We start from the raw sequence: 72089 nt of genomic DNA, 5'->3' as shown, positions 1-72089 counted from the left end.
ATACAAGTTAGTACTGATATAATGACTCAAATAGAAAATCATGGCTTAAAAATTCTTGAAAATGTTTTCATAAATGGTTTAAAATGTAGGAAGTGGATATAAGTAGGTACTTGAGACAGTTGAGTACCTATAAGGTTATAACGTTAGTAATAAAAAAATCAATATCGTCTATTACACTATATAGCGAATGTCATTAGAACAAGGTTCTTAAATTCTGCACTTGAATCATGACAAATTACTAATTTAAAAATAGATTATAAAACATTAAAACATTTTTTTTTTTGTAATAAGTGTATAATTTATATAATGAAATTGAACTTAAAAACTGCAGTTTCATGGGGTTAGCCATAGTTTATGAAGTTGTAATTTCAATACATGTTATATTAATTACCTATTTTGTACATACTAGATATTGCCAATTGCATACGTACGTCCCCCCCCCCCCATATCACTTTTACCAAATTTTCTTTTGCCAACATTTATTACGTCATTTGTTTGTATTTGTTTGACCAAACTCAGAATTTGTTTGATGTCGGTTCACCTCGGAAAATCGGTTTTCCGAGCGGAAGGCTGCGGAAACATTTCCATAGCCCCTCCACCCCATTAGTTATTGACTTTTCACAAATTTTCTGATGCCAACATTTAGTACGTCATTTGTTTGACCAAACTCAGAATTTGTTTGATGTCGGTTCACCTAGGAAAATAGGTTTTCCGTGCGGGGGGCTGCGGAAACGTTTCCATAGCCCCCACCCCGTTAATTATTGACTTTTCGCAAATTTTCTGATATCAAAAAAAACGTTCGTCCTATACATTTAAATTAAAATTAATTACTATTAAATAAAATTTAAAAAAATGTTTTCTTTATTTTGATTAATTAAAGTTATTTCTTATATATTACCTACTGACTACTACAAAACACTGTAACAAAAGTTAGATACACAATACTATAAACATTTTTTATTTATTAATTTTTTAGTTTTTATTGGTATTAGTATTATTATAATTTATTTTAGGATATCCATTGAGTTGAAAATAATATACTTATACAAGTATATAGTTCATGGAGAACATTATATCATTGTTTTCAATTCAGAATATTATTTGATGATTTATTATTGATATGTATTAATGACACAAAGACATTTGTAAAATAAACTGAATGTTTTTAAGAAAACACGATATTATTTTATGCTTACCTAAATTTTTAATTTGTTTCAAGCATGTTTCTGGGCCAGACTTAATTTATGAAATTTAATAATATTTTTCATTCAGAAAAATTAATGTAAATTGTTCAGAGTATTATTTTACAAACAATTACAATGAAATTGATTTTGTAAATAATTATCTTGATTAAATTATTTATTATTGTAATAATTAATCAATTATTTAGTTCATATTATACGAAATTACTGAAATTGATTTTTTTTGGTGTTTCAATTTAATTTTAGGTTTAGGGTGTTCCATATAGAATGCAGTTTTTAGTTTTGCTATAGATCAATTTTATCTTCAGAAATACATTATTAATGATACATATTGTTTCACTATTAGTTGAGGTTTAAGTGTGGAATGTGATATACTGATATCGTGCATATGACTTTCTTTAAACATCGAAAAATCGAACTTTGGGCTCGTTTACGCCTAAGACTATTAATGTTCAAAATTTGTTCTGTCTCTTTGAATTTACTGACCAGCCTCACTATTTCTGATGCGGTCATCGTTTCATGATGTTTGAAGATGGTACAGTTACAGAAACACACTCACTATGTTATAATTGGTTTTAATAAACAAAACATGTTGCTCGTTGCTCAATTGTTTAGCACTCGATGACGATCAATAAACAAAATACACAATATATTGATTATTCACTAAACAACCACAAATAATAGAAATTACAAAAACAGCGCCACCTTCCTAACAATAACAAATTAGTCAGGATTTCAAAAACTGGGTTCTTTATAAAACACCCTAGGGTTAAGTTTAAAAGTTCATCTTAGTCGAGTATCTTAATTTTAAATGTTAAAACAAAAACGAATTTAATTACTTATATTTCAAACCGTTAATTGACAGTCAGGACAATTATTTATGTCTGGTTGCTTAGGTAACAAATTATCATCGGTTTCAATGAAACGTTATGAATTTCACGAATTTGTGATAAATATAGTACTATTGTATAATGTATATTAAATATTACTATAATATTAAATATTTTAATTTCAATTATTAAAACATTTTAAGAATTACGTATATAAATATAACTTTTTATAAAAGATAATTTTTTCTATAGTAAACGATTCAAAACACGTCGATACTTTAGCATGACAAAATTATGTAAAAATGTCATCCACTAACTGATATAATATTATAGTTATATTATTTTATCAATTTAAGTTTGTTCTCGGTGAATCAAAATTATTTTTATAAATAATATAATTTACGTATTTATTTTATCGTACATTGTATAAAATATTATGCATACAGCAACTTCTCGCGTAGGTATATTAATTATTTTGAAATGTGGTGATTATGTGAGTAGGTATTTACGACTTACATTAACATTACATCCTATTGTGGGATGCCTCATATTATACACTACCTACAAACTAATTTATATATATAATCATCTAAATGTAATAATTACTAGTAATCTGTCAAAGGTATTTTGGCGTCCTGGCCTTTTCGCCATGGAATAGCTGGTTGAATGGATGTGGCATGGTATATACAGTGCATACAAATAAACCCAACAACTTTTTTACTAGGAATACCATTTAAAGGCAGAAAAAGTTACAGTAGTTTAGCAATTATATACGCCAGTGTAAGCAGAGTTTAGGCGATCATCAACGGATGGTGTCTAATAACGGAGTTCGTTAAGTATGTTTTCAGCCTTTTGTTTTTGTACCTGATATATTATAATACTCTACGACCCTATAATCCAGGACATGTGTGCATGTTATTGAAACTATAACTTATTATAATATATATTACTTTAGATAAATCTAAAAAATATTAAATATTTGAAACATTTTTATATTGTATTTGTATTTATAGATATATATATATATTTTTTTTTTACTTTATTAATAAATACATAATCTATACGCAATCGGCACAATAAGAGTATGAGCTAATGACAATGACAATATAATGAAATTTTGAATGAAGAAGCCACCCACTGATGACACTTACGTGATATAGATATTTAAAAACTTATTAGGTAGCAAATGCCTTTCAATAAATATTTTAATAATTTTTGAACTAACGTATTTAATTCCACATTTGAAATAGTTTTAAAAATAATTTTTAACAAGTACCTGTGCTGATCAGTAGTAATTTTAGTAATAGTTACAGCAGCTAATATTGTACATCATCAATATAATGTATATCATAAACTTAAAATAAAAGTATTGTTTATTGATAATATTGACTATACAAATATCTATAGGTACACACTATACTGGTAAAATAAATTATAGCAGATGTTTGCTAACAACTTCATATTGTATTCTAAAAATCATAAATTAAATTTAAAATAAAGGAATAGAATGTATTTTAATAACGCACTCTAATATTAAAAACAACTAAGTAGGTAGCTAGCTATTTTATTTCGTATTATTATTTGTTCTCAATTAACAATATTATTAGACTACATTTTTTACTTAATGATATAATATCAAAAATTGAATATACAATGATAAAAATAGTGAATATTGTTTTGTTTTCATACTTAAATTTACATGATATCATAATAGGGCACTTCTATTCATTTTCAAAAAATATTTTCAACTGGTTTTTCAAAACAACCTAAATTAAAATAAAACAAATTAATAGAATACATTTTAATTTATTGTATAGCACACTAAATTAAAAACAAAACTATAAATAAGTACCTACTTAATATTAGCTACTAGTATTATTTAAACAGTAGATAATCACAATTAACAATTATTATGAATTATGGTAATTTAATTTAATAGACAATTATAAATGGAATTTAAAGTTATAACAAAAGCAAAAATGATTTGTTTTTCAATATTAAGTTATTATAGTTAATATTCATTATTTCGAAATGCAATCACTAATCAGTAATCACTTCTATACCTACATTTTATCAAAATATTGTTTTTTGACCTTGACTCGTAAGGGCTGGTTAATATTGATCTGGAGCCGGCCTAAAGTTACTTTAAAATCTAGAGTTAGGAAAATTTATATTCTTGAACCCCTCTCCCCACCAAATGACGTTCTCGTGTTAATAAATAAGAATTGTATAATTAATTATATATATTATATATATATTTATACTTTATAGATATTATAATGTATATTGTATGATAATATTATAAGCAATATAACAGATAGTGTAACAACATTTATAAAATAATCAATAATTACCTCTGGTTATTGATAGACCAATCATATACAATACTAGATACTGATCGACTATGAAGCGGATTGCATCTCACCTAGACTGTGCCCGGAACATGAATATAAATAATGTAATAATTTACAACCCGTACAAGTACGATCACCTAGTTGTACAACAACAATAAATTTACAGAAAGAACAATTTTTTTAGGTGGAACTTTATCTGTGGACTTGACTTAAGCGTCACCGATTTTTTCGATATTTTAATTTTCAAGTAAGGTAATATATGGGTTATGTGAAATATAACAAATTAAAAATGCTCGTAGTACCACGCATAAAAATTAAAATAACGAATATAAATCAACGATTCACTGTATATTTCAGTTGTTTTATATTAGGTCAATTTACTCTAATATAAGCACACCATTGAAACTATGTAACGGACATGTTCTGTGCAGTAAGTTTGTAAGACCACGGAGACAATCGCACTTGGATCATCTTCTTAAGATATTTCACAAATTAATTTTAAAAAAAATTGTTTTTTAAATATTTTATTATTTTTAGATAGGTGTATATGTAAGGAGCATACATACGAGTAGAATGCTTTCGCGATTCGGGCATCATTGACTATAGTGATTGCTATTGGTTACATACAAACATTATAATATATTGAATATTCAATTAACCATATTATATCATGTAGTATCAAATACATTCGATTATTTTAATCCCGTCTTGCATCGTACCTTTTTTTTGTTTAGTTACATTTCTCATCATTAATTAATTTAGTACAAGACATCAATTCAATTTTTTTTACGAAAAATAATAATCCATCAAACTCGTTTAAAATGTAAAATCCTCATTGCTGCAGCCGTTATCTCGTATTATCTGGAGTTCGGGTAGTAACAATTTCGTTATGCTATTTATAGACGTATGATTTTATCGGGAAAACGTAATTTGGTCTCCTTTAAGAAATAAATAATAATAATGATAAAAATAATGTAAATAAAACAAAAGCGATCTTTAATAATAATAGGATTTTGAAAGTTATTGACAAGAGACAGCAACGGTATCTAAACCACGCGTAAATATCTCGGGGGAGGAGACGCTCGATGATCGTAAAAAAACACCTGAAATCCTTGGGTGAACACATAAACGCCAAAAGCCGTGTATAAATTTCCTTTAATAAGACGTGCTGCCGTTGAATAATTTATCCGGCTCTAGGTGCGGGGTCCCATACTTGGGGCGCGAGGTGGTTAGCGTGTGTATGGTACCTAATATATACATATAATAGACGAGGTTGTGCAGGGGCCGAGGATGGCTCGAGGTAGAAATAAAACAGCATCCGTGCAGTCCATAAACAGGCACACCTATAATATAATGCGAGGATATTGGCCCCGGGTTGTAAAAGTTTATACCGTTTTGCCTTTTTTCTCTCTCTCCTTTTACATTTCTCCGCTCACTTTTAATAGACCTTAACCACAGTAGCGGCTGTGGTACGGCGGCAATATTCCTATACATTATAGTGTCTTGGTAAGCGATTTGGTAGACCAATTTTATATTGTTATTATTATTTAAACTCCCTGCATGAATTCTTGGACACACGTGCCGGCCACCAGGTCCGTTTGGAAATACCTTAAAACTTCGCATAAAAAAGTTTTTGGAAAGTAAAATTTGACTATAGCGTAATGGAGTAACGGTTCTATATTATGTATAATATACCTATATTAGATATTTGTTTAGAAATTTAGATTTAAACTCCTAATATTTTTATGTCGACACAAAAGTTATTTTATCTTTTTCTTATTTTTCATAGCATACGATCGTACATTATAAATTATAATATCACACCATCGATTTTGAATATTATATAGACACAAATAGCTAATATTATTATTTATAAGTTATAACCACTGCCCAGTGCCCACTGGTCACAATACTATATTATGTTATTATTGTTATTTATTAAACTTGAAAGAAATATTAGTTTTCTAAAAATAAAATAGATACATATAATATAGTTGCTTAAATCAAGATTTAACTTTTTTTTAGCACAAATTACATTTTATGTATTTTATAGGTATATATAATATTTACGGTATATAATAAACGTATAAACTAGGTATGTGCGAGCATATCTTTAAAAATTGGAATTTAATTCAAATATAATTAAAATATTAAATAAATTATTTCATAGAAAATTTAAAAATACTAAAATACCTAATTATTAACAAGTCTATGGGTATGGAATTGCCTAGACATGAGTGGTCTGTACTAAATCGTCTTCGGACGTTGCGCTGATATGATGTTTAAATGGCGACTCCGAAGCAGCCCAGCATGCAATTGCGGCAGCGATAGACAAACCATAATGCACATTATAAAGGAATGTCAATTAAGGAAATTCAACCAGGGCATCGAAGAAATCCACACGATAACACCGGAAGCAGTAAAGTGGATAAGAGAACTGGACGTACACCTGTAAACTGCAGTTATACCTACAACCTACATAGTTATATTACATTATATATTTATAAAACCTTAATCTTTCAATCTAAATCTAACTAAATTATGTTTTTATTTTTATGTTTATATTTTATTTTATTGTTAATCTTGCTGTAAATGATGATTTGTTAAGCCATACGAATAAATTAATTAATAAGTCGATATCATGTTATACATTTAATTCTTAATGATCTTTTTCCTACGTTTATCTAATCGGATGAATAGAGATATTTTTCATCAAATAAAAATAATATAAATTTTTCTGATTAGAAATATAACACGTTTATTTATTTGAGAACATCATTCTTTTAACACAATTACTTAAGGTTTCATCAAAGAGTAGCGGTATCAATTATTCATACTTAGGTAACTATAAATATAATAATAATATGTTACACGTTGTCACGCTGATTTTACCCTAAATATGTAAATTAAAGGTAATTATTATGTTGGAAATTACCAAAATCATAAACTAGATATTTTCCTCGTATTTTAATAAGTTAATTAAAATATTAGTTCCTCGTAAAAGGGTTTCATACTTATAACATATTCAACTATTAGGTATTTGTAAAAACATCGTGCAAGAAATGTTTGTTTATTTATTAACTTTACGTTTTTAACATAGACCATATAAGATTAATTTACTGTTGTTTCGATTTCTTATACTACATTATATTATAAGATATCTATTTTTTTTTAAGCATTTCTATGCAAAAGCTCAATATTATAAGCGAAAATTAAAGTTCAGTGTATACTGTGTAAAGTCAAAAAGTTATATTTTATGATGTCTGCACTGTTCAGTTCATATAAATTACCCTTTACGAGAATTTTAATTTCATATCAGCGAAATACTGAAATAACATAATATAAATCTAAATTAAACACAATTTTAATGAATTCTACCCATATAAATGTGAGAATAAGATACTATTATATTATGATCATTGAACCATTTTTTCACTTAAATTATACAATCATTACATTTATGAATTCGTCACTTTACATTTGTTCTATATTTACCGATGATAGGAAAAAAAGTCGGGGAAAAAAATTCTGAGGGAAAAAGTCCGAGAAAAAATTATTTATATCTATATCAATAGGTATTAATCATTCATTAGGGATATTCTATCCTCATACATAAGTACTCAAATAATCATTAATGGACTCCGAATTGGAAACACACGCGCACCTCATGGCTGGACAAAATCAACCACTCTTATAAATACCAATTAATCAAAAATTACCTCAAGTTCAGTAAACATTATGAACCAAATCAAAATACCACCTCAGTTCATAAAAACATAAAATTTATATATTCATCTGAACTAAATATATTATAAAATTAAAACTATCGTATTTTAATACACATGATTCGAATCTAACGTTCTCTACCTTATATATCAGATATCAACATTAAGCTATAAACTTATATGGTAATAATTATTTAGATTTAAACTTGCACAAAGCACAAGCGGTCCACAACATTTCGGATTGATATCCATCCTGCCAGTCGAAGATCCCGCGATAATTTAAACAAATCGTACACTCTAAATAATGTAAATAATGTTAAATCTTTGTAAATATTATTATAACACTTTTAAACTATTACTTAGTAATAATCTTGTATTGTATAAATACCATTATATCTGAGATAAAAATATCATAGATTTTAAATCCAACTATATACCTAAGTTTATAGATGATGAATAACAAAAAAACTTTAATAATAATAAAAAAAATGATTTAGACAATGATAATGACCTTAATGTTGAATGTTGATGCGTATTTATACATAATATATATATATATTTGTAAATAAAAAACTTTTAATTTACATTTTTATTAAATACATATATTTCCACTCTATAATAGTTTTGCTCTTAATAATTTATTAAAAGTTTGCCAAATTTACAAACCTACGCAATAAAAACAGACATAAAATTAAGTATTATCAATAAATAATATGTCTTTAGTGTAAAGCATAGTAAATTTTGTTTGAGTAAATTGTGAAGAAACCCTAAAAAGTAACAAAAAACGGGAATTTTTACGCATAATCAATTTTCATCAAAATTTATTTTTTTATTTTGCTGTAACTCAAAAACGAATCATTGTAAGTACTTGAAATTTTCACCAAATTTTTATATTAGCGTTATCTATAATTTACGATTAAATTTTCAAAATATTTTAACTTTTTTTATACTATTTAAATTTTTGATTTTTCTAAATTTTTTTTTTTTGAAATACTCATAAAAAAAAATTTGAATATCCAAAAATCTTTAAAATTTAATACAAGTTTTATTATAAGTTGTGCTTATCGTAGTAAAAAAAAAATCTATGTTGAAAATTCATAAAATTGTTGTGATTTATATCTAAGGTTAAAAAACCCAACACAAGGTTCTGCATAATTCTTTCTTCAAATAACTGTAATACAACTCCAGAGTCAATATAGAAAACATTTTGTGATCGTATGAAATTTATATTTAAATATTTTAAGCGTATAAAATAGAATAATTTAAATATAGGTAATATAATATATCCAAGACTGACAAATCATCTCCGTTCAGAATCGTTTTTCATATGCAATGAAGCTGCCATTGCATTCAAATTTAACACATCCATTATATTGACCTACTCTCCATCTCTAATGTACAGCAGAGCTATACCCACTTCCCCATTTTTTTTTTATTTATTTTACTATTGAAATTAATTTTATTGGCGAATGATTTGAAATACATATTAATGATTTAAATTTTAAACAAATAATAATAATTACTATAAATTATTCTAAAGTGGTGCAAATTAGAATTTTTGTAGATACACGATTGCTCAGATATTATAATTCTTTTTTATCCCGTTTTATCTGATGAAAATTAAAACCTTACAGTAATGTTTGTACTAAAAAGTAAGTGGGTACATATAGGTATATTTATTTTTCAGACAATTCCAACGAAAGGATGTATGTAGATAGATTATTTTTTTACTATCATTCAAAATTGATGAAGGTATGGATGTATATGAAAATTGTTGTTCCAACAGAAGGTAATAAGTTACTATGACATACTTTGATTGTACATACGTCACAAGTACATACAAAAAGGTTGGTTCGGGATAATGTATAATACTGCATCGAATTAATGCGTTGTATCCGCAAGAGATGTGTGAATCAAAATTTAATGGGGAACAGTGAACAAATAATATTTGTGAGAGCTGGAATAATAGATTCAAATATGTGTTGGGATATAATTATCTTATATACGATATGATAGCTAATTGATAAAATGCGATAAGAAATAAGTGTCAATATCAAAAAAATAGAATTTAATGAAATTGGGCTAACATCTAAAAAGAAACAAAATATTGAGTATCCAATTTATTATATCCAAGATCTACAGACAATGAACTGAACGAACCAATTGAACTATTATTACAAAAGATATCACATTTTTAATGGAAAAAAGTTGAAAAGTAGTAGCAATTATAGTAAATTACATGTAATAATTATAACTTATATATTTATATACTTAATAATTACTAATATTTTTCAAATAATTTTGTTTCGGGACTTTTTCCGTTTATTCGGACTGGTTTTTTCGGACTTTTTTTGTTGTAATTTACCATATTTACCATCAAAGTTTGTCTCATTACAATATTACATTATTGACCTAAATAAACAAAATGCATACATTATGTAATAACTCCTAACTTTACTATAACTACTGTATACCACAATTCGATATTTTGCTAAATTTTCATTCTGTCAGATACAATATTTAGGTAGAACTTAAGTGCTATTTTTTCTAAGTATAGGTATTCCTGTCAGATTTTCCTCAAACCGTCAGTAAGATGAATAATAAAAGTCTTAGCTTAGGTAACTTATATTATACCTACATATTATAGTGATGTTGCTAAATATTTAATACGTATATATATATATATGTGTGTGTTATACACATTCTAACGCAAAATGTATAGTAGTTATTAATTTAAGTTATATCATAAGTGTTTAGCCTGTAATATTATATTGGAACTTCGTGTTCAGCTTATATTTATCACTAATAGCGTGTATCAAGCTAATAACATTTTGTCATTACAACCACTTAAACCTATTAACTATATTAATTATTTTTTAAAAGTCATTTCAATACTCTTAGGAATGTATTTAGTTTATATTATATTGTGATGTAGTCAATATGTTTTGAATTTATGGTTTATAATAAATGTTATTTAAAAATTAATAATCATATGATCTATATTTATGTATGTAAATAAAATTCAGATTTTGTATTTTTAAATATTTGAAATGGACTAAAATAGTTCCACAATTATACTTAATATGCTCAATTCACATATTAAGATTGTCAATTATTTACATAATTACTAATTACTTAGTATGAAATTCAGTGGCACGATGAAACTAAATGTATACTAAAATTTAATCATATTGTGTTAATCTTCTCGTTCATTAATAGAAAAAACAAGTGACTTTTGTTAGTATATAATAATATATACTTATGACGAAATTAAATTATCAAAAATCTGTACATAAATCGAGGTTCTGTTAAAACAGTTTGTACAGCTGTTCTATATATAGACATTCCGAAAAACACACTTTATTTTTTTAAAAAAAGTTAGTTTAAAGATAAAATTAGACAACGAACCATTTATTTTTCAAACTCAACTCTGCATGACAACAACAATAGAATTATATTATTACCTTCCGAAAAAAAGACGGATTTTTTTTCGGGGATTCAAAGTGGCACCATTTAACCCGTTTTTGCAGTGTAATTCACATAATCTCCGTAAGAATTTACAAAAAAATGAAAGAAAATCTCCGCTTTTAATTTTACGCGTCTTTGAATTTCATTTACGAGTACTTAGGGGCATTAATATTATGATGGTTGTAAACGCTACAGCGGGCGGTTGAAGGGATATACATATATAATTTATATGATAGAGGGATAAAGAAGAAAAGAGAGGCGGCTACCGCAGCCTCGGCCATTTCTCTCTACGCGCGCGTCCGTCAACCACAGAGTTAAGCGAACAAAAGACAGTAATTCTTCACTAACGGTCTCGGCTCTCCACCCCCCCCCCCCCGGCACCCCACCATCCATGCACCAATTCTGGCGATTAAGTTATTATAGTCGTCCGGGTATTTTGGGTCCGCAAGACCGCCGCCGTCGTAGCGATGATGGTAGGTGTGTGAAGGTTGTGTGTGGAGGAAAGTAGTGTAGTTTCTGCGTGGGAAAACTTTTCAGTAAAAAGCACTCGAAAATATTTTCACCGTGTCCATTGTTCGGCTCTGCCGTTTTATCGGTCGTTCGGTTATTAAAAGCGTCGAGACCCTGCGAGGGTTTATAACTCTCCACCACCACCGCTACCGCAGCACGCCGCTATAAGACCCCACCGCGACACCCACCCCGCCATCACCACGTGTATGTTATATATATATTATATATATGGTATAATATATTTATATTAGCAGGAGCTTTTACAAACAGTATTATTTGAGGCCAATTCGCCGGCAAAGACTTAATAATGTTAATGTGTGCGCGCCCTCGGGGTGGAGACGATGGTGGTTTTGAGGAGACGGGGTTTTGCGTGCAGCAGAGTGCTGTTGAGGGAGATATAAAGCGAGAAGTAGAGAATATATTGTGATTTGTCATCGCTTCAATAATTCCGCCTTATTTATGTTCACGACAAGAGTTTATTCAAAGTTTGCGTCGCGCGCCATCCCCACCCCACCCCCCATACAACGCAATCTGGTGGCGGTACACGCGAGGACCACTTAAACTGACGGGAATGCTTATTGAAAATGCCAAAAGCCTGAGAGCTCCCATATAAGTCTTTGTGCGTGTGTGTGTGCGTGGGCGCGTGCGCGAAGTATACATTATATATTGTGAATGAGAACAACTAAAACGACTTTATATGCTATATTTCCCAAACAATGTACCCAGTGCCATACAATCGTCTCGTTTTTAACGAGTTGTATTTTAATATTGTTTTATCAATTCTAAAATTCTTTATTTTTCGTTTCTGTTATATTTTTCTCCAAAGTCAACGAACATAGGATGGTTGGCAAATACAATTGGATTTAAGTATTTCCATTCTATCTACGGCAAGAATTCAAGATTTGTTTAAGAAGTTTATGGAAAATGTTTATTTACCGAAAGAAAAAACAACTCCACTCTTTTAAATAACACCGTAATGTTTATTTGACATTCACTGCGAATAAATACCTTGTTATGATTCCACATTTCGTCTTGAATCACCTTTCGCTGGAATTGTCTGAAAAATAAATATACCTATATGTACCCACTTACTTTTTAGTACAAACATTACTGTAAGGTTTTAATTTTCATCAGATAAAACGGGATAAAAAAGAATTATATTATCTGAGCAATCGTGTATCTACAAAAAATCTAATTTGCACCACTTTAGAATAATTGATAGTAATTATTATTATTTGTTTAAAATTTAAATCATTAATATGTATTTCAAATCATTCGCCAATAAAATTAATTTCAATAGTAAAATAAATAAAAATAAAATGGGGAAGTGGGTATAGCTCTGCTGTACATTAGAGATGGAGAGTAGGTCAATATAATGGATGTGTTAAATTTGAATGCAATGGCAGCTTCATTGCATATGAAAAACGATTCTGAACGGAGATGATTTGTCAGTCTTGGATATATTATATTACCTATATTTAAATTATTCTATTTTATACGCTTAAAATATTTAAATATAAATTTCATACGATCACAAAATGTTTTCTATATTGACTCTGGAGTTGTATTACAGTTATTTGAAGAAAGAATTATGCAGAACCTTGTGTTGGGTTTTTTAACCTTAGATATAAATCACAACAATTTTATGAATTTTCAACATAGATTTTTTTTTTACTACGATAAGCACAACTTATAATAAAACTTGTATTAAATTTTAAAGATTTTTGGATATTCAAATTTTTTTTTATGAGTATTTCAAAAAAAAAAAATTTAGAAAAATCAAAAATTTAAATAGTATAAAAAAAGTTAAAATATTTTGAAAATTTAATCGTAAATTATAGATAACGCTAATATAAAAATTTGGTGAAAATTTCAAGTACTTACAATGATTCGTTTTTGAGTTACAGCAAAATAAAAAAATAAATTTTGATGAAAATTGATTATGCGTAAAAATTCCCGTTTTTTGTTACTTTTTAGGGTTTCTTCACAATTTACTCAAACAAAATTTACTATGCTTTACACTAAAGACATATTATTTATTGATAATACTTAATTTTATGTCTGTTTTTATTGCGTAGGTTTGTAAATTTGGCAAACTTTTAATAAATTATTAAGAGCAAAACTATTATAGAGTGGAAATATATGTATTTAATAAAAATGTAAATTAAAAGTTTTTTATTTACAAATATATATATATATTATGTATAAATACGCATCAACATTCAACATTAAGGTCATTATCATTGTCTAAATCATTTTTTTTATTATTATTAAAGTTTTTTTGTTATTCATCATCTATAAACTTAGGTATATAGTTGGATTTAAAATCTATGATATTTTTATCTCAGATATAATGGTATTTATACAATACAAGATTATTACTAAGTAATAGTTTAAAAGTGTTATAATAATATTTACAAAGATTTAACATTATTTACATTATTTAGAGTGTACGATTTGTTTAAATTATCGCGGGATCTTCGACTGGCAGGATGGATATCAATCCGAAATGTTGTGGACCGCTTGTGCTTTGTGCAAGTTTAAATCTAAATAATTATTACCATATAAGTTTATAGCTTAATGTTGATATCTGATATATAAGGTAGAGAACGTTAGATTCGAATCATGTGTATTAAAATACGATAGTTTTAATTTTATAATATATTTAGTTCAGATGAATATATAAATTTTATGTTTTTATGAACTGAGGTGGTTTTTTGATTTGGTTCATAATGTTTACTGAACTTGAGGTAATTTTTAATTCATTGGTATTTATAAGAGTGGTTGAGTACTTATGTGTGAGGATAGGGAAATTTTGATTTCAAGTGTAAAGAAGTTTAAACTTCTCTTGATCTAGTGATTGTGATGTGTATCCATTTTGAATTTGTATCATTATGCACTAAAAGCGTTGTATTTATTTAAATCAATACTGAATTTGTCTTTTAGATCTTCTGCAAAACATTTTCATTAAATATCCCAGACATAGCTTTTCTCTCACATTTCTAACACTTTTTGTATACAGTAATTATCTGATGATGGTTATTTATTCTATAAGTAAGTATATATTTAATGTTATAGCCTTATATAGGTAAATGTATCTAAAATAATTAAACGTTAATACCCTGTTTCTTCGTTGAAATCAATCAACATTGAAACCATTCAACAAGTTAGTTACAGACTACAGTATTTGTTCATTGTTTAAATTATAATAGGATTGTAAAACGTAAAAGGATCTATGTATAATACAGATATGAGGCTTTCTCTGTATAAATAATTGCTTTAACAATGTTAATTTGTATATAAAATTACATTGATTTTTACACAAATATATAATTATTTTTCTTTCATATTATTTGAATATTTTTTCCTTGGATAAAAATTGTTTTTATTGGTATACATACAGCTTCTATTATATCAGTAATGTTATCAGTAACCTCTATTGGTTATTCGTGACTCATTTTAGTTATTATTTATTTTCATAATTCATATAATTTAATACAAATAATTATATTATGTTAAAAAAAAAAAATAAATATCAAAAAATATTTTTTTATATTTTTGCATATAAAATGGACCAAAAATAATTTTAATACATAATTAAAATTTGTTAATTTTATTTGTTTCTTACAATATTTACTGAAATACAATTTCACCGGTTAAATACCATTGTCTTATAAATATATATATATATATATATATACTACTTGAATTTGTGTTTATTAAATTAAACGTTTTAAATTTATCAAGGAAATATTTAGAAATAAACAAATAATTATCAATAGAGCTTATCGACACCACATGAAATTAAAACGAATGATGAATTGATGACATTTTATACATTTAAATTAACATTTTGTTCTCAGATGAACATCGAACATATGAATTATATGAATTATTAAATTTAAGCGATAATTTGTTTAAATTCGGTAATGTAGCAAATTATGTTCCGAAATGCAATACAAAAGTATATAAAGTCAAACAATTAAAAATTATTTTATAAAAAATTATTCTTAAAATGTTGTTTGTAAATATTTTTTTAAACTTATTTTATATTTTTAATATATACATTTACCTATACACGCCACACAATCAGTTTAAAATTGTGTAAACTGTTTCACAATTTATTTCAAATAACAATTACAGAAATAACTATATGATATTCTTTATTTGTTTTGTAGGTACTACTTCAAATATTTTCTTAAACTTAAATTCTAAATTGCTGTTGAAAATTGTAGCATTTTTCAATTAAATAACGTACTTCATATGCACGTGTAATCAAATAAAATATCATATTGCATTGATTAAATATTTTGTATTATATCTGATTGTTATGTTCTATAGTTTTAAAGATGAATGTTTTAGTACCAAGCGTCGTGTCATTTTGTTCTTTAACAGTGTTTTGATATGATTGATGATTTTATCTGGACGTTTCAAGCTGGCTAGTCAACCGTTAACAAATAACGTCAATCAAGCGTTTAAAATGGTTAAAAAGTAAAAAATAAAGCTTACAGTTTATAAATTTTTAATTAATTTTGATACTTAGAAAGCTTTTAAAAGAAATAATTATTTTCTTAGTTCATAAGACTTGCTATTTAATTTATCAGCACTATTTTTGTTTTAGTTTTCGTATTTTTTTAAACAGATTATACTTCTATTTAAAACTATTATTTATGAAAATAATATACTCACGTAGAATGTATTTAATTATTCTTCAAATCTTAACTTCTCGTTATTATAACATAATAATTCACGTCTTTATGTAATTTCTTTGAAATACAGTTATATATAACATTTTCACATTTTTGCATTTTTAAAATTGTTATTCAATAACTGTAAAATACCTGTAAATCATGCGCCTACCTACTTGTACGTTATAATGATTATATACGCAACTTGATAATTAATTATCATTTTGAAAGCTTTTCATTGCAAAAGTTTTGTGTGTGATGACTTATAGTCTATAGATAAGAACTGCGTGTTCTAAATAACGATGTCATCGCATGGATAAGTTTGGGGGTCATCCAAGACGGGAAATTGAATTTAACGCCTGGAAAACAAATTATACGTCCATTACTAACCAGCTCGTGGTGACACAAATGTGTGTGGCTTGGAAAGGATCAAACGGAGACTAATGAGTAAAGTAAAATGAAATTTTTGTTCCAAAACTTACGTGGAAAATGTCACCGTTAGGACCCACACATTTTCTAACCCATGTTTTCCAAAACGAAATGACACCGTTTACCGCGTATGTGTATAATATTTCATGTACAAATGTCGTCTCGTGTCACTCAACTGGGTGTGAGATCGTGAGGTATATTATATTATTACTAACTACAAAACATAATAACATTGATACTAATCAGTTATGATTTATTACGTTTATAACATTGATTTTATATTAAAAAATTTTTTAAAAGTTAACATCTTTCGTCATTGCAATTAGATCGAAATATCTAAACCCAATAGACCCAATAAACTTTGATGATCATATTTTGGAGGTATTTTCTTCTTATAAATATATATACTTAATAATTTTTTTTAAGTGTGTACTTAATACTATATATATCTTGTGTATGCTGAAATTTAAATTTAAATTAAATAACATAGTGTACCTTATACATAGTCTTATAAATTTATATTTTCTCTATATACGGTGCGTGGATTGTAATTAAGCTTTTTTTTTGGAGGGGGGGGCGTGGAAACATAGACTATTGGGTGTGGGGTGTTACGGAGGGGTTATTTTTGTGAATTTGTTTGTAGATTTTTAAGTTTGTAGGGTTGTAACACGTATTAGTGTATGTGTGGCAAGAATATATGTTTCTAAAAATCCCGGGTGGTCACCCATCCGGGAGCTTGCAATTGCGGCTGGTACGTACGTTCAGCGTGTTTCCGAAAATTAAGCGTATGACCACGGCTCACCAAGGCACATAATAATTATGAATTATATGATTCATTAGTTTGTAATTTTTGTATTTTTAGGTAAATTTGGTGCAATACAGCAACAAATATTTTTTTTTTAGTCTTTACATCCTTCAACTTGTTTATTGACTATTATAAAACATCATATTTTATTACCATTAAAAATAATTGTGTTTGGTTGAAAATTATAGTGTTAAAAATTGTTCACCGTCTATTGCCTGGCTATGTTTGATATTTGGATGTTACCTAGTACCAACTATAACGCTGTGTAATATCCGTTTCTATATTATGATGTGTATATTAGTTGTTTATGCACTTAGGGGATAGTTCGACTTGAATTATATTGAAATATATATCGGTGATTTCTTTTTTTTTATATTGCGCATTGCAGATCGTTCGACACAATAATAATATAACATTTATAACCTCTAAAATGATGTGCTCTGTCATACACTCCGAACGCGTTTCCTATTCCTTCCTGCGTACACAATTGCTAAACCGGCTGATTCATCCGGAAAATATTATCTTCGGTATACGATCCTTTGGTACACACGCATATATATATATATACAGCCGGTATAACCGGTACAAATATATATATATGTACGCATATATTTGTATATGTGGGTTTGCGTCTCGGAATCTTGGACTATATCCAAACACATAACAAATTTTGATTTCGGTCCAAAGTATAGACGAGCGGAGATTTTCGTTTAGTTTTTTTTCCAGCCCGCTCGTCCTACCGTTCATTCGCTGCCTTTTGGACAACTATTGCACTATAAATCAGATACGGTTGCCGTTTTGAAAGCCACTTAAATCCTTCCGTTGGCATTTTACGACAATATAATAGTATCCGGCAGTGCCGGCGCGCTTTATAAAATTCAATGGAGTTTTTTCCCTCGTCCTCGGTTGCATTCTGTTTGTTTTTTATTCTGAAGGTCGAGTTCCAGAGAATAACGGTAAAATATATATAAATATCCAACGGATTAAGGATCACCAACCGGGTGTGCAGTTTTCAGATAAAATAATTTGTCTGGTCTTCAGAGACTTTATTTATCGCAATATTATCACAACCAGCTACTGCAGTTGTAAATTGTTTTTTTTTTTTTTCATAAAATACATAGTGAATCAATTTTCCACCATATAATATTGTATGAAAGTCTCTAACGTCGTTAAATATATCTTTTGTATGCAAGTTTGATTGTTATTGTTAGAGTCTGTAAAATATTGCTATATAAATATTAGGCAAACCCTGTCAACTGTTAATTTCCCAGTTCGGAAAATTCTTATATTTTTCCTTTTTTGCTGTTTAGTTTGTTAAATGAACTGATGCTTAATATGTTTTGGATTCACTAGGTACTCGTAGTTTCCGGTTCACAATGATTTATACCTACCTCTTGTTAGGTCTGTAAACGAATTTCATAAAAGTTTTACAAGGCTTATTTATCAATTGAAAAGTAGATACATCTGATATTATTATAGGAGTATGTAGTTCTTTTTATTATGGCTTTCAAGGATTACATTTATTGTTCCAGAAAAAAATAGCTTATATTATTTAACTGTAGGTACCTAGTTAAAAAAAAGAATTTGTTGTAATTTTAAATATTTATTTATTTGTACCAATTATATTATTAAAATTTTTTAAATCAATAACAATGTTTGAGTCACTATTTGATTGTGGATTTTTAAATATCTATATAAATTAAGATCATTTCAATTTGAAAAATTGAATACAATGTAATAATATTTATGTTATTACAAATATTTGTAATTTGAATCATAATACGATTTAAGTTTATTTTAGTATGGGAACTGTTACCATCAATAATTTTTTTTATAAAAATTGTTATTACTTCATACCTACTTATAAATGATATAAAAATCTTAATTGTTTACTTTAACAATGCATTGGGATAGACGATAGTTTATACCGTAATATAATTACAATAGTAACCTATAAATACGTATTCTAAAATTGAAAAGTTATTAAATATTTTTATCATCATATTAATTTAATATTATCATCGAGCAAAATTCAACAATTTATATATATATCGCACTATTATAGATCCTATTTCTTGAGAGATTAGTTTAAAGGTTTAAATGTTATTCAAGCATACATATTTATAAAATATTATGTATTATTTACATGTCATTCTGAAACATATAAATATAAATGTATAGCTATATATTATTATCATTTCTTTAAAGGTAACTTGATTTTATTTATTTGTAAGTTGGTAGGTAGATAGGTACTTACGTTTACGTACCACTTAGTTATTTTTGTTTGAACGATACTGAATACTGATACTTTATATCATGATATTATATGCACAGTATAATACATTATTTTAACCTTTACGACTATAATGGTAACGTTATGAACTGCAATTGACGTTTGTATCGAACATTTTTGATATGTCGACTTAAAAAATGGTAATGAGTGGATATTTTTTATATTTTAGTAATAGGTACGTACAGTTTTTTTTTTTTTTTTGTAATTCATTATTTTCTAAACGCCAAAGTCCTGCAGCTGTTGGTGGCACAACTGGTTGCCCACTCTTTTATAATTAATAATGGTGAATACTAAGAAATTCTTTAAGCTATATAATAATTAAAAACAAATTGTTTTTTTTAAATAATTCAATTTAATCAAGGTTGTCGATTTCTTTTTATTTAATTAAAACTTACGCATAATCCATTTAGCTCCACAAAAAATAGATTTACTGGTGGAAAATATTTTTCGTGCTTATAATTATTTGTTGATAGATGCATGCAGAATTACAATATTTAAACTATTTAGAGTGCGTGATTTCGTTAAACAAAATGTTTATGCATACCAGTTAACATAAACCTCGTGGTAAATCCTAAGTGTTAATTAATATACTATTTTAAACTAAAATATAACATCGACGCTCCCAATGAATTGGTCGTCTGACAGCACTTTTTAATTTGTTCTCTCCTTTCGATACGCCGCGCCACACTAACGGACAACGGTGTGTACCTATATAATAATATGTTTGTGTGCATAAAGTCTCAGAGCCCGGTCTAAGATAAGCCGACACCCCTACTTCTTCACTTTCTCCACGACTGTTCGACCTAAAAGATTTTAATCAGTGCTGTAATTACACCAAAAGTCAATTAAATAATCAGTTTTTCATATACATATATACACATAATATTATATATATAATTTTAGAGGCATTTAAAGCGGGGCGGGGTGTGTCATATCGCCAGTCCCCTGGAGTGTTTACACCATTATCGTTAGCGCATGAACACCCTTTGCTGCCCATGTTCTCAAAGGTTTTACCGACCGACAATCGTTTATATTAATTACCGGGTTGGTTCCATTAAGGAAGAACGAGTAATCGGCCTCTGCGTGGCGCGTTTAAGTGTCGTACATTTTGCCCACGGTTAAACGACCAGCGCGTTCCGAAAATCGATATCACTAAACCGCTGCACCTGACAATATCGAATTTCGTACAATTTTTTTTTTAGCCTTTTCGTTTTATACCGATCAAATGTCAATGGAAGAATACCAACAAAGTTGCGTTCACGAATGAAAAAATAATAATAATAATAATAATCCACACGGATCAATAGAATATAAAGAATTTGTTTGTTACGAATTTATTCTGACAAAGTGACAACACGCAATATATTGTATAGGTAAGTGGTACTAGGTATATGCTAGATATACTATACAAATATACAATCAAACGTGTTATAATATTATACTATTAAAAAGTGATTCTTATACATATCCGTATTAAGAGACTTGCCTTAAATGCTCGTCTTCGCAGGCTACGTTCTTTACTCGTAAATAATAAATATTCCGGACTAAAATTTAAATTCCTATGTATAAAACATTAATCAAACCTCTATGGACATATGGTCTCCAATTATGGGGCACTACAAAAATTCCAATACCAATAAAATGCAACAATTTCAGAATATTGCCTCTAGAAAAATAACAAATGCCCCACCCTTTGTTTCTAATCACACCTTGCATAAAGACCTGCCAATTAACACTGTAACAGAAAAAGCTATACGCTTGTTCTTGTCTCCAAACACATCAAAACCCACTCATTAAAAACCCCAGGCATCGCTAAAAAGGAACCGGTGCCGTGACTTGTTAGGGAACTAATAACTAATATATATATATATATATATATTTGTTTAGTTAAATAATTAATCAACTCCAGATCAAGTGTCACTAGTGGAAGGCTACTCATGTTATTTTTTAGATCTTAGCATTTGTGCTTATTGTGCATTAATTGTACAGATTGTATATATTATTGTAAAAATAAAAAAAAAAAAAAATTTTAACTGTTCATTTTAAATTAACTTTTATGTTTCAACGCTAAATCCTTGAAACTAAAAAGTGTACAACTTGCATGCAAAGCCACACAATGTGGTGTACCGTATTATCAATAAATTTAATTTTTTTTTTTGTTAAATATGTAAGCGATAAAAGTAAATAATATAAATATAAAGTAGGTACCCACACTTGTAAAATTATTGTCATTTATGACTCAGGTGCTCTCACCACCATCCATGTAAACATTTTTTTCCTGTGAAGTTCCTCTCAAAGGACTAAAATATTATATAGGCGTATCATACTATTATTATAATTGTTTTAATATGTTTTTATGGATTTTTACCAGGCTTTTTTTGTAGTTTTTGAGAAATTCGTCAATTTTTGTTCTGACAATTATTACTTTGGCTCAATCAAATTATGAATTTCAACTGTCAAAAAACACTTAGACACATCGTTTATAGGTATTTGGTAGTTTTCAAAAGCTTATTGCTGTCGCACTTTCTGACTCAGTATTGATTACAATATAATTATATTCGTTCTACATTCATGATATACAATTGATGTTCCAAATAAATTAACTAAATCTTATTTATACACATATATATTATTATGTATGCGTATTACCTATGTATATTTTATATGAAATGCTTTTATTGCATTTTTATGATTTTATAGCTGAACAAAAAAGATAACAATGTAAAAAAGAATAAATCTGTACAATTGTATAGATACTTATGAAGTATGTCTATTATACTAATTATGATTGCAATATTAAAAAATTTACAATTGTAAGCAATCCTCATATTTTTACCTGCACATAAAAACTGCATAAATAATTACTTGATTCAAATTATATAAGTTATATGCCTTTTTAAAAAAAATTTATAAAACTATTAAGTCATCAACAGTGAAGTAATTTTTAATTAGTGGTGTTTTAAATAAAATTAGGTGTATAAAATGTTTGAAATTATTTAGAACTATTGGCTTAAAATGATTTGTTGAAATAATTGTTTCAGTTCTACTTCCTCAACGAAAACCATAAATTAACTATAATATGTTAAATGTTGTGAGGTTGAGTATGTTAATTTATATCGCTATAATACATAATATAATGACATTTTTATATAATAGCCACCGAAGGGACTAAAATAAATTGTCCATATTTACAGGTGGTATTTAAACTCCGGTGCATAGATTACGCTTTATTGCAGGAATAACTTCCGTTATATACTTAAATATAAGATCTCTTAGTCACACTGTGTATGATACACAAGTATTAAAAATGATTTGTATTTTAATTTAACTATACACTAATTCTTATAGCATGAAATATGAATTACATAAATAATATTATTAACATTAAATAAACATAACATATTTACTAAATATTCTTAAAAAATGTATAAAACAATTACTTAAATATTTTTTTATTAGGTACATATTTTTATATGTAAAATAACATGTAAAAAATCAAACATTTTTATTTTTGTATTTAACATTTTAAGATTTAATACTAGATTCCTCTTAAGATTTTAACCTTTGTAAAATTAAGTTTACTGGAAAAACTTAATAATTTTTTATAAGCGTTTGAGGTTCACTTTTTTACGTAAATTGACGAAGGTTAAAATTAAATTAAATTAAATTTTTTCTCGGAGGATTTCTCTTTTTTTTTATAATTCAAAATCCGATAACCTTAGATACTAAAATTTCTAACCAAATATTTATTTTAGCATTTCATATTATACATAGTGCAATTTTCAAAATATTTTGAATCTTTAAGAGCTTCCTGTAAAACAAACTCTTCTCCATATATCTCTGTAATGAGATGCTTCCTTCTAGTTAGTTCATGGATCTATTGATTTTACATCTATCCTCACACGCATTCATCCAATCTTAGATGTAGCTCACTCAGTGGCTGTATTTTTCTTATTGAGTAATTTTCAATTGCCGTTTTTATTATCACATCATGTTTCTGACAAGCATGCCTGGCTCACATCAATTTTCATTTCATTAGTATATAGCATTTCCTCATACATAAGATTTGTTTATTTCCACATACAAAAATAATATTTATCTAGTAGGTAATATATTATCTATACAAAATAATGAATAGTTGCAACTCATCCAAGTAAGCATACAACTATTGTAAGTGCAGATCAGTTGAGTTGATAATCCATGGCCGTTAAAATAAATTTAAAAGTACTTTAATGTGTATAATATAGTCTTCTTTATCGACCGCTTTATGGGTCTAAGCACAGACCATTTATAATTCACCATAATGGCTGAATTGATTATATTATAGGTTATAGATATACCTTTAGGCTACCTTACTTTCAAAGATTTCAAATAGGTATTTTAAATCTGCATTCGTTTTGTTTTTCTTATAAAGTCCATGTCTCAGAGTTTTATACTTATAGAATGACGGGTCATACTAAAAACATATCCATTTTAATGTTTAGATTTTTTGTTATGGTTTTGAATTTTATTAAGATAGTTCAAACTACAAAATAACATTAATCTGCCATTTGTATTATTTTTGACACCTCTGTTTTTAGTTAATATTTTTGATTTTTGTATTATATTTATATAAATATAATAATATATGATTATAATTTAGGGGGTTCTCAATGACAATACTTAAACCGAAAATTTTTTTTTATATACCATTATCACAATGTCACTATAATTTTTAACGTATATTTTGTACAAAAAAAAAATCGTTGATATTCAATGAAATCAATATAATTAAAATAAAGTATCAGTAATTTACCCATGTATACCAGTATAAATTAAAAATATACCCAATTATTATTTATTTAAATTAATAATAATAAACCACGTCATACTCTTTATTTTTATTTACAAATAAGGAGACAAATTATACTTAACCTTATCTTTAGAAGTGAAGCGATATTGAAACCAATCTTAATGTTCAATTTTACTCAATAATGTCACCATACACTAATTTTCTTAAGTATTAGTTAACTTCAATTGTTCTTGTTGTTATTATTATTGTTACTACCCACTTTTTAGCTATTTGATAATATTTGTAATGATATGATTTTCTTATTTTTGAAATAATAAGTCCCGGTAGCTTTGGCCATTGGCTTTTAAGTAAATTAAATTACACATATATATCGCCTTGTGTGTATTTGAAGTGAAGCTTATGTGAGATAAATGTTTACATTTTAAATATTATTCAGTAGAAATACTGTCTTAACCACTATTATTGATGATATGTGCATTTTGATTGAGAACTTTAGTATAGTTTTGTGGTTATTCTGGGATTCAGATGTGCTCTCAAATAATTTCTGCAAATTCCACAGGTCCTCTCCATAAAGTTGGCACTCAGTTAGAATGAGTTTGATGGAGATTTGTATGCCACATGTCATACACATTACTGCTGTTTGCTGGTCCGGTCTCTTTAAATTAAAAAGGAAACTATAAGTTGGTTTAGTATAGGTACTTTATTATGTTCATTTCTTAATATATTTAGTTTAACTACAATCTGTTGATTAATATAGGTAAAATCCAATCTCACAGAGTGTGTTATATTTTATAATTATTATATAAGTATATAAGAAAATGTAGAAATAAATATATTTTTAACAAAAATAAAAAGTTATTAAATAAATCATATAATAATGATATTCCATAAATATAAACGACCTAATGTGAATTTTAACAATTTCTCAAGCACAGGGTTAAATATAGAGATATTGCATAATTGAAAATACTTTATATACTAATTAAAAACATAACGTAATACAAAATAACTTTTTTTCTTCTTACCACTTTGAAAAAAACTTTAACAGTATTATATTACTACATTATTATTTTATGATATTGATTTTTGAACATATAGTTAGTTTAATTAGTTTGATTATTTGGGAAAACGTCTTTAAGTATACGATTACAAACTATTAAAGTGCATTGCATTTATTAACTTACAGCTTAAATATTGATTGATGTACAAATAACAAATTATTACTATGGATAAAGAAATATTCGTGTAAATGTTTCACATGTTAAGTTGTATAGAATGATTTAAGTGTACAAATAAATCATCCTCTCAAAATGAATTCTGATAAATTTTACGAAAAGTTTACATATATATTTTGGTTTTATTTGTTTTCTTAATATTACAGTAATATGGATATAGATAACCTAACTAAATGGTGTAGATAATTGAAGAGTCATAATTTAAATATAAAGGTACCTTTTAATTTTATACATATAGACAAAACCTTGTTCGTTTGATCTTAGTAGATTCGATATAATCTCCCAAAATACTGACTGGATTTACTGATTTATATGAGGTTTTTACTATCGTATTTTAATTTGTTTTAATAAGATTCGATTTATTAATCAGATGTATTAATGTAATATAGCTAATATAAGTAAATAAAATAATTTTAATTAAAGTAAAATATAATTAGATATTCTATAATTGATTGGATTTTATATCTTATTGTTTAGGTAGAATTAAATTCTATTTAGAATATAATTCTATATTCTCGATATTATATTTAGAAAATGATAAATATGTATACAATTAGTATAAGGAATCGATCTTTATTATTTATTGATTTCTTGCTATTGTTGTTTTATAAATACGTCATTTTAGAAGCAGTGAGGTTTAAGCTACTATCTACTAATGAATTCCCAAACACATGCTACTGTGTTACTATTGTATTCTGACCGAGAAAAAAAAATATCTAACAATAAAATTGTCTCATAAAATATTTTTTTTAGGCTTAGACTACAATCTTATCGATTTCTGAATGTTGTGTCAGAACTCAATACATGTTCAACCACTTAGAAGATATTTCTCTTCAAATTTATTTTAACATGGATAACTCCATTGTGAAAATACTATAGTTTCTAATGTATAAAACATTTTTGACTCTTTAATATAGACATTTATATTATTAAACCATTATCGACGAGCATAGTAATTTTACTAATTTATAATATTTGAATTTTAAGACATGTTATCATACGATATATGTTAATTATTATTTATTATTATTTTCCATTTTTCTTAGAATTTTTTTTTTATTCATTCGCTATTTTTGGTGTGTGGGGGAGGAGGTAATATGTAGTAGGATGGGTCGTAAGTTACTCAAAAGTCGGGGTGGAAAGTTAGGAGATGGTCGTATAGAAATAAATTCCATTTATTGACACCGAGATAAAAGTTGTGACTTGTGGATTAACTTGGACAAACTTTCTGTTGTCGTGCGAATGACTAGTCTTTTAATTCATAGGGACCCTAGTGATTCAAAATCTATTAACCATAATTCACTTAGGCGTATGAGAAGTTCAAGGAGAAAATATCAAAGTTATTATCAAAGTACAAATTTTACTTAAAAGTTTAATACATTTCTTATCAATTACAAATTGTTAAAACTTAATCATCTTGTATCTCGATTTGTGATTTTTTCTAATAAAGTAACAAGAAGAATATTTTATTTAGCAACTAATTTACTTTCAGGAGCACACTTTATTATATAATTATTAAATCTGATTACATTAATATTCACATTTTCTATTAAAAATTGAAAATTAAAATACCTAATATGACTTATTGTGTGTAAATTATGAATGCCTGTTGAAAATCGACCGTTTTCGGAAGTTTTCAAATTATGTTTTATAATTCTTTATCAGATTATCTAGAACATGCAATTAGTATAACATACTATGAAAAAGTTCAAAGTTACCAGATTACAGGGAAAACACAAATATTATAAAAAGCAATTTTAACATAATTCAAAAGTAAAAACACTTAAAATAATAAATACAGTAGGTATATGAATATGATTTATTATACGCTTAAAATGTATGTTTAATAAATAATATTTGTATAGTTCATTGTTAATATTTTTCTTAAAATTGAAAATAATGTAAATAAATATTAATAAATATAAAGTACTAAATCATATTGAAATTAAATTTTATTTACTTATACTTAATAATTTCAGTCACTGATTATCTATAATATCTATAATAGATATTATTTTGATAATATTTCATTGTTTCCTAAAGTCCTTATAAATATTTATAAATTTGTTGATAAAAGCAAATTTCTAATCATTTTTACTTAAATAAAAATTCAAAATATTATAATAAAGTTAAATTAAATCAAACATTTATTGAAGCAATATTATTTAATATTAATATCAGAAATCAATCGACTATAGATCTTATTTTTTTTCAGATTGTAAATCTCACTGTTTGGTTTTGGGCTTTCGCTCTTATGTACAATTTTTTTTTAATTTTAAATTTGTTGTTAACCTTTTTTAATGTTTATTTTTTGTATCTAAGGTTTGAAACTTAATACATGATTCCTTGTCGATTTTTAGATCTTGAGCAGAGCGATGAATATATTGATTTTACAATATTCTGTGGATGTGTTTTTTTCTTTTATTTCTTACACGATTTTTAATAAAAATACGTTAATATATTTACTGATAGTAAATTTATACCTAGTTATAGAAACTTTGGAGACTTTGGAAAATAAAAATCTAAAATTCTAAAACATTTAAAGTTTAAATTGGGACGAAATTAGATTTTTAAACAATGAGTTATAAGTTTAATTATATAAAAATAAAAAATTATTATTATTATTTGAAAAATTATTGAATGTCTTCAGAAATCAAAAAAAAATATATTTGATCAATTTACAGTAACTCTAAATGACTAATAGTAAAATTAACGTGAAATTTCTATTTTAAATTATTATTTTATATTACATGTTTTACAAAATATTCAACACTTAAGTAGAAATTAAGTAATGGAGAGCGGGACAGTACCGAACTATCAACTTCTAAGTGTTGTATTATACAACTTGTATAGAACTTTCAATATTTTAGGAATTTGAAATTGGATTAAGTAATTATATCAAAAATATTGTCATCTTCGATAATATTTACACATTTTTTTTAAATTTTAAGTTGAACCTAAAAAAAATCAAATTTTTAAAGTACTAAAATATATAATTTGGCTCTATAGATGGGGTAAAACCGTATTAGCCTTGGGGCAAAATCGTTAAGACAGTTTTATGATATAAAATAGTAAAAATATATATAATTAGTGAATAGGCACACTTTGTAATACATTTTAATATCCTCCCCCAAGTCCATATATAGAGGATTAGAGGGATTCAACCCTCCATACATTTTTAAAGTAGGTATACATTTATATACGCATTTTTTTTATATATTATTAGTTAAAATATTTTTACCCCCTTACCTCCCCCGATAATCCACTTTTGACGATTTGTTTTGCGCACATAGTTACGAACTATCATTAATAAAAAGTTATCAAGTAAATTATAACACATTGAGGCGATTCTGAATTCATATATTTTTGCTACAATGGTTTTGCCCCACAGTAGGTTTCAAATTTGTATGTAATAAACTATAAACATATAGTTATTGAAAAATAAATATTAATAATTTTTTTTCTACCTTCACTCATTGTTCATATGTAACGGCAATGTCTTTCGTTTACGGAACTACCCCGCTTTCTCCTAAATTATGAAGTTTATAATTTTTCCTAATATTTAAATTGACAACAAAGATACACATCAATTTGCATAATTATTTAAGGTAGGTACACCTATAGACTATTATAATTATAAATATTAACTATATAAAAATACACAATTATTTCGTTTAATATAATTCATTTTAAACATAGTAACGTTGTATAGATATGATTGAATAATATTGTATATTTATTTCTTTGTTTAAAATATTATGTTTCCGTTGTAAACGAGTTGAATTTATTTTTCGATATATTTTACTGCAAACAAATAGACGCTCTATTCAAATATTTAAACAAAATTATAAAATAATATACCGAACATGCAGGCGATGAGATTAAATATTAATTGTTGATTCTAGTATTTTTTGCACCTATTGGGTTTATAATATGTAATTCGGATTCAAATGGAATCAGGTTACTAAGTATGCTTAACATTTTATAATATTTCTCTGATTCTATGCGCAGCAGGCGATTAATTATTATCATTATTATTATTACCAATAAATATAAAACGAGTTCGATTATTCATCAGTTCAATACAAAATATATTCAACAAAAAGTAAATTATTATTATATAATATACCATGCATCGAAGAATTAATATTACACAATTTTTAATTTGTATTATTAGTTATATATAAACAGGGCAATAGTGTATTAATATATATAGTATAGTTAATAAGTATCGCATCAACATTAAACATTTCTTTGTTTTCTAAACTTTCGTGTTGATAATTTTTTTTGAACATTTTACCTTTATCTATGAATTAATTTAGTTGTATTCAATTCAACAAAGATTTAAAACTTCATTGTCTGTCTTTATAACTTCGAAAAATATTGTAAACTATATAGGTAGGTATATTTACAAAATTATCCATCATTGCCAATAAACTTTATGAATTAAAATTCCTATTATCTATGACTTGTTTATTTGTAACGTTCATTTGAAATCATAAAAATTACCTGTGAATATAAAATGTGTTTATAATGTTTTTATATAGTACCTGTATAGCATATATTTTATTATAAATTTCATCACGGAATATTATACAGTTTATACTTTCGTAGTGCTTGCCAATGTTCAATGTACTCGTAGACAATCAACATACAATTAAAAGATTTATTTTGTTGCAAATTATTCGAATGAATTCTATGATAGGTACTTATTTTTACGCTACTATTTAATCTGTTATTATATTATAATGTGTTTTACACCAATTCATAATATTTTATAGGTAATTATTAAATATTAAGTATTAAAATTTGTATACAAAAATATTTTTTGAAAACAATGTACATAATCGTTGAAAAAAACATTTCTGTTTGAACTTATTCAATTATATAACCATATATATATACAAAACTGTTACCATAATTATTTGCTAAAATGTATTCAAAATATTATTATAATATTTATGCAAATTAAAAATCATGTAACGGTTTATTATTTTTATTATAATAGACTGTTCTGTGAAGTAACTAAATTTAGTTGATGTACCAAAAACCTTACTCTGTATACCTGCTGTTTAAATTTTATTTTTTCTTTATAATTTGACTAATAAATCTTTGAAAAAATTACTTAGATAGTTATGTACTTTTAACAAATTTCATTAACTTACGATGAAAATAATCAGAAAAAAAATGATTAGCCAATAATTAGTAAGTGTTTTAATTTGAGGAAATTTAGAATTTACATTTTTTAAGACTACACACGAATACATATTTAGAATGAGCACTCAATTTTAAAACATAATCGATACAACTTTTGAATCTTTTAAACAATTCTGAGCTTTAACATTTTCTTAAAAGCTATAATAATCGTAAACTATATTAATTACCCATATAGTCTATAGAATCTATACCTATAATTATTGTAGGTACAAATATAGATACCAGGTCCCTATCTACTTATATGAATCATAGAGTTTTATTTAAATTGTGTATTTTCCATAGCTTTGTTATTTGTTCTATAATATACTTAATAAATTCATTGAACTATATAACACAAGCAGTATTTATCACAGCTTATCGAACATTTCCGTTACGCCTGACCTTTTCGTATCCTGCAGCTCATGTATATTTTAATTTCTGTCTATTTATTCAGAAACTTGAGTGCAAGTCACCGATCAATGTGGTTAATATAGTTAATCGACTTTTATTAATTCCATTATTATAATATATATATATATATTATGTTTATCGTATGTATAGTTACTATAAAATTACGATATGTAAACACCCGATTATGTCTATTAACGTCCGATTTCAATCTTTGTACTATAAGCCTCCTGTCAAACATCAATTTTGAATAAACAACCAATTATTTTGAGGGCTGTTAAGAAGATAAATGAACCAGAAATTTTATCGTTAGGGTAGGGACTAGGATTGTATAGTTTCTCCTCGTCCTTTTCTTCCGTAGAAAAACGTTTTAGAAGTAAATCGTGGACGATTATCGAGTAGATTACACGTAAATGGTTGTGCCATTATATCGTCTTGGATCCCATTTAATGTTTTTGGATAAATCTCACACCTCTTTCTCCCTCTTCATATCATTTATATATATATATATATATATTTAACAGAAGAAAAAACATATTTATTGCTTTAGGCCTTTTTTCTTATTTTCGTCTAAAAGGGGTCGAAATCGAAATCGTGTGGAACAGTCAAACGCACCAATCTTTTACGGATTAATCCGAGTGACCCAAATAAAATATACTTACCTATTATATAATATACACATTATACACTATGATTCACATTTATCATTAAATGTATTTATTCAATAATAAGTATTCACTCGGATTTATTAACAACATTTTGGAAAATCAAAAATGAATTCTCAATAATAATACAAAAAACAAATTGACTATTACGAAAATTTAGTTTTTGACTAAATTTAAATAAATGAATAATTCAAATCGACAGCAAAACCAAATTATCATGCATTTTATGTATTTTTATTTTATATACAACCATTATTATTATTTATTATTTTAACCTTTAATCTATTACATTTCCATCGCATTTATGATCAATTTTATAATATGGTGATATATCGTTTTATAAAAATCCAAAACCAACAAAAAAAACTGCTAACATTTCCGTTACAAAAAATAATGACTTGTTGATATTAATTTTAAAAGTTGGTTTAATGTGCTAGCTAGGTGTTTTAATAATATATCTATATGACCATATATTTATTATATATTTTAAATATAAATAAAAATAGTAATGTATACAATTCAATTAATAGTTAACATCATAATTAACCTGTGACAGATAAGTAAATCGATATAAGCACCTAACACCTATTATTCACATTTTATATTATTATGTACCATGTTTGACTTTACTTTTATTTTTAGTTTAAGTTTTTATTTGTGTTTTTATAAATAATCAAGTTAGTTTATAGTTTCAATGGCATATTATGGACTTATGGTATTTTGTGAATGTTTTGTATAGTTTGACATTTTAACTTTGAAGAGTTAAGATAGCTATTATAAATATATTGTAGAAATGTCAAACTAAGCAAAACATTCACAAAATATGCCTCTAAATTAATTTTTAGCATGTTTTAGTAAAAATAATTAATTTCAATGTAAATATAAAAGGCCAGTCGGTATCTAATAAATTAAATTATTCTTCCATTTTTTTAAATATATTTTTTTAAATTATTTATTACCTACCTAACTTTATTGATCGTATATTAAAATCGCTTTATTCATTATAACTAGTAATTTTACTGTTATTATTAAATATTTGTATAAAATCTATACTAAAAATTACATTGTTCAGTATTATTTTCCAGATATTTTTGTAGGCGAAATTATTCAAATATAAAATTGAAATTCGTATTAATTAAAATTACTTATATAATGACTATACTCACCACCTTTACAATTATTAGGTACATTTTCAAATTAAATCGTTAACTCAGAAATTGTACAATGTGATTAATATACCAAAGAGCTCCGTGCAATATAGTTTTTCTTAAATTTCTGGTAAAACAATGAATTGAGGGTAATGTAAATGAGGCGTGCACGTATTTTTTATTTCACTGTAAAAAGGTCAAAAAGTAACAGTTGTTTTTATTTTAACCGAACGTTAGCTCTGAGAGGGATGTAAAATTATATAAATCACGTCTCGGGTACTTTGCGTTTTAACCCAAGTGTTGGCCAAACGTATACAGCGACCAGACATTAATTTTGGATGTGATTTTGACGGGATTGAAAGACGAATGACTGGGTGAGCCAAACATGTATAATGCATTTTCTTCAGCAACAATTTGTTATATAGTACGAGTACAGTTTGAGAAATATAAAATATTATATATTTTATACGTAAAAAAATGATCATTTTTGAGTACTGCCGATGTTGATGTAATATTGTACCTATATAATATGTTCAAATCGTATATAAAATATAACAATATATACTATATTGTACCTTTCAAAAATTTAGTACGGGATTTTCAGTTTATTGAGGAGTTGCTTAAGACACAATACTAAATGACTGGCACAAAAAAACTGTATTACCTGCATATTATTATTATTTAATGTATCAGGCTTATCATTTAATGTGCAAATTTATAATAGTTTTATTCATGGATTTAAAGATTATATGTCACTTTCGATTTTCGATTGAATTATATTTTTTATTAATAGTATAAGTATATAATTTGTTTATCGTTAGGAACATTACAAGTTCGGAAGATATATTTTTAAAAACCAGTAAAATATTTTAAAATATTTCGCTGTTGATTTAACACAACAAGACTACCATATTCATATACATAAATACCTCAAGGTTTTTTTTTTTTTAAATGGTTATTATAAATAAACAATCTACACATCTAATGCACTATGAGTTTATGTGATTAGAGAATAAAAGACGTGAGGTGTTGAATAAGAAGCCACCCACTAACGACTCTTGGCATGATTAATTATACATTACATATTTATTTATTAACTATTACTTTTTGTTTTTAATTGATAAGATGTTGGAGAGATGCCTCTCAAGGTGAGCGAAACGAAATGATGATCGCGCAATGCATATCCCCGTATTTGTTTCTAACCCCCGTCGTTCAGAAGAGTGCTCAAGATGAGATTTGATTCCCAATGATCCCCATCATGGATCGAATATTTATTTAATTTTTAAATTTTTTTTTGTCTTTTAGTCCGAAATTCTATCCAACAGATCTGAATATTTAATAGTAAATATTAAATTTTAAAATTAAATGGTTAATCGTATTAAATTAAATATAACATTTTGAGAGGGAAGCGATCAGTTTTTCAGTTAAATGCGCTGATTAAAACTTTTGCTTCCTCCTAATCCCTATAACAACTGAAAAGACGACCCTGTAGCCTGTACCACTTTCCAAGTTAATAACAGACTATTTTATTTGCTATTGACCACATTTCTCCTCATCAAATATTTTATAGCACGCCTCTGACATACTTGTAGCCAAAATTAGATAATTTTTTTATGACATAATGTTTAAGTTAATCGTACTCTCGCAGTCAATTAAGTTGTTATATTTCTAAGAAAAATATTCTTTCAAAATTTGAAGCTAAAAAAAATAATCTTTTTGGACAAAATAGACTTAATAATTTATTAGTAGTCTTACAAAAAAAAAATTAAACACATTTGGACCAATGTTGATTGATTTTCACTAATGCATTGTATACATATTATAGACTTCATTTTACAACTTATGAACTGAAAATATGTTTGTTTGATTATTGTAGTGGTTATTTATTGAAATATCAAAAATGTAAAACCCTATTTGTTTAGTGACTTTAGTGAGACCGATTTCTTCTGCTTAAAGTTAAAGGCTTACATTTTCTTTTTTTCCTTTTTGATGTGTCTTTGCCTGTTTTATACAAGCCACAACTCGGAAAACTCTAACTATGTATAGGGGTTTATTTTCTAAATCCTCTGATATTTTATAGGGACACGGTATTGACTCAACAACAATTGTACAACAAACAGTTTAATAAGAATGAATAAATGGGTTTTTGTTCGTTTACAGAGTTTCTTTTGAATCGGCTGGCTCTATTGTAAACATCATTCAAAATGACTACACCTCATTCTGCACGATTTATAAAATTTGACCATTTTTTTATTTTAACGTCAAATAATAAGAATAATTCTATAAACTTCATTTAAAAAATGTATTTTAATTTATATAATTTATGTAATATAAATGTTTACGAATATTTTGAATTTTATTACAATTTAATAATATTTCAGTATCTATAGAATTTGAATAATATTCGACAGAACACAGCAATAATTCAGCAAAAGCTGATTTTAAATAATCAATACAATAAAGTTGATAAACAAAAATTAATATTTAACTCCTTGGTTTATATTTATGATTAGTATTAGATGGATGTTATATAGTTATTTTAGTATAAATATATCGTAACTAATTACCAAATAAATTATACATAATCGCTATAAATATAATGCGAAATTAAAAAACTGGTGAAGGACAAAGTCGTTTTATAACTCGCGTATACCTCGTCACTGGATAGGTTAAGTTATAATTAAATGGTCAATGATTAATTATAACATACGAAAAACAATTATGTATGGAGACAGTTTGTCAGGTTATTTCTCACTTCTAAGTATATTATGTAATTTATTTATATAAATACGAGTATTTGATATATTTATAGTATTATATATTATTATTATTATTATATATATGTATTAATAGTAATTAATTTTTAGATTAATAACACCATGAATTTAACTAATAGTTTTACGTTGATTTAATAAAAACATTACGATAAAATATAAATTTCCATTTTTATTTAAATATTTTTACTTATTTACGATTACATCGTTAAAAGGTTTCTTAAATACGAGTGTATGCGTTAAAATTTATAAATTCAAACGTTTATTATTTTTCCTCTAGCATAATATTTATTTATTTTTATGGAATTTCCATAAATCAACTAGATTTAGTTGTTATTATTATTATTATATAAAATATCTTGTCTTGCAGGCAAATATGTAAACATAAGGATTTAACTTTAGATTTAACCAAAAATTGAGCTGTATGTAAAACTTAAGATGTATGGTACGTACTCTAACTGCATTTAAATTTACCGTATATTAACACTATGTTTTTATTTTGTGAACAGTGATGTTTTTTTAGACTTACAAATACTAAAAACATATGTTATCAACGCTTTCACGTTACGAAAATCCATTATTGGCTTACACCGAATTTTTAAAACAAATCGTTTCTTTTGAGCCATGTTTTATGCTAACAAAGGGTTTAATTTCAAATCAATTTTTAAAACATTATACTTAGTGATAAAAATTACATCGTCATTTTACGTGGTATTATTAATATCAACAACAAAATACTTCCAAATTACGACAACACTAAAGATATATTATGCCATAACAGCTTCCGACTTGGTAAAATTTATTAATACTCCCGTTTCCCACAAATGTATGTTGGATTGTAAAAACAAGCAACTCATAAAATATTTCTTTTTCGAAATTATACTTTATTTTACTACACAATTATTTTTATAATGTCAAATATTATTGGTATAAATATAATATTATTTTTGAGATTTGCATAAAATTGTATTATAAAAATATTGATGATTTATTCAAAAATAATCCTATATATTCGGTTAATAATAAACGAATATATTATACGCATACATATTATTATAATCATGCCACTGAATACAATTTTTCGATTATAAATATATACAATTGATCCACCAAACAATTCTCACCCCTCTCCATATCTTTTTTACCTTTAAATAATACATTTATTCAATCCCGGATTTTTGGATTTTTGAAGTATATAGTTAAGGAGAAAGGTCAATATTTTCAATTACTGTAGTCTTTCATACCATTTAAAAAATAAAATGCTTTGATAAAAACTTCTTTTTAAAAAATAAGAGCCACTCTTCTTTACTGTGAATTGTTAGCGAAAGATTTTTTCGAAAAAGTTGATGCACCAGTCCAAATCTAAATTTTAACGAATAGTTCGTACTTAAAGGGTTATAGTCCTTAAAATATCTTTTCATAAAATGTAAAATACATATCACATCTTTTACTAAGCTGTTTATTATGCTCAGACAAATTTACAAACCATAAGATGTTCATAGATCAATATTAATTAATATTGTTTTAAAATCATCATAACGATAGCCACCAGATTATTATTATCTTCATAATCTTATTACATTAATGACACAAAGTTAAATAACAGAAAAATTAGATACTCGTTCAAATTGTATTATAGAAACATTAATATTTTTAAAAAGTTGCCTGCCTAACACTTTTCACTAAAAATGGTGATGTTTGTCGGAAAAGAATAGAAGTTTGCACCTGTCACTACAAGATACTTTTTAAATGACTTAATAAATCTATACAATTAAAAATATGTTCTCTATGTTAACTTAAAAATTCTGAGAATCGGGATGCGAATAAAGGCAAAAGAAAATTGAAGGTATAAGTTTGCTTGTTGAATTACCATTACATATGATACGAATTATTATATTATGTATAGGTTTTATTTTCGAATAATTGCATTCTTCTCAAGAACAATTTATGGATTTGTATAATAGTCTATATGTAGGCTATACCAAGAAATGGATTGCATGTCCTTACAATGGGGCTTTAAAAATATAAAATAATGTATGCCTTTTGCAAACCCCCCCCCAGGATTAACATGCTACATTCTATAAATGAATTATTGAAATATTATAGCTTTTATATATTTTCTCAATCGATAACTTAGCCAAAATCATTTTATATTTAATGCTTATATTAAACTTTCATACATTATTCTACCGTCGTAAAATTTATGTTTTTATTGATTACAATGGTATACAGAAAATTGTTTTGACATTTTTGTTTAATTTCTGATTTATCGGATTTATTTTAAATTATTATGCCTGCGTAATGTGAAGTACATAATATTTTATTTTTGTAGATAAATCGCTTGTCATTTCAGACTCCATTTGATTAAATATTTCTGAATAAATAATTCAAGACCTTTTAAAATACTGTCCAAGTCATTAATGTTTCAGTTGACATTTTGTTTTATTTTTGACACTGAAACAAATAAATTAAAAAGTATAATGATGACCATTAATCAAATATCGATTAAATAGGAATTTAATGCGTAATAAAGAACGAAATGTTTAATGTGCTGCGACATTTGTTCCAAACGTAGAAAAACACGCGAAACAATAATCACGTCCATAAGAGTCACACCATTTAAATGTAGCCTCGGAATAACATTGCAAAACCGATTTTGGACCTTGAACGGCGGGTAAATGTGAAAAGTTTAACATGGTGGTGGCCGCCGTCCGTAGTATAATAATGTAAGTAAGTCAGAAGAGGATTTTTGTTGTACTGTAAAAACTTTGTTATAGCTTTTCCGCGGCCGTTATTATGGCATGCGAATAAAAACAGAAGCCTGGCGGGTGTATTTAATGAAAATTCCAAAGATATAATACAATTTAATAACGCCTTCAAGCCAATCGGACCACATGTTTTGCGCACTCGGGCTCGGTTAGTTACTATTTTCCTAGTGTGTCCAGAAACCATCATCACTTGGTGGTGGCAGTGGCGGTGGTAGTGACTGATGGTGGAGGTGGTGGTGGTGGCAGCAGCGGTGGTGGAAGAACATAAGAGGGGGTCACGAGTTTAATAAGAAGCTTAAGGGCAGATATCCGTACCTCTTCTCATCTCCACATAACTCCCCACTTATGGCCCGTTTCGTATCCATTGGTCTATTGTGTGCCTAAATTGAGACGTATACGTATACTTCATCTCCCTCTATGCTTTGTCTCTCTTTCTCGGAGATGAACCGACAGTTTTGGAATTTATATAGATATACAAAATTATTTACAAAAGCAATATACCCGATTTCGAGTTATTGTCTTTATGCCGTCTGTACAAAGTATTCATTCCCCATCACAATATAATACAGACATGCCATATACCTATCACAAAAGTCCTTTTATAATAACGATTATTCGATCATCTTATATTTTGCCATAACCATGGAAATAAGCATATGTAGTACCTACTTAAAAATATGATATTTATTATTAGAGAGCAGATCTTTAGGTTTTTACACATTTTGACTGACATTACGAGGATGAAAAACGTGGACGATTTATCCATCATAGAGCTCAAAAGAAAAAATGTATTATATTATATATTAAAGCATAATAGGTATTTTGGACATTTATTAGTTGATTTTTCATATTATATTTTAGAATATATTCCATAATTTTTCGTAAAAAATTATATAATTTATTAATTTCTCGAACTGTGGGTTTTTCTAGCAACAATTTTTTCTAGGCCAAGAAAATCATTTGATTTAAGAATCATAAAAATTAAAAATCACTCAATTATTAACATTTTTTATGTTTAAATAATTCATCTTTATCCAAAGGTTCGGTGTAAATCAGTTATTTATTGTTTTTGCTAAACTATTTAAAAAAAATAAAAATAAAAATAATATTATCTGCATATTTACAAGTTAAAAGAATATTTATAAATATTTTAAAGTTTTTTAAAAACATACTAGGATTATATTTTAACCTTATAAGAATCTAAAAATCCACTCTTTATTTATTTTTATAATAAATTAACAAGAATATTGTAAAAGAGAGCTTATAAACATGCAGTTCTTCTAGAATCGTAGAATCTACTACTCAGAATTACTATTGGTATATTTATTACTTTGTACATTATGAAATCAAAACTGAATATAAACAATAAATGTATATATAGGCATTAGGCACATTAAGTAGTAAATAAAATCTAAGAAATCGACAAAAAAGCGGTCCCAGAAGTTTTTTTTTACTTTAAGAGCAACATTATTAATGTTTGTATTTAATATTTATACAGGACTTATACTTACGTTATTACTATGATAGTTAAATGTCTTTATTTTTTGTTCATAATCACATAATATTATGTACATTTAAATGTTGACGTACAGTTATAATTCAATTTGAGTAACAATAAATTTAAAATAAATAAATAATTAATTTACCTAATGTGCTAAAAAAAAATAAAAAACAAGAATTTTAAAATATGTATGGTATTAGCGGCTGGTATAATATGCAACTGAAAGTAATGGAAATATACGATTTAAATTTATATTTGTTGTGCTATAGTTTATTTAAATTAATCGTAGATCTGACGTAAGGTGGCCATCTCCCTACAATAAGTTGCACGGAAGAGAGGCGCATGCGCTTATAAAACCTTAGTTTTCGTTTAGCACTGTCGGTGGTAGCACATTGTCGGAACACGCATTTTGTCTTGGGAAATACATATACATATATATATAATGCGTATAAATTAAACCGAACATTAATAATTAAGTTTATGTAACATGCATTGTAATTTATTAGTTTGACTAAAAACTAGTTTTAAACCAATTTTAGTTTTTAACCAACAACAATAACCATTGCGGTATATTATACTCAATTAATATTTAGATATACGCGCGTACATCAAATGTTGATTAATAGCAGAGAAGGGATTAGTGTGCAATTCGATTATTTACACTGAACTTCTGCACTTAAAACAAATGGGTAAACACAAGAGTTGAAATGAGTAAATCGTTTATTTATCCATGCCTAACTATAGGTATGTATACGCCGGGTAAAAGACGGTCATCGTCTATGATCGCGGTTCAACGCGTTAGTCGTTGGAATCGAAAAAGTCGTAAACAAACAGTAGCTAAGTACACACTAGAATGAGCATTGCTGGACGTCTTAGACAGGTGAATATCTCTAAATAAACATTTCGTTTTTCTGACCGAATAGTCTGTACATGGTATATAAAATTTTGAGATATTCAGCTGTATTTAGCTGTTTGCATGAAATATTATTTTTTCTCTGATCACATTTCCTTTTTGAAAATTATACAAGCCAAAATGTACTTTCACGTGGTTAAGTCACTGAAGTCTTATGCATTTTTTGGTGAAAACTTTAACCTTTGCATTTAGATAGTATTACATAATATTATATGAAGCTAAAAAGAAAGCCAGCACTTTTCTTTGAACACCGACTGAAAAAGGAGAAAAACTCGTTTACGGCGTACCGGTATATAGACGCCTTATAAAGAATCAATCTTTCCCCTTGATATCTATCGTTTATATATATATAATAAATCGTGTATAGTAATAAGATCGAATTTGATTTTATTATGCCAACAACATTTGGAAAACGCGGTTTCAGTCCGTCTATTGTACAACGTTAGTATTTTTTTTTAACAAGGACGTATTTTTTTATTTATTTTTTATGTCCCATATTCTCTCATTCCATTACCTTTTCTATTTTTAAGACTCTCTCTCTCTCTCTCTGTGTATATATATACATTTCCGGGTGAGCAAAAATCGAACTTTTCAACTTCTCCTTCAATCCCAATGTTTGTTTGCCCATAGGAAGTTTATTTTATGTACTTGTGACTTTATCACATAAACAACATCAAGTTGTTTCCTGTTGAGGGGTGAATACTGAGATACTCCTCCCCAGACGAAATGCATTTGGCCCTCACTTTTTTATTATTATTATCAATATACCATCGCACAGACATAACGATATTTCCCCGACCAATGATATTTTTTGAATTTTTTTTTATCGATTCAAAATTTATGTCGTATTTTATGTTACTCGCGCGTGCACGGAAACTCAACGAATTTCACTTATAACGATACCTCTTTATGTTATTGACCGTCAACCAAATCGAGTTCAAAATATGCAGTCTATATGTGCTCAACGTGGTAATGTTATCCAATCCAATTGAATACTAATATTGTCTTATCGCTTTACTAAAAAAAATACAAATCATTACTTACAAATATTTATTAATTGTTGTTTAATATAAACTGGGATTTTTTTTTACTATTCATATATTTTTTTCTTCAATTTGTGAACAAATTATATTAGATAAAACCTCTAACAATATAAATAAATATTTACATTTAATTTACTTACTACAAAAGTTTTTATCGACTTACAAACATATATACAAGGTTATTCATCAATAATTATGCTCAACCCCAATTTTTCCTTCAATAATGAATTTATGGAAACTCTGATATTTACAATTTTTGAATATATTCAAAGAGACAAACTATTGTTTTTTAAATAAAAACGCCTTTTTTAACTGTAGATTATTTAGTGAATAATTTTTTTTTTAATGTTAATATACTTAATTAAAAAATTGAATAAGTATCTAATTTCTTAGTTACCTGAAATGTTTGTACTTGGTCCATTTTTACGAATTATTAAAATTGATAGATTAATATTAATGACTAAAATTTTAAAATCTATATAGCTCTCATATCTTATAAACTGAATACTATACGCATCGTATCCTTAGACCGTAAAGTTAAATAACTTAAAAACTACTTGAATAAATTTTGATTCTGATACGTAAGAATTATCCACTATATAATTATTAATTTCTAGTTAAAAGTTATGTTCTTATTTGAAAAATAGAAATTCGTACCTCAAAAGATCATTTGAATAACTGCATCATTGAAGAAAAAATAGATGACCATAATTGACGTCTGTGATTATATATAATAAAAATATAATTTAATAGCTTACTTAAATACATAAAACACTAAATAATATTAAACTAAAGTTGAATAATCATATAAGGCATAATAGTATAGATATAAATCCTTATATAAATAAGAAACACTAGTTAATAGTAAATTTTCCTTAGAACAAAAATAAAATTGCACAAACGAAAATTAGGTAAGTACTTGTATGATATAATTGTTTCATTTTTCACTGCATACTATAATATGTACAATTTACAAAAGTGTTTTTACTTATACAAATATCGTTTTACTTGTGTTAATTAATAAATTATTTTAAATATTAATTTATTTCTATATATGGGTTACATGCAACAATAGATATACCTACGACTAGGATTTGATATAAATTTTTAATCTATTTTATAAAGAATTAAAATGAACGAAAACAGACATTTCTGGTTGTATTAATATATATAACTCGTTTAAAACGTATGAATTTCGTTTAAATTGAATTTTATGTCGACTCAGCTTTGAATCGGTATCCCGATTAGAGTGGTTAAAGTTGAATGAGAATGATTCAACATAACAAAGAGTATATAAAGATTAACTAAAATATTAAATATGGTATGGTACTTGAACTCTAAAGAGAAATTTATTAAATAATTGTGTTGTTTTAATTCGAGTTAATGGAATTACTTCTATGTATCAACTCCTTAAGTATAGGAAGGTGCATTTTAATAATGCCATCACCACTGAATTATTAAACCTTAATTATAAAAGTTCTTTAAATGTATTTACTCGAATAATAATATGTGTTCATTATACTATAGGTATATGCAATCCAAATTAAATTACATGAATGGTTACCACACACTTATACGTTAACCCTGTAATTTTCACATTTACATAATGATTTTAATATTAATATCGTATTTTTTCATTGCATAAAAACTGAATATCTAATCGCAGTGCGTACATCTCTGCACTCTGCAGATTCATTATAATGTCATTACTCATTATGCATTCGGAGCGGGTGGTTATGATGACGTGTTGCTGTGTCAGGGACGACTGTCTATAATTGAGAACAAACCAAATTGGCACTCTTTTATTTATCACAGACCGCTGTCCCTTCCAACTTTCTCTAAACAACCGAACTCTGCCTGCAGTAGGCTTTCGAATTAACCTTGACGTGAATCCCATGGGAAATTCCCAGTTCCGGCTGTCGAGTATTTGCATTTAAATTATCCTTTTCATCCGACATCATTGCCATTCGCCGAACATTTTAAATGCGCGTGCATTTATCGATGCATTTTTACACAGGACTCTATTTGAAATGGGTAAAATTGTTTATCTAATGCTGGTACGTGACTTGGCGTGCACGACAAAAGTTGTACAATTAGTTTTTGTTCACATATTATTATGTATGTATTATACATATAGGGTGGTCTACTATAGTGTGTGACATAGATTCTGTGGTTTAAAGTTATAAGTTTCGAATGCGTTGTTTAGTGTGGATCCGTGTTATTTAATTTTATGGCAACATTTTGTATAATATTGTGTGTACATATATTTAATTAGGTACTATAATTTATATAGATATAGGTATTGGCACTTTTTTTCTTTCCCTGTTAGAACCGACAGCAGAGGAGGATCTGTTTGCACAATACTACTCCTCTGCTGCCATCGTTTATTGATGAAAAATTTAGATAATCACAATACATATAGCAAAATAACATATACAACTAGTCTAATCGGTCTATACTTCATTTTCTCGGCCCGGTGTCGCACACATCCGACGGCCTGCAGGCATCTCGTTCTGATTAACCTGATTACTCAAACGTTTGGAGCGGCTCTTCCTTATTCCATCTATGCTAGTCTCATGGTATTGGCACTTAATATAGTATAAATATAATCGTTCTAAATTACAAAACATCCGACCAAATAACGTATATATAATATATACCAGCTATATTACACAAACAAATTTTGAAGTATATAAATCAGCGTAGATAAGTATATGGTAACATTAGTGTCTTCAAGTATTTAATATAATATTTAACTTTAAACAAACATGTATTTTATACCTGTGATATATATTATATATATGTATATTGTATATATTATACCCATGTTTTTTTATTTTTTTTACAATCATATCATATGAATAAAATATAAATGCACTGCAATATATTGAAACAAAATACATTATTACTCTAAAACACAAATAATTACATTGGATGTGTTTAAACTGTATAAACTAAATACCTAACAATCTGTTTATCTTCTCGGTACAATAAGTAATTAATAATGTAGGTAATGCAATTATGATTTGATGTATATCTGAAATACAAAATTAATTTCAATACTGACTAGGAGCTAACATAAAATCGTTAGCCATTATTAGACATTATTCTTATAACAATTTATCTTGTAATAATTTTATCTATTAAAATTTACATAATTTACAAGTATTGTGTAAAGTTATATAGGTTATACAGTATAAGACATATATTTTACATATTATACCTTTGTTTTTACATTAAGAATCAACTATTATTCTTTTGATTTTAATTTATTGAATTAAATTCATCATTGGTATGCAACGTGCAACGTAGTCAGAATATACATTTTTTTTTAATTATCGTTTATTAACCACAGTGTAGACATTATTTCATAGAGATTTTATAAAATATTAAAAATAAGGGATTTTCTCAATCTCGACTATCTTTGAACACACGTCAGGGGTAATTAATTTTCAATTTCGTTCATATAAACATGAATCTTTTTACTACTATAAATTCAATTTATATTCTTATTTCTCTGGTTAGAATCTAAAATAATCTTAACATGACATAACGGGAAAAAAATTTTAATTGGACTTCTAATTGAAACTTACAGATTCTGGTGGATTTGTTTGATAAAAAAAATTTAATTCTATATTATTATCTAGAAATCGATAAAGTAAAAAAGTAAATATTTTTAATGGCATTATACAAAGAAAAAGTGTGTGTTGTCGAGAACTAAATCTGTCTCTTATCTATTTGTATAACTTTGTACAAACACTACAAACTCTTTGATGATGAAAGCAAATATAAAAGTATAATATTTGATGTTATAGATGTGATATAAATGATATAATAATGTTTACTGATAATTATATTCTTGGTAAAAGCTTTTAATTAATTATTCTTACAGTTAAATTGATTTAAATAAATGTTGCACTTTTTGTGTATAGGCACCTAATAATTTTAAGTAATTTGTAATTTATAATACTTAATTAAACATAAATATTAAAAACTTTATGATTATTAACATTCTTAATTATAATTATAAATTATCATTTTTTGGTTTTTATAAACACTTGTAATGATTTAATCTGGCATAGAATTAAGTTATAATATGTAGGATTGTAACACATTGATAATATAATAGCTTATAAAGTTATAATAACCATTTATTATACTTAATTTAAATATGCATTGTAACGCTTTCAATAAATCATAAAATGGTTGTGAACACTTAACTATAATTTAATCATGATAAAGAGAACACACCATCAAATATATAATGTATAAAAATATTTTGAAAAGTATACTCGAATATTATACCTATACTCCGCACCACGAGAGAAGGAACCCGTTTCACGCATGCAGACTGATGACAGCTGCTATCGGTACTATAGGCTCCGTTTCCCCCCACTTTGTCCTCTACAGTTCGCGATGTGGCGTGCATACATGCGCGAATTCGATTGCGTTTTGGTCAGGACACGGGTTACTTCTCTGGTGGCACGGAGTATAGTGAATTTCAGGAAATATAATATACGGATGACTTTAAAAATGATGAAGAGGTAGAAAATTTCTAAAATATTTCGACTAGAAATATCTGTAATATCAGATTACAAACATCGTTTATGCTCCCAACCACATGATCCATATATTATACTCAACTAAAGTAACCGCTAAATCATTTGCAATTAAAGGTATAATAAAAAGAAAAATGTTCAATCTTAGATGACTCGATCAGTACACTAATGAGTGTAAAAGATAAAATCAATTCCAGTGGCATAGCACTCCAAATCCCAAATAAACTAGTGAAGCAAAAGAAAAAAATCATGTTTATTTGAAATTTAAAATCTAATTTTATTGTACAAAACAAATATCCTCTACGTTGTGTTGTTTAATGTCATAATATTTAAACACTATATTTGTTATTACGAGTATCAAGTATCAGCTAATAATTTCGTTTTTAAATGACATGTATTATTATATTATTTATTTTTAGGCTAAAAAAATAGTTCTTTCATTATAAAATTAGCTTCATGTGATTAATCAGTACAAAAATACTCTTAGAAAACGTATAGGTATAGGCATAGATGTGCATGAAAAAATTTAATTAAAGTACATGATTAAATTATAAATGTATTTTATTTTATTTATTTCAAGAAGAGCTTTTTAATATTTTACAGTGAAAGCAAGTATATTGTTTTTGAGGAGGAAGGTCATCAAAATATTAATCAAAAGTACAGGAAATAGACTTGAATTACTTTATTCAACGTTCATAACTATTTTTGGTTGCAACTTAAAAAGTTACCAAGGAATATTAAATTTTACTCAAAATATTTCAAGTTTATATACAAATAAATATTAACTCAGCTCAATTTAAAATGAGTTTATTAACTTTATATTTATCACTCAAGTAATCAGGTCACACATTATTACATTAATTCGTTACTAATTAGTAAGGCGGAGAGTTTATAGCATTTGTGTATTTGTTTTGCACAGTCACAACAATAGAGTACGAAAAACTACTTTTAATGCTTTCATAAAGCTAGTTTTAGTACTTCCACTGGGAGGCTTCTGTACGCTCAGATTATATATATTTATTTTTATTTTTATTGCAATCTATTACCTCAGTTGTTCTTATTGATCTTTTTTGAAACAGATTTGATAAAAAATAAAAAAATAAAGCTACTTTTGAAATTTTATTTTTTATATAAATGCATATTTTGAGTCCTTTTTTAGGACATACATATTTACACATTTATACTTTTTTAGAATTATTTGACTTTTTTATATATTTATAATACGTTTATTATATATTTACAATCTATACTAAATATACAATGAGTAAATTTGAGGGAGGAATAACAGTGATAGGGCGGTGAAAAGGGTGGCTCACAGTAGAGCTGATGAATCTTAAATTTATGTTAAATTTTTGAGAAGATCTCTGGACCAATTTCGATTAAGACGCCGAGTAGGGTTGCCTGGAAGAGATTTTACTGTAGTTGAGTTATGAATTGGTGTAGGTTGCCTTGCATTTTAATGTGAAACATATTTAACTTAAATCAACTTTTTCCAGACTGATGTTTTTATTCAAAAGTATAATAAACATTTTTGCATACAAATTTAATTATTTTTGATTTTTGTCGTATAATATGGTTTTTGGCAATCATTGGTTTATTGTTATTATTTTTTTTTAATTAAAATATATTAAAAATATGTAAGCAGTATTATAATACTCATACAATGAGTAAATAGGTTAACATGGAGTACTAGACGTGACTTGAGGAAAAAAGGCTTCTATCGAAAAAACTTTCTAATACCTACGGTTTATTGTATTTTGTTAATTTGACAATGATAAAAAATATATATAAAATAGATAATTGTTTTGACTTATTTTAAATTCTATTTATTTTAATAATACTTTTAAATGAAATCGCTAAAAAATTAATATTTTTCCTGCTTGATTCTTATTGCACTTTGATAGTTTGATGACAAATGGCAATTGTAAATTTGCTGAATTATTGGATCAATTATTGTTTTTTGAATTGTTATGAATCGTTGTTTATAAGCTATTCAGCCTGATTAAATAAAAACACATTTAACTAAATTGTAATTTTAACCCAAATTTACAGATTTGTAAATTAACCACGTGTATATAGGTAAACCGTAAAAAGCTAAACGAGTAATTACTAGTACAATGGGCTACTAATCTAATTGAGTTTTTAAGTTCAGTAGAAAATGAAATGTATTAACTGGTTAACTATAAATGCTTAAAAAAAATAACAAACCTTTTATAACATTGTCGATTGTCACTAAATTAACCCCTAAACTAACCTTAAATTGGAATTTATATTTATTATTATTAAATATAGGTAGTTATATGAAATATGAATATACATGTAGTAGTCTACATATGATACATATATTCATTACATCGTAAAATATATTGTATTTAGTTTTTCATCGAATTCAATTTAAGATTTATTACCTAAGCACACATATTCTCCAATAATTTAAATTTAAATTTTCAACGACTTGTTACTCTTCGGTCAAAGAGAAAACTTCTAAATTACAAAAACTATTTTATTATTAAATACAAGTTTAAATGAAACAAAAGTTTAATATCGATGTCTATCGCCCGAGAGACAGAAAATATTAAAATATGTATAAACACAAAACCACAATATTGAGTACCTACATGATGCTGGAGTGTGTGAGTAGTGAGTACATGGTAGTATTGTGGTAATTAATTTATAAATATTAATTATATTATTACTGTTTAGTATAGGTACTAATATTATTTGGTTCACAATGTTTTAACGTAATAAATTAATAGTGGTTAATAATATTGAAGCAACAAAATATAATTATTTATATTTTAGATTCTGAACGGAACGAAGCGATGAATATATTGATTTTACAGTAATGTGCGTGTATTACAGTAAAAATAAATTCGATTTTCTCTTTTTAAGTTATTTATAAACATAGAAAATAAGTTGATAAGTCTTTTTAAATTATTGTCGGTAAAAAATGTTTCATAAGGTCAAAAAAAAATGAAAATGTGCTACAAGGTTTTATATTCGTTGTTGCTACTAAAAATGAAAAAAAAGTAAACGTTAATCTACAATATTTTGATACGAGCAACTGCGTAAGAATTTTGAAAAAATTCGTCAAAATCGCAAAAATTTGCAAATTATTTTAATTGAATTTTTAAGTTAGCTATTATTCCTTCGGTTTTTCGAGATTCTATGTAAATAGTAATTTCGTCGGTAAAAAAGGTTATGTTGGTGTGCAAAGACTTTGAGATGTTGGATATGTAGACGTTAAATAATTTAGGGTCAAGATAATTTATCGTCGTGGAATACAAGTTGTTATAAGTTAAAAAGTAGAAAAACTATCATTTATTTTAACAAAGAATTGTCTGTCTGGAAATAAATAAAATTATAGTGTCAAAAGGAGGTGATTTTGTGCATTCAGATGTTTGAGTTTGTACACAAGTCTTGATATTTTATGCCATACCTTATCAAAAGCATTGGAAATAACAATAAAAATTGCGCCTGTGTAGCAGTGCTTTTTGAATGAGTTGTTTATAAGTTCGGCTATACGTAGAAGTTATTGTACTGTGGAATGGTGTGCTTTAAATTCAGATTGAATATTTAAAATCATAACTGTGAAATCTAGGTAATTTTACAGTCTTAGACAAATAATACTTTTTAAAAAAAATTTGATGGAGACATTAATAAACTTATTAGTATGTAGCAGTACGGCCAGTACGGGTTGTTTTTTTCCATCTCAATACTTTTTATAAGAATTATAACATTGTTTTTTCCAATTTTATGAGAAATGACCAAGATGAAGTTGTATGTTCAAAAGAGATTTCTGTATTTGGTAATTTTTTAAGCATGAAATTTGTAATGCAGTCAGGACCAGCCGATATTTTTTACTCTGTAGTCTTTACTCTTTTAATAATTACTTTCATTTCATTAGAAAAAAAAAAATATCAAAAATTCAAAATGTATAGCATTTTATACTAAATAGTTTGGTGGTTTTATGATTTGATCGACACTAAGACCATTGAAGTTATTTATAGATTGATTCGGAGAAAATGTGTTCAGTAGAATTCCTGGAAAAACTCGGAATTTATCTGCGTCACATATGAAATGTTTTGGCTGGAAAAAAAAGAGAAGGAATACGATTTGTTCTTTATTAAGTAATCTATTTGTGACTTTCCATAACCCATAGAGTCAATATGATGAATGTTTTACAAGAACTTGTTAAAAGAATTTACGCGGAAATGTTGCAAGGTGGATTTTACTTCTTTGATAAGCTTTCAAACATACACAATAACTAATAATAAAACGGATTATATTCATAACAATAACGTCATAAAATAATATGGGTACTTAGTAATAACCTGTATAGACAGCTGACAAACCGTCTTCACCAACAATCAGTTTTCGTATACAATTCAAATTTAACACATCCATATGGTGACCCACTCGAAAACTAATGTAAATATCTACTTTCAGTAGAGAAGCACACACTTGCCGAGGTATGCACTCGACATCTACTGCCTAGAAGAACGACTTTTCATAACTGCATTCTGTAAAAATTATATAAGGTATTTTTTATCATCATAAATTGGTAAAAAGTTGTTTTTTATTCTTATCTTGTTTTAGATCTTTGGTGGGACGAGCCTTTGGTAAATATGATCCTCGATATGATATCATATTAAAATGTCATTTTTTTTTACATAATATGAATACAATAAATACTAACATCAAAGTTATACCTACATTTTATAGTTTAATGATAATTATAAACGTGGCAGTAGTAAAATTGTTAATAATAAAACATTATTATTAATAAAACCGTTCAATATTTCAACGAGTTTTATAGAATTTAAATATTTACTAATATGATGACGTTTCCTGTCAGAAAATAATAAATATATTTTTAGGTGTAATGCTTTACTTAAACAAATATTATTAGCCTATATTTATATAAAATAGAACGGGTTATTGTTGTTACTCAATCAATAAAATGTTATTCATTATTTACGCTGATAGATATTATAAAAAATTGAACGTTTTATCAAAATAGTTCATACATCTAATTGTATGATTTTTTATTATACATGAAACAATTTAATATAATATTATGTACAAAATTGTTTGCAAGCGAGTATATTACGTAGCTTGTATACTATATGGTCTACGACTAATTAAATATTTATAAGAGTAGTCATTTCGGTGTACATTTATTATGTGATTTATTTTATTTATTTACTCCTCTGTACTTTAGAACATAATGAATGTAAAAAATTTAAAGAAAATTTAATTTTATGTTAACAAAAGTTTAATGCATAATTTGCATATTGTATAGATAATCATACATTTTTTTCTCAAAACTAAAACAATGTATTATGCAAGTATATAGGTGCCTTGTTTACTTTGTATGTATACATAATGCAATAAGACATGGTTATAGGCAATGAAAAAAAATTACTAACGAGAACATAAAAATAGTCTATTTATGCCAATTATATCTACACCTTATAAAATGTTATTAGTCGTGCTAAATAACATTTATTTTACTTAAACATGGTTTTGTTTCCATTCCTACATTTTAATATAAAAATAAAAATTATGCATTATATTTGTATACATAGATGTTTTGAGTTTATATGAGTCTACATTTTTTTATCTTTATTTGGAATTTTATTTAGATATTACTTTTTATAATATCATATTCGTCTGACATTGTTAACGATAAAAAAAAATGTTCAACAGACAATTAAATTTAATTCTTGTTTATTACAAACAACCTATAATTATTTTGTTCACATAATTATTATCACAGAAATCGAACTGATGATTTTTTTCCACTTCCATCAAATTTATATAGTTTAGGCGTTTAAAAAATCATTGATTTAAACCATATAATATATTATGCATCAAATATTATTATTGTAATTAAATTTACTTTATAAACATCTTACATAATATATTAATATCCATATTCCATAGGCCAATTTGTGAAATCGTATAGATTTTAATAGCCATTAATATGCATTCACGTTCCACATAATTTTAAATGCAACGTCGCCATTCCAAGAACAAAATATAAAATATTATTATAACATCGGTCATATATTACAAAAACTTATAGGAAAACATGATTTAAGTTTAAATTGTACACATTGTCGAATTCGTTGGATTATCGTGTTTAATATTGTTATTTGGACTTTCGGTTAATTATTTACCTACGAGAAAATTACTAATACCTATCCACGCTACCCAAATCTTTAAATGAAGCTTTGGAGCAATTTTCTCCAGCAAATGAAAATGTTGTTTTTATAACAATGACTGATAATATTTCATTTTTAATACAAAATTGCACATAATTATTAAAAATATTTTTAATTTTAAAAATAGTAAGAGTAAATGAGTAAACAAATTTATGCGGGAAACGTTGCGTTTAATTATTTAACTGTATATATATATATATGAGATTCACTGAATCGTTTATGTATTTCAATAGCTTTCAAAATCGTGTTATAACCGTTTTTATTGTACCTACGACATAGCTAATAGTAAACTTGGTCTCGGAAACAAAAAATATACAAAAGGTTGATGGTAAGCTTTCCACTGTTTTTTTTTTTCAAGAAAAAAATGATTGAAATTTAAACTCAGACCGAATAAAAATAATATTCCCAGATCTTCTCATATATAATTATTAATTATCTTATAATATTTTTAAATCCGTTTAAGAGACCAGAGGGAACAACATTACCTTCCAAAAATTATTTCGTTTTATTTTCACCTTCATAGAGTAAACCTTAATAAGTTTATAAATTCGTTATAGCAGAATTAAAATATAAAATAATTTATAATTTATACATTTACGTTATAACGTTACCTATATATTTATTATTTTCAGATTAAATTATAGCGTGCTTATTATATTTTAACAGTGAAAATTATCGGGACGAGCTTACAATCGACTTTTTACAACATCTGAAATTTTTGAGCCGAGTTTACAGCAAAAAAGGTAATCGTGGGCCCAGTTTACATTTGCCCTACGAAATAACGTTTGTGTTTAAACTGCATTATTTTTATTTCCTATGCACGCACAATAGACGTGGCTTCGTTATCCATATTAAAGTACGCCTTGCAGGGTACATATTATAAAGATCCCAGTGCACGGTGCCATAGTGTATACGCATTTACGCACAAACTGGCACACACCTCTTTATATACATTGGTATATCATTGTGGAAAATTAGATGAGGAATAATTTAAGGTTTACCCATGCATTACCGGCGTGAGATTGCGCATTAATAATTTTATACACAATTCGGCAGAGTATTTCAAAAGGGCTTTGAATATTTCATAAACGATGAGCCCATAGCACGGGCGCGCGCTGCGCGCGCACACACACACACACATAATATGGCGCCACTTGCAATCGGAAGACATCTCATCGTATATTATACATACGCATGCGGGTACGCATGGTACTTATCTACTTTTCTCTTCGGCAGATCATAGTTTTTGCACCACTTATATGTAATCTAAACACTATCACTTATTTAGTTATTTAGACTTAACACTTTACAAGCGTTCTGCATCCCTTAAATAGCATTAAACATATATTTGACCGAGAAACCTGCAGTCGGTAAATATAGATTAACCTATAGCCTATAGGCTATAACCATTCCAATGATTAGTTATCACGTCTTATATAAATTGTTTTTAAATTAATTTCTAAAAAATATTTGTTACGTTTGTTAATATATAAAGGTCATTATGTCATATAAATTAAATACCTGACGATTTTTGCTGTACATATCTGCCTCTCTATTATAAATCATAACCCCAAAATATTATTTATGTATATATTTATTATTTATTTTTTTTATTATTATTATTATTATTATTATTTTTTTTTTGCTGCAATTTAAATTCCAAAGGAATAATATTATGAATCCCACAGGTAAAATATTAAAAGGATAGGATCAACATAATGTTTAAGAAACCTACCTACCTAATACAATTCTGATGAAATTAATTTCATACGAAATGTCCCCGGGAGATAAAAAGAACATTGAACTCATGAATAGAAAGAAATAAAAAACTAATTTTTTTTAAAGATATTTTTGAAGGAAAACAAGAGTATTTCAACATTACTTCTATATAAAGTAAAAATATAGAATATATTTCGGTATACGAATGTATTAGACTATAGATAAAAGAATCTTGGCTTTGTTATTCTGTGTGGTTAGATATATTATATTATTTTAATCAATTATTATTATTATGTAGGTACTAATACTGCATACGAATTCAAATACCAATATACAAACAAATTCTATACATATTAATAAATAAACAAATAGATACTTAAACGTCTATATAAGTAAAGACTAACGTCATTGGTGCCTTTTTTTCCTGTTCGAAAACCAGGAACGGGCGGGAACTATTCATCATAATACTGCGAACCATTTCTGTATCGTAAACGTCATAGGTAGATACATAACAGTTTGCGTGCATATAACATTTAGCCTCCGTCACCTTCGCCACCGAAACCCTCCGACTCGGAGACTTTAGATTCCTTTTCGGACTCCAGCTCTACTGCAACGTCAACTAGAACTGAACGCTCTGTTACCCCACCGACATCCGTACTATAACTACAACTACTACCATCTGACAGCGACGGTTGTTGGTTGGCTGGTGATTGCCTGCCGTGGTGCCGGTACCGGAGACTGCATGAGCCAGCCCGATCGGTCGCGCCGTGGTCGCCGGTCGTGTTGCTGTCGTCGGTCGCATTATTGTCGCCGGTCCTGCCACACGTCGGGGACTTCGTGACCGGTTGTGGCGTAACGCCGTCGTGGGGTCGCCGCTCGTCGCCTTTTTGAACACGGCTGTTCGGTCCTCCCACCGCCGTGTGTAGGCGGCCCACAGTACCGGGTACCGCTTCAGCTGCGCCGTAGACATCCGCCTCACCCGTGCCGCCGTGGTCGTGTTGGTGGCCTCCTCCATGCTGGCCGCCCTCAGTGGTTGCTGGCTGCACTCCAACAACTCCGCCGCCTGTTGTAGTGAGGTTGTCGCGGTCGTTGGTGGCTGCTGCACAGTATTGTGTCGACTGAAATTTATTTAATTTAGTTATGGGTTTGTTGGTGGGTGAGGTGGGATAGGACGGGATTATGCTGCAGTCGTCGCCCGTTTGAGGCAGGACACGTGGATTTTGCGTGCGGGCTGTTAGTCCGTGAGGAACACGCCTTTGCCCACGAGTCAGTGCAGCTTTACCAGTCTCCACCATTTCGGTGCGAAGCCGGCATGGAATTTTTTGTGCGCGCTCGACAGGTGGTGCGCTTTATAGTACACCGTGTCATCTGTTTGGTATTTCGTGTCCGTCTGGCCCCCTGTTGCAGGTACGTCCAGTACGGCGCTTTCACGTTTCGCCCTGTCCCTATCTGTTTGTTCGGTCGGGTTGTCCGCTGTCCGCAGTACCCAGTCCCCCGACTGTTTGCCCTCTCTGCCGAGGACAAGTACCGACGGTGGGTATCCTGTCTGGTCGTTGCGTCTATTCCTGATCGAAAACTGTATAGGGGCTAACTTGGTGTCTCAGGTTATTGTAACGGTACAAACCCTCGGCTAAAAGGAGTGGTGCACTCTTGTGCTGTTTACTTGACTAAAGATGCGATGCGGCCGAGGTATAATATCAAGAACGGGCGTTAGAGCGCGCACCATCGGCCGTCTGGTTTAGAACGGTACTCTAAAAGTGTTCGATAAATCAATTTACTAACGTAATAACTCAACAAAAACTATTCTTATAAAGATTAAAGAAAACCGAAAAGAGTATAGAACAAATTATAACGATCAAGTTTTATAAAAATCACATATTATAAAGAAAAAATGGTGGAGCAAAACCATAAGATACGAGGAACGAGAGACCCGCGGATAACATATAACCATGAACCACTGCCGCAACAAGCGACATCGTCCCGGCTCCCGTAGTACAACAAGCACAGAAAAGATTAAATAGTACAAGTTCGATATATACCGGATGGTACTTAGAGATAATCATACGTCAATATCGAACGCTACTACTAACACTGCCATCACTTTCCCGAATTACGGCGAACAGTGTACCTACTAATGGGCTTACTGCTTACTCTTAGTTGGAAACATATACACTGTTGAATGTAATAACCACCGACAACCGTTATATCCGCATCTTAGAGTATATTCCAAGACGGAATCAATGTATAATCGGTTGCCATACAAACATCTATTCCTTCCCTTTCAAGCGACTTAAACAAAATTAACCAGTGATCAGGACAGTGAATCAGCCAACCAGCCAATGACCAGGACAGTGAAACAGAACTACCCAGTGATCAGGACCGTAAAGGAGTCAACCAGTGAAGAAGGTACCAGCAGCGACCGTGAGTAAAAAATAAAAGATAGAACAAATCTTGTACATCTTGAAACCCCTAATCTTTGTGATCCCCTAATTTTATATATATTTGTCCAGCCCTCACGGATTAAATGATTTATTGTAATATTGTAAAATAATAATAAAACAAGTTCACAAACATCAAAATAAGAGTTGAGTTTTGTTACAAGGTGTTGTGATTGCCGTCGACGAGTAACGCGCGTAGACCTTTTTTAATTTCTTGGTTGCGGCGTTCGCCGTTGATATGTTTGCTGCCACAAAAAAAAGAAATATTGACTTAATAATATAATTATTTTTTTTACTAATTATAAATAACTGTATACAAGTTAAGATTTTTGTATTTTACCCCCCCCCCTGAAAAATTATCCCAAATACGCCACTGGAGACTGGTACAGTATCGATTCCGCTTTGTGTATAAACCGTACGGGGTCCTCGGGTGTGGTACCGTGGAACTCCGGCAACGAGTATCTCGCTGTGCGTACATCGTCATACGGTATCAGTATCGATTGTTGTGATGTATAGGCGTGTGAGGGAGTGGTGGTGTGTTGTTGACTCGACAGGTTACGTTGTCAAACCATACCGATCGGTCTGCATGCTGTTGCGCCGCGGCTGGAGGTTCGCGTGCCGCGGGACCACTCGTTCCGAAGTTCGCCGTGCTTGACATATTCACGTGTGAGTGTTGGTGTGCGTTATCGGATGTATTTAATTCCGGTGTAACATGGTAGTCCTGATAACATGGTACTTTGGTGGCGCGACGGCGATGGTACTTCCGGTTGTGGTTCCGGTGTGTGGTGTGACATACCCATCTCCAGGCGTCGCATTGTCTCCGCTATTCGACGTTGGTCGTCGACAAAGCGGATCATGCAGCCCTCGAGCATGGCCAGTCGCGATTCCAAACTGTGCGCATGCCGTGAGGTCGCTGCCGATTGCCGTACCTCCTGAATTATGCCACGGGCCATTTGGATCATGTTCGTGGCTTGTTGATTGGTTGGTGTGGGTGGAGGATTGGTGGTGTTCAGCGGCTAGTGGGCGTCTGTTTGGCTCGTGCGCTGTGGTCTCGGGTGGTCCGGCGAGGTGTGCCTGACTCGAATCCGAGACACTTCCGGTTGGCCTAATGGTCTCCATAAGCTGGAACCGGATGGCGTTGGCCTGCAAGTCCATATCCGCGAAATGCTGGGACAATCGGATTTCGAGGGCGTCTTTCGCGCCCCCCTTCCGGTAGCCCGCGCTGTTTACATTCGTAGCGTAGTTCCGCAACGGTCTACTCATTAATCTATTTTCCCGACGTCTGTGTTTCCGGTGTTATTTACGGGAAAATTTTTACTGCGGTTGTCGTTGTTGTTGACCGTTTATTGGTGTTTATTTCTGTACGAATGTAGGTCAGTGAGTCTATTGTTGTTGTGCTCGCCGGGTGATTGCACTAACCGGTTTTCGTGACGTTTGTCGCAGTCGCTTTGAGCGGCAGTCCGATTTCGTGTATTTTTGTCCTGGGTACTTGCGTGGTGGTGCTGGGCGGTGGTTGTGTGACCTTCTCGCGCTCTAGCGTTCCTACCTATCCTACTCCGTGTGTGTTTGCGGTGAAATCAGCGCGTCCATAAGTCGGGCGGCGCGGACCGTCGTTACGTACTTCAAGACTATGTTACGTAACGCCGGTTTTTCCGTTCTAGCCTGCAAACCACGTTTCCGTCGTATGGAATCGGGAATTTTTCCGCAAGTTGCACAAAAGGGGAATGTGATGTGGGGTGGTATGGGGTAAGTCAAAATAAACAATGTTTACTTACCGGTGATTCCAGTTCGGGGAGCCAATTTGATGCGTACCTGTAGGTGACCGCGTGGGCGGTCGGTAGTAGCGGGAACGCACACTAGTATTAACCAATAACGAGGGGGAAAAAAAATAACGCACAGGTTTTCGTGTTTCGCAGTGGTGCGAGGATGTTTCATATATATTGAAAGAAATAACAACCAGAAAGGTGAGACAAAAAAAAAACAAAAAGACGAAACCGAAACGGTGTGGTGGTGGCGTACGGCATGTCATGCGAGGACGGTGTGTACTATCACGTCAAGACGCGGTCGTAGAACCGACTCTCGACCGGTTCGGAGTCTCGGCGGCTAGATCGCTACAGGCGCGCTTATCGCTCGTCGATGTCGTCCCGTCGTCGATTGGCGGTTGAGTAGAGAAGTAATTGCGCGGGTTTCCGCGCAAAGGCCGTTTGAATTCAAACAGCTATTACGCGGGACCGCGTCACAGTCACTTGTTCAACCTCCATCCAAACCAACTAAAATCCAACCACAGCCTACTTTCCACAAAATTCCAAATCTAATTTCTTCATCAGTAACCACCAAATCCTCTTCGAATGAACAAATAACTATTAAAACTAATGACTACCCGCTGACTAATCCAGACCAACCTGACTGAATACAAAACCGAGTTCCACACCTTCAGCCTCCCCGAAGAATCTGCCCTTAAGACGGCAAAGCCATCCCCCCAAACGCAAATGCAAGTTACTTCGTCTCAAGTATCCAAACCTATATCTTATTCATGAACTCAAACCAAGTCTGAAAAAATTAAAGAAGGAGAAGTCAAATCAACGAACTGACCGACGACCGAAAAGATTACCGACGTCCTGCAGCGACAAGATTTGTCTAGTTGGCAAAAAGAACAAACTACACGTCTCCAAGGACAACGAAGCTGAACCCCTTGTCGGCCAACGTCAAATACGATTAGATAACTTTAAGCTACATATAAAATTGTCCTTTTCAGGACAACCAATACGCACGTAGTCCTCTTAAACGAACCTACTACGGCCACGCTATCCGGACGAGCCAACGTTTGGACGCCACTTGTTTAAGCGAGCCCGACATTGGACTTAGTTTCCATCCCTATCTTCAATGAGACCGATAGATCTGTGACCCTCTTTCTCACATATGTAAATATTATTTTATGCTGAAAATAAATATATATATATATATTATATTAAAAGACTGAAGGAATTCTTCATTACCACGCGGCGGTACCACACCTAGTACGGGTACCGTTTCATATAGCTCAATAAAATATAGACTTTAAAACTGGGAAAAAATAATATCAAACTTCATGTATATTGTATATATAGATATTCAAATAATCCAAATAATATCTTTCTTTGCACTTAGTCTTTTAATACTTAATCTTAAAAACTTGTCAAACTTCTAAATAATTTTTCCCGATAACTTTAAAAGATTTTAAACTGTTATAAAGATATACTGTTCTGTTTATCATCATGACCATTCAGAGTACCGCTGACTAAAAAAAAAAACTCAAACGTATTATAAATCCTTCCGGGACTTAAATATGATATTAATTCTTTCAAAGATATTGTGAACGATAAGTTTACTAATTATCTTACAATAATATTCCACTTATATTGTTGATTAACCAATGCTTATTATAGGAAATGATTTACCTGAAGCCAAACATAAATTATTACATTACGATTCAAACTTTGAACCAAATACATATTTAATCCGAGAAAAAATTCGTTTGATTTCTCTGTAGGTAGGTAGGTACATCAATATTTTAAGGGCCGTTATTACAATCGACCATTAAACCTTCTACTAGCTTAGTGAACAAATTTAGATTTATTTTATTTTAAAATGTTATCACTATGTTTCACTATGTTAAATCTCTGAGTTAGTGGACACTATTATGAAAAGATTTTATGCCTGGTAACGTATTTAACGGGAAGTATGATATATAAATATATATAAATGTTAAAGTATATTATTGCGGTCTTCTAATCAAATACCATTATAATATAGTAGAATCGATTTGTTTTATTATTCAGACATTTTTCGTTGAATAAATAATAATTCGTTACAAATCTTAAAAATAAATATCTTTATTTGAATACTTTTAAAAAGTAGGCATGGTTAACTAATCTTAATTTATTAAAAATAATTGTTAAAGTTAAAGTTAAACAACTATCTATTTTTATAAATATAGGTATATTTCATTGAGATATAATCTATATCTTAGAATAAATTAAATCAGAAAACCATGTATACAGAGTGATCCATTTAAGTGGGTACACTAAATATCACGAAAAGTATAAAACTTCTTTTAATTTTTTTTCATTTAAAAAATAAAAATTTCGAAACGTAAATTCATGAAAAAAATTGCTTTATTAATTTATGATATTTTTATCATATGTTACCATTTTAAAATCAAAAGTTGATGGTGATTTAAGGATGAACAAAATTAAATTATTATACAGTTTTAGAAAAACATAAACCTAAAAATTTAAAAAAAGGTTAATACTTTTTGAGATAATTAGTGTACCAACTTAATGGATCACTCTCTATATTGGATGAAAATGTATTGAAAAATAAAAATAATACGTAAATAATTACTATTCAATGCTATATATGTAGGTTCGTTGAAGAAAAAATCAAAGAAAAACAATTTGCACAATTATCAATAAGTAAGTATAATAATGTTTGTCTTAACAATATAACCTTTAATTTTTTATTCATCTAAATTATAGTAAAAGTCATATTTACGCCGTAGTATTATATTATTTACAATTAATTTATAATATATATTATTCAATTAAAATAAGTTTTTTTAAATTTTGTTGCAATTTAAAAGTCGATTAAGTACCTATTTATTTTTTATTTGATAGCATAGATATAGCCTTAGTTATAACCTATCAATTATGTTATTATGTGATATAAATATTAAATTATTTGTTTTGATAACTGTAAAAAATGTATTTCATGCATTTCACATCATTATAGTTTTTTAGACATTAGCAGCCTTTAAAAAGAAAATTACAAAATGTGTAAACATGATAATTCATCAAGCATGTCCACCACTATTTTTTCTGGAGGTTGAAATGTTCATTGTTCAAGTAAACCTATAGAAAGACAATATTTTCAAATACTTAATTTCATCACACCATTTGCGTGTTCTGAAGTGATACAGACATGTTTTTTTTTCAAACTTGCATCGCTCTTTATTACTGTAAATATTTAAACAGATGATTATTTTGAAAATATTTATTTTTATTTTTTTTTAGTGGATCATTTAATACATCGACATCTAAGGTCATTAATATACATTTTGTTATAATAGGTGTTATTTACATTTTTTTTTTTTTAATTAAATTAAATCATACAATTCTATTTTTTTTAGGAATAAAATTAGGTTTTTTTATGTCTTGTGGGTTTGATCCCAGTGCTTGGCAGATTTGGTCGGATATATTGGATTGATTTCGATCCTGGATGTATTTATATAGCATTCGGTGATGATGTGGTTGACTGTAAGTCTGTAAGAGGAACGCTGCATGTGTTGTATACAGGAGGTTTGTCTTTACTCATCAGGTAACTGTGGATTTAGCGTGTGTGGCCAATTCGGAGTCGGTTTATAATATTGTTTCTTTTTGAAAATATTCATACATAATCTAAATCAATATTCTAGCAATTCATCTCTTTTCTTTGCAAAAAAAAGAATCAAGTAGGTACTTACTTAAAAATGAATAGTAATATTTTATAGTAGACTTCATAATGTTGTATAATTAGGTGTATAATATATAATATCATAATATTATTGTTTTGTTTTAATGTAATACTTACTCGCATATTATTATTAAAAACTTAGACTCGCGTTATATTAACTATATTATTATTATTATTTATTATTATTTATTTTATTGAAATACCAAAATATCATATTTTAATTTTTATATGCACTTTAAAAACTAATTTTAAAACGGAACGAAATAGAATATAATAGCTTTGCAATTATATAAATCAACCAAAAGACATTATAAAAAGTGTATATTCATGCGCCATGTGTAAAATATTAAGTCAATTTCGTATACTTGTCTGTGGTTTTTAAGTAACCGAATTCTAACTTTTATGAGATGTGTATATATATATTATAAATGTTCTGCAATATTTTTGCATGATATGATATACTTACGTGTTATTTTTATTTTATGTGTGTGTGTATATGTAACGAATAAAAGTATAAGATGGCATATATGGAATAATAATATATATAATGTAATACAATGTATATATTATATTATATATATTAAGTGTATGGTATATATGACTTATATAGTAATATGGCTTAAGTGCAAGTATGTTTTTTACTTAAAAACATATTGTTACATTTAATTTTAATTATTCGTGTATAATTTTAAATTTGTAATTTTATTCAAAATATACCACATTGTCTCTTGAATCATATTAAAAATAATACGATAAACATTTTTTTTAATGAACAATTAAAAACTAATATGTTAATGAAAAATATTCTACGCGTTAAGTTGACAAGATTAATTGAATTGTAAATATATTTGTATATGACTCCAAAAGTCAAAATCGGACAAACCTCAGAAATGCCCAAGCAAAACACAAATATCTCGAGGCTATGGTTCATCTTGTACAAAATAGTTATATTCAAATTTTGCTCAAAACTATAATAGTTACAGCCTTTATCATTTTGGAAAACCCATAGAAATTATACACTTGAATATTTCACAGCGTTTTAAGTTTTTTGTTTTAAATATTCGTTAGATAAATAAAAAAGTAATCCCTATAAAATAAAATATTAAATTGCATGGCTCTGTGCAAGAATATAGGACAATGTCACATTTGAATGGATTTGAAATTATTTTACCAATGTCATTAATATTTGATAAGCAATGTAATTATTTATGTTACGTGTGTTGAAACGGCTAATGATGACTTTGATATAATGTTACCAAATTAATACATACATCGTGAATTTCGGCAATAATTGATAGAAACATAATAATAGGTATAATATATAGATTATAGATATATACAGTATAATAATATTATGGGCCTATCTACACATTGGCCATTTTTAAATCAAACAATAAAGCTTATAAATATATAAGTTACTAAAATTATGTACAAATTTGCAATTGATATAATAATTATAATTATTATCAATCGAGAAAGCCTATATGAAATTAAAATAAATACATTTTCTGATTTCGTAAAATACAAATATTTCATTAATTTAATAATGGAAAACAAACGTACCTATATTCATTAAAATTCCCAAACTTAAAGTATTGTTATATATATAACAATAAATATATACATATTTATATATTTAATTGGCATATTTCAAACTTCAGTTTTCCAGAAACGTTTTTCTTTTGACATTAACGCTTTTCTTCCATCTAGCCACAATATTATTGTATTATACATTTGTATTATACTAATGGTAGTATTAATAAGTTTTCAACTAAAAAAAAAATCAATAAGTAATTAATATCGAATAAATTGACCAAATAAAATAATAGTACATAAGTAATAATTAGTATATTTGCCTAATAAATGTATCGTGATCTGAAAAATAATATAATTATTAGTTTGTATTTTTGTATATACAATAGTTATAAAAATATTTTTTCTCCAAGAGAAAAAAATAATATTCTGACTTGTGTAATATTATGATAAATCATTTTTAATGATTTTCTTAGTTAATTAAGATTTTTGAAAGATAAAAAGGATTGGAGATTTTTAAATAAAAATATGAGCACACCAAGGCCTAATTATGAGTGCATGTAGATATGGTAGGTAGCAACTCACTAGTAAGTGCCTAAGTATGTAATTAGTTTGGGGACGAGTGTAGTATACAAGAGGAAATAATATACATCAAAATAAGGGGAGATTATGAAACCGAGGATATTTTTGGGGTCGAGGGTGCGTGATCTCTTACTTTTAGTGAAAGCATGAGGGAATTGTGCTGCACGTCTGCACCCATTGGTTATTATTACAGAATAGACTAATTGAGTTGCTGGAAAATGGTATGAAATTGGAGTATATAACTCAATATAAGACACTGTGGGTGCAGATAACTTTACAAATTAATATATTTTGGGTTTGTAACTATAGCCTATAGGTATAGGTATAGGTAGTGTATAGGTAGGTACTTAATTTTTTGAATCGACATCTTAGTTGTGGTGTGCCATGTACCAGCTATTATAGGATGGTTACAGTACAGTGAATACAATATTATCGTATATTTAAATAATATATTGTTAAAGATTGAAATTTTTTTTCTCATCGATTTTCACTTAATACACAATAAACAATAATAAATACTTACCTATGGGCTATGGCGTTTATCATAAGCGGTAGGCATAATATTATAATAATATGCCGTATTTGAATTTATTTTCATAGTTATTTTACACACGTGTATGTAGCCTGTAGTTAATTTTTTAAAAGTTTATTAAGGCTTCAACAACACAGGTTTTTAGCCTACTTTAATCAAAATTCATACAAGAAAAAGAAAGGAAAATATATATATCCTGTAGTTATTATAAAATACAATAATAAATATATATTTAAAAATACTAATATATAAACAAATATGATATTATATTAGCCCTATATAGGCTGTAAATTATAAATTATAATAATACTATTATACTAAGAATTTAATAAATATAACATTTTTATTTTATTTGAATTTAAATAGGAATACTGTATAAGATTTTAACTCGTAGATTATTATAATAGGGACTCTGGTTATAATTATATCTAATAAGTAGCCATAAAATATTAAATAAACATAAATTAAGAAATTTATATAGGTAATTCATGTGTTTTGAAACTTTTTTAAGTATATGTTTATATACATTTTTTGTAATTTGTATAATGTACTAGGTATGTAAAAAATATTTCAATAACATTTCTACTCTAGATTTAAAATGAAATGATTTTTTATTATTTTTCATAAAAATGATATATTTCAAACAATAAATTTTATGAAATTTTATAACCCTAATCAGGCTAATCTTATATAATATTTTATACCCTTTTGGTTTGTCTGGCGATTAAGTATATAGTAACTACCGCAGTACCACCTGCATGTACGCTTTATACCTACGCCTTATTAATGAATAATGATGAACACGATTTTCCATTTTCGTCGACGCCAATATTGTCACAATATAATGTAATGAACTAATTATGCCTATACTGACCGTAGTCCATATCTGTCCTATCGCCTCTACAAATAATAATATTATAATATCATTATTATTATGATTGTATTGTTGCGATGGCAATATCAATCCCATGCAAAACCGAACGCGTCACTTCATTTCTCCGCAAATACATAATATATTCCATAAGTGCAAACTGCAATTTGTTGTAAACTATCGATCTTAATAAACCATTAGAACATTATTATTTTACCCATCTGTAAAGCGTATGTGAATTATGCAGCATAGTCGATAGTCGTATCTACTGCCTTAGGTATCGAAGTTATCATCAAATTCGCACTTGCACACAGTTATCCGACTTGACCAGTGATTTCGATTAGTTCAATAATGGTTACACCATATTATATAACCATATAACGTAGCCTGCCATAAGTATTGCTTGTTTATATCGTAATATTAACCCGACCAGCTGCGTAATTTATAGCTCAAAATTCACAATATTTCTAAAAATTAGTAATTCGCTATACTGACGTCGAATCGTTGTTTTCGGTAAACCGACCTACAACAGTAAAAACAAAATTACACTTTTTCATTTTTCAACGCTCTTATTTAATATTCTGTACTGCTGTTACCTGTGTGGCGGCACATGAATTTATAGATCCAGATATAGGTAATAATAATATGTAACATTGAAGGAAACTTTTTTATTTCATTTTTTTTTTTTTATTCATGCCAATTCATCTGATAATAATTTATGTATGATTCGAATATATGTGTAGAACCCCATCAAACATATTCACCCTTTATATTATACGGTAGGTATATTCATGGTAACCATTAACGGCCGCGTTCTTGTGTTCTTTCTTTCTTTTCTTTTTTGTAGCGCGTATGTAAGAAAATATTTAAAAGTATAACTATATACTGCTGCAGTATCAAAACCTCTACTGCTAAAAAATCATGTTCATCGAGTGTCTAGTTCTTTTTTTTTAAGAAAAGTTGTATTACGAATATTTTTGAATAGATTATACTTATAAAAAAGTGAACCTTGAACGTGGTATCATAATAATATAGGTAAGTACACGACTATTATACAGATATTAATCAATGAAAATGGCTATGATCTAATATAAAATCAAAGAAAATAAAACACTACTTGATTAATACTTATAATTAGTTTAGTTTTTTTTCTCTGATTTTATATTAGATCATAGCCATTTTCATTGTTTAATATCTGTATAATGGTCGCGTATAATATTATTACCCAAATATGCAGTTTAAAAGGACGCCACACGGGCATTAGTTGTCTCACAAAACATGGCAAATTTTACGTTTACAAAAATAAATTTTACTCATTAATTCATAAAATTATAGTGAATTTGCCTCGTCTAAAATTCAAAGGTAAGAATATTATCTAGGGTATCTTGGAGGATTTATTGATTGCATTATTTTTAATTACATTATAACCATTTTTAAACTGTTTTATTTTTAACTTTTTAAAATTGCCATTAAAAATAATATTAGGTATCAATAAAATCCCCTAAGACGCCCTAAATAATATTCTTACCTTTAAATGATATAAGAGATAAATTCCTTTTAATTTTAGAAATTACAAAATAAATTGTATTAAAATTTCCCACGGTGTACGTTATAAATACGTATAGACAACAAGTGGCGTGTGACGATGGCGTCCTCTAAACAAAAACGTTATTTATTATGTAATTAAATTTTATGAGCTTATGTATAATCGTATAAATAGTAAATACCCCCTTGGCTATGGTTTATGGTCAATATGACTAGCAGTGTGATTTAAGATTCTGAGCGATGCGCTAAAAGTATTGATTTTACAATTGTGTGTGTTTTTTGTATAGATTTTAAATATAACAAAATGTTATAATTTTCAACTTCGATATCTGTTATGATAGGAAAGTGAATCTAGTCACATATTGGGGGTCAAAATTAAAAGTTCTAAGTACTTTTCAAAATAATAACAAAAAAAAAACACTAAAAAAAAAAAAATTGAGAAAATGGGAATTTTCACGCAAAACTGGTTGTTGAGCAAATCACTTTTCTAATTTTCCTTAAAGTTTAAAAATGAATAATTTTAGATGCTTAAAATGTTCACCAAATGTATACCATGCAGCATTTCCTGTATAAGGGATAATTTTCAAAATATTTGGATTCTCTTTGGGATATTTCATATTTATGAATACATTTAACATATTTTATTTAGGTATATAACCTTTTTTTATATTAATATAGATGAAAAAATTTCGTTCGGTCAAAAAGATTGAAAATTGAATACAACGTTTCTCGTGAATTTTTATAATAGAAACTTAAGAGTATTAAAAATATACTATATTATTATACATAATGCAGAATTTTTTTCATAAAGACATTATGATAAGTTCTAATTTTGACGAAATAAAATATTTAAACGAAAAATAATGATTTTCTTGTAATTTTGTTGTTATTCAAAACTATTTTTTTTTTTTGTGAGGATTACTTCTACGTAATTATATAATGCATAATCATATTTTATACATATATAGTGAGTAGGAATTTGTTTTGACATTTAAGAAATAAAAAATAAAAAAATGTTGGTAAGTCGTGGATGTCGCTCTGCTGTACAGTAGGTTACAAGTGGGTTACTGTAATGGATGGAATTAAATTTGAATCCAATGATACTATATCATTGTATACGAAAAACGATTCTGAGCGAAGACGGTTTATCTGTCTAGGATATATTATAGATTATGAAAAATTTTCAAATCTTAGATTTAAAATAAAAATTTTTTATGAATTTCTAGCATAAAATAATTTGAACATTGCCGTAATTTTTACGTATTTAGTCAAAATTCAAACGTTGAATGCTTGTAAAAAAAATTGTGACTACGCATTTCTTTTATTTTTCAATTGCTATTGTAAAAATATGATAGGAGCCATGTATTAAATTTTCAAATCTTAGATTTAAAAAGAAAATTTTTTATGAATTTCTAGCTTAAAACAATTTGTGAATTTTTGTGATTATACGTATTTTGTCAGAATTTGAACTTTAAATGCTTATAAAAAAAATCATGCGTATGTATTTTTAATATTTTTCAATTGCTATTGTAGCAATATGTGAGGTGTCTTGAATTAAATTTTCTAGCTATAATTCTACCCAACAAATAAAGTTTTATCGATATTAATTTTTAAAAAATTAATAATGATCGAAAATTGCAAATACCCATGAATAATTCAACTTAAGTCGAACATTTTTGTACATTGCATGGTGGATAGAATATACTTATATAAACATTCAATGAAAATTTCATGTATCAATGGTCATTTGTTTTAAAGTTACATCAAAAACCAAAATCGATTTTGTTGAAAAATGAGTGTGCGTAAAATTTCTCGTTTTTCCCTTAATTTTTAGGTTAGGTTAGGTTTTTTTTTAGTTTGTTTTTCTCGATTATTTAGAAAAGTATTAAGAATTTTCCACTTTTGACTCATCAAAGTACCAACTAGATTCACTTTCTGATCGAACGATGTACTGAAGTCAAAAATCGAAGCACTTTTACTGCCCCAAAACGTGATGACAGACACAAAAAAAACCACACATCATGATGAAATCAATACATTCATCGCTCCGCTCAGAATCTAAAATATGATTAGGTACTGCTTTTGGCATCACTTATCTACCTTAGTGAATAATTTTAAAAGTTCAATATCGGAAAAATAAATACTGTTCACGACTAAGCGACGAGCCTATCTATTCGTTGCGACGAACCTACTTATTACTTAAATATCGACATCCAATATGACAGTGGATATAAAAGAATTTATTAACGGGAGAAATTCAACATAAAAAATCACATTAGAATCTAGAAACTATTTATTCAAAAAAATGTATATATCCTTTTGCACTCAAGAATTAATTTATATATATAGAGTGTCCCACGAGATTAACCAATTTCGATATAATCTCACCAAATAATGGAGATATCAAAATTCTGTTTTTGTAATAAGATTCACAGGGATAAGAACTACAATAAATTTATTTTAATGTTTTGGTAAAAAAGTTAAAAAAATATATTTTTTTATTTAATTATTTCCAAAAAAATTGAATATAGCCATTTTGAAGAGTTTCTTTTTCTGATAATCTTGACGTTTCAAAATTTTATTTTCATTAATTTCCTAAATTAAAATTTTTTTTTTAGTTTCGAGAAAAATTACGAATTTATTTTTAATTTATTTACCAAAACATTAAAATAAATTAAAATATAAAATAATCATAATTGTAATCACTATGAGTCTTATTACAAAACCAGAATTTCGATATCTCCATTATTTCGGGAGACATCGCAATGCAGTGTCGTCCAACCCTATTACTAAGTGTAGCGGTCACTACGCCTTGAAAATAAAGGGTGGGTGGGTAGGGTATAATATATAACATAAAATAATTAACTTTATAAATGTTCATTGTTAATAAATTATCATATTGCTTGGTACCTATTTACTAATATTATCAATTAAAATATGATAAAATGTATTAAGTAATATAATTTTGAGTTTTTGAGGGGGTGGGCGGGTGAGTAAAATTATTTCTCCACTCAATTATTTTCACCTGAAAAATATATCTTGGCTCCACTGTCGCAATAGGTGAATCCTCGCGAGACACTGTATTTTTTTACTTTTTAATTTTCTCTACATAATATATATGACGTATATTCAAATCTAGCTGATAAGGACAACCTCGCAATGTAAAGCTCATAATGTGAATGTAATAGCTATCCATATATATGTATATATAATTTTTATGTAACCCTTCAGTTATTTTGACTAGCTGTAAGTCTTTGTGAAGTGTGACATTACGAATAAAACTATGGAGCATTCGATATTGTCCTCAGATCTTTAGGCTGATTATGTCTATTTCTAAGTATCACAAATTGATTCAGTGCGTTCTAGGGCAAGTCAGTATTGACTCAAACAACAAACCAATATGATATGTATGTGCGTATTTATCACGGTTTAAAATATGTTTAAAGTGTATCTTAAACAGTGGCATATATAATATATTTATTATTTTTCACGATTTGAACTATCATGAAAGTATTTATATAATTACAAATATTTATATTTACGTATTTATTATTTATATATAGGCATAGCTTATAATACATAATAGTATATTCTATATTTCATATTATAATATTATATCTCGTTTGTGTAAGTTATATTGATCGTATATAATATAATTACTATTATGAATTATTATGCATATATAGACTTATCGTGATTAAACCGTGGGTCAGTCTTAATACCGAGAGATACGGAGAGGTATTTTCGAATCCGTAAAGAAACTTTAAGCTTTAATATTATAGCAGTGTGCTGCATTGTCTGTTACTGACATTTAGATGCGAACCGTAAAATAGAAACGTGTTC

At 27.9% G+C, this 72089-nt stretch overlaps 1 protein-coding gene and 1 long non-coding RNA gene across 2 annotated transcripts; both read right to left on the bottom strand.

The window, feature by feature from the left end:
- Positions 1–25464: 25464 nt before the first annotated feature.
- Positions 25465–40920, bottom strand: LOC149058320 (uncharacterized). The gene is made up of 2 exons (XR_016190634.1): positions 40802–40920; positions 25465–25751 (listed from the first exon to the last, which is right to left on the bottom strand). It is a non-coding gene; the product is annotated as an uncharacterized LOC149058320 (long non-coding RNA).
- Positions 40921–55527: 14607 nt separating this feature from the next.
- LOC149058319 (uncharacterized) lies at positions 55528–59750 on the bottom strand. The gene is made up of 2 exons (XM_089221474.1): positions 59469–59750; positions 55528–56373 (listed from the first exon to the last, which is right to left on the bottom strand). The coding sequence occupies exons 1-2, from the start codon at positions 59720–59722 to the stop codon at positions 55893–55895; spliced, it is 735 nt and encodes a 244-aa protein (XP_089077600.1). The 5' UTR covers positions 59723–59750; the 3' UTR covers positions 55528–55892.
- Between the last annotated feature and the right edge of the window lie 12339 nt (positions 59751–72089).

The sequence above is a fragment of the Diuraphis noxia genome, unplaced genomic scaffold (assembly GCF_037042655.1).
Source record: "Diuraphis noxia isolate RWA-SAM2 unplaced genomic scaffold, SU_Dnox_SAM2 contig0002, whole genome shotgun sequence".
NCBI classification, from domain to species: domain Eukaryota; kingdom Metazoa; phylum Arthropoda; class Insecta; order Hemiptera; family Aphididae; genus Diuraphis; species Diuraphis noxia.
Note: the sequence above shows the minus strand (reverse complement) of the source record. Positions and strands in the feature narration are given on the sequence as shown.

Bases quoted from the DNA above. Each gene is read 5' to 3' on its own strand.
- LOC149058319 (XM_089221474.1), bottom strand. From the start codon at position 59,722: ATGACATGCCGTACGCCACCACCACACCGTTTCGGTTTCGTCTTTTTG. The intron at 56,374-59,468 runs GTAAGTAAACAT...AATAAATTTCAG, and splicing joins TCCCCGAACTGGAATCACCG to TCGACACAATACTGTGCAGC.